The sequence below is a fragment of the Anabrus simplex genome, chromosome 7 (assembly GCF_040414725.1).
Source record: "Anabrus simplex isolate iqAnaSimp1 chromosome 7, ASM4041472v1, whole genome shotgun sequence".
Taxonomy (NCBI): domain Eukaryota; kingdom Metazoa; phylum Arthropoda; class Insecta; order Orthoptera; family Tettigoniidae; genus Anabrus; species Anabrus simplex.
The window spans coordinates 297034337-297106425 of NC_090271.1; positions in this window are offsets into that span (position 1 = coordinate 297034337).

A 72089-nucleotide genomic window follows, 5' to 3' on the forward strand; every position below is an offset into this window, starting at 1 on the left:
AGGTTAGGTTTGGAGAATACTTTAATAATCAGCATTATTTAATGCACTGTTTTTTACTTTCATATTCCAAGATGTAATTGAAGCATTTAAATAAAGCATCATACATTAAAATTTAAAGTTTTACCACTAGAACAGCTGACATGGAAAAGCGATTTGAAAATTCAAACAAATTCATCTTACGTTAAAATCTTCAAAAAAAAAAAAATAAACTGTAGACTTTTCCTATATATCACCAGCATTTCTCCGGCTCGCCAAAATCCATTTCTCCCTAGTTTTAGCGTCTTTGGAACATTTATAAACAATTTGTTTGGTATGGTATGCGATGTGCTATTGCACATCGGAACTCTACACCATTTATAAGTTTTCTGCCTCACTGTCTGCGCAGGATTCATTTTAAGTCTAAAATATACCACTCAGATTATTATCCAATGTATAGACCTCGAATTTAACCATACTAGACACTAACGTAAAGTAGAAATACGCGAAGTGTATCCTGCTTCTCACAGCACACTATGTGTTACTTCGTCTGCTAATTCAGTCAACCTGTACGATGACGTCAGACCAATGAGATCGCGTGCTTGCGTGACGTGACATTTTCGTAGATTTTTATCACGTTTGGAGTTATTATTTGTACATTCTGATCACATTTTTGAATTCTGCATGAAATTTTGAATCAGATTAGCATATTTTTAATTAAAACCCCGGATCATGCATGTTCCCTATTCGTCCCTCTGGACTTCCTCTAATTTACTGTTACTCGCAGCTTCAAATAAGGCATCCTTCTGATCCTCTTTCAACCACAACTGGCATAAATTAAACCCCTCACTGGGTTTCTCCTCATATCTAGAAACCTCAATAACACTCCACATAGAACAAACATTCGTTTTCCTCTGAATTTCATTTTTCAGTTCGAGTTTTACATACTTATTATCCCACTTCAGATTTACCGTTGCATCATCGTAATCTAGCTGAGCCGATTTTAAAGTCAGCCAGTGACATCCCAAGATGAGATCAAATACAAGGTAAAGAATAACCAAACATACCTGTACTGAAATAAAACCCTCTATACAAATCGGCACCGCAACCTGCTTGCATATTTGTTTCGACTTCTTACCAACAGCTGTAATAATGAATGTAGACTTAACAGGCATCTCTTCTATCATAATACCCTGTTTAACTAAAGAGTCATACCATTCTGAACTAATACATGATTTCTGACTTCCAGTATCAATTAACGCGTGAGCATACGCCCCCCAAACTTCTAATTGAACCACAGGATTTACCACTTCATCACCTGAATCTAAATAATTATTATCAGGTTCACACATAAGGTCTTCCTTAACATCTAGGTCATATGGCAATAGTTTCATAACACAATTCCTAACTACTTCCTGGTAAGGCTGGAATTCTGACCCATCATTACAGCCTGCATTTAGTTTAAAGGTTGCGATCGTGTACCTACACTTGGCTCGTTAGTACCTTGTCCTCTGACTTGTTGGGTATTTCCCGTTCTATTTTCAGGTGCGCCACCCCTACCGTTATGCCTTGGCTGAAACTGATTACGATTCTCGTAGTTTGGCTGTCTCCTATTGTCCCTTGGTTCACTATGAGGAACAAAATTATGTGAGTTTCCTGTTCTATGCCCAATGTTTCCTAGTGCGTCAAAACTCCCTAATAATTGCTCCATCTCCTGAATAGTTTTAATACTTTGCATACACGCTGCTTCGCGTACCCTGTCTGGAAAATGTCGTAACAGTAATCTGACTACATCTGAATCAGCCGTGATTCCGTCTAAATTCTGGCAAATGTGACAAAAAATACTCAGTCATAGAGACACATTCATTATGTTTGAATTTCCCAAATACTACCCTTTCTCTTTCACGGCTTTGAACGTTTTCGTTCCAGTATTTGTATGTGAACTTCGTCTTAAATTCCTCCAGACTTTTCATGTTACTTTTATAGACTGAAAACCAGGAACGCGTCTCTCCCACAAAAGCATGATCAATAATGTCGATCGCCTCTTCTCAGTCCATAAACCCTTCCTCAATCCGTTTCCCAAACCGGTTTTCTACTATTTTTAGAAATTCTAGTGGATTAGTTTGTTTCCCATTGAACTTCGGTAATTCGATTTCCTTACTGCAAATCCCTCCATGATTTTGCCTCTCAGTGTTAACTTGCCTTTCTCTTACTTCTCGTCGAATGCGTGCTTCTGCCATCGCTATGCGGTTATCTACCTCTTTATCTCTTCTTTCAATTTCATTCACTACAGTGTTCTGTTTTTCTTTCAATGTCTTAATTTCCACTGTATTGCCTTCTACCGTCGCAAACTTTTCTCTTTGTTCCCTAGTGTTGTCTTCTATTATACACTTAACGGTATCGATATTGCTTTGTACCTGATCTTTAAATTCTTTTATTTCTTCCTTTTGGATCTCAACTTTATTATTAATACTTGTCACCTGTGTCTCTAACTCCTTTCTAGTGTTGTTGCTTTCTTTTTCCATTAATCCCAACAACTCACTCCTCTGCTCTACAAATTTATTTTCTACCTCTTGTTTGTTTTGCTTGGCTGTCTCTTTCTGTTCCTCTATCTGCTTGTTAAATCTTTCATTCTGCTTGAATAATTCTTGTAACTGTTTGCTATGTTCGTCCATCCTTTTATTAGCTTCTACCTTGTGTTCATTCAATGCCTTACTTAATTCTCGTTTATTTTGTTCTACTTCATTTTTGATTTCTGATTTAGTTTGTTCCAATTCCTTTTTTATTTCATTTTTTATTTCAAATTTATTTTGTTCCATTTCATTTTTTATTTCAGATTTACTGTCCTCTATCTTACTCAACATTAACTGCATCATTTCAAGTAACTGAGTATTATTACCCTCAATGTTAGGGCTAACCTCCGCCTCGCCCCCCATCGTACTATCGTCTGAATCTAACGTAACTTCGTCATTCCTACTCTTATTCCCTTCGCTATCTTCGCTCCTAATATCAGTTTCCTCCTCTGCACATTTTTCTAACTCTTCCTTAGAATTACTTAAAGTACTACCCTTCAGCACGTGTCCACTACGCAGCGTCATGTCTTTCTCCTCTTGCTCAGCCATGTTACCCCCAAAATCAAACACACAAGAAAAATATACTGTGGATACACAACAGTTACCCCCAAACTACTGATTTTATCCTTCTATACCAGTACTTAATGATTTACGAACCCCTCAGTTGTGGCGACAATATGTGACGTACCCACTTTGCCCACAGATGTATGACAACTTTATGACGTGGCGGGTCACTTTAATATTAAAATAAATAAATGATATGTCATTGTTTCTCCAGAAACAGTATCCCAAGGGCGCCAGTCTTCAGGCTTATGGCTTGAAAACAAAAGTAGATAATTAATAATAATAATAATAATAATAATAATAATAATAATAATAATTAAAAATACGTAGTGAGACTCAAAAAACTCCCAGGGGTGGGGTGAACGGAACACAAATCATTAAGTACACTAACTTGGAATTTAAGGATCATTAATAATTATTTCATAAAATACCAATTAAAACAGCTATTTATTAAGATGAAAAACGTGACGTAACGGCGTATTAACGAAATCTGAACTTACGGAAGCAAAAGAAAAAGTGAATGAAATTAACTTTAAGAAAATGAACTGTTGCGCGAAGACTTGCAGTCACTTATGCCATAAGCTCACCAAATGTAGACTCTGTTGTCTTGAAGCTGAAGATGGGTGGATTTCTCATACAGGCTGCCTCATCTGTTGTTGGATTCCAGTCCTACATCCACATTTCCTGTCTTTAACACTTCCTATTTTACTCCTTACATAAAGTCGTAATGAGTCCTAATTTTAAGTGCAAAACCACCATGGGTTATGTTCATGGAGAGAATACCTTCGTATTCTTCCGTATTACGGAACAGTAGCGTAGCTAAATTCATAATAAAAGCTCTCCTCCCCTATACCAGTCAGAACCGGTCTCCCGTTGACTACCGCTCGTCATTGAGATAACAAGTCCCAATGAGAGTAACTTTTGAGTAGAATATACTCAGATGCGAAGTGAACTAAGTTAAAATCTTCTCCGATGTGTAGACGTAGAATTGTAGTAAGAGTATCTTCCAAGCGTGAGAATCAGAATCAGAATGTCCGAATCTCAATCTTAATGTCCTCTCCAGCCCTTGTCGGTGGTATATATTGGTTCAAAAGTCTCCTTCCATCAGCCATATCACATGGTCCAGTAAGATTCGAGGTCTCATCCCTTCTCCCTTGTATAGTTGTGCATCCATCACGTTGCTTCATTACGTTCATTCACATAGGCTGAACTTTCCCGCTGAAATAAAGCGTCTCGAAACTGAGTTTGAAAAGTGGGTGTTAATAATGTATCAACTGTCTTTTCATGAGGTGGAGAGGGTAATATCTCTCGTAACCTCGATGACGTACTTTTCCTGGAACTGGGCTGAAATTAGCCTGCTGACTCTGGTCACCTCACAATGGCTATTGGAAAATTTACTGCAAGTTATAAATATGCGTGATGTTGAAATACATTACCCAATAATTTGTTCGTTCAGAATACGTTATAGCCGCGATACAAAGAAATGAAATGATGATTGAAATGGATGATAAAAGCCCTATATATATACATATTAATTTAAAATGACCTATCAGTGATTAAATATATACATATTATCAATTAAATATATAGTTCAATAATTAAAAACATTCAGTGATGTCCCAAACATCACATTATGGCTTTTAGTGCCGGAAGTTGTCCGAGGACTTCGGCTCCTCAGGTGCAGGTTTTTGATTTGACACCTGTAGGCGACCTGCGCGTCGTGATGAGGATGCAACGAAGATGAAGACGACACATACACCCAGTCCCCGTGCCTGGGGAATTAACCAATTATGGTTAAAATTCCCGACCCTGCCGGAAATCGAACCGGGACCCCTGAAACCAAAGGCCAGCAGGCTAACCATTTTGCCATGGAGCTGGACAATCATAAGATAAGTCCGTAAGACTTATGACACATTAGTAAAGCACTACATAAGCTTAAGAAGGGGAAGATATACTTTGTCCTAGACTAGGGATGGCAAAGCTTTCCCAGCTAGCGTGTCATTTAAGGTCTTGTTTATTACATTTTACTGCATAGTGTTCCACCGATTAATGTTCTGTAAAATCATAATGAAACCCCCTCATTTGACTTAATTTATGTATTATATTGACGTGCATATAAATCATTTCGTGTGGATGTTTCTTGATTTTATTTTGCACACATCCTTGGAAGTTATATTTCAAAAACCAGGTTAATATTTTTGTTTAGCCTAAAAACAACTATAAAAAAATGTGGCCACAGATTTCATTGATATATACCGTACCTTTTTATTAAAGTATAATGTTAAAGTATGCTAACTTGCTGGATTTTTGACCTATCCATTGCATGTTAAAAACATTACATATGTTCGTATATTTTGCGGGGAGTCACACAAGTCGTGTTCGCGTGTCACCCAGTGCCACGTGTGTCATAGGTTCACCATCCCTGTCCTAGACGATAATTATAGCATTGTTAACGACTAGGACAAAATAAGTAATACTTAGTGTAGTAAAAGTGAAATAATAGCAATGGTCATGTGACGAGAAGTCGCGTCCATGCGGGATGAGGGGTGCACAGCTGCTGCACATGCGCCGATCTCAAGTCTCAAGGCGTGACGATAAACATCGGTTCCGTCCGCAGTGGGATCAATCAATCACTACTGATCTGCATTTAGGGCAGTCGCCCAGGTGGCAGATTCGCTAACTGTTGTTTTCCTAGCCTTTTCTTACACGATTGCAAAGAAATTGGAAATTTATTGAACATCTCCATTGGTAAGATATTCCAATCCCTAACTCGCCTTCCTATAAAAGAATACTTGCCCCAATTTTTCCTCTTGAATTCCAACTTTATCTTCATATTGTTATCTTCCCTACTTTTAAAGACACCATTCAAACTTATTCGTCTACTGACGTCCTCCCACACTATCTCCCCACTGACAGCTCGGAACATACCACTTGGTCGAGCATCTCGTCTCCTTTCTCCCAAGTCTTCCCAGCCTAAACTTTGCAACAGTTTTGTAACGCTACTGTTTTGTCGGAAATCACCCAGAAGAAATCGAGCTGCTTTTCTTTTTTAATTTTTTCCAGTTCTTGAATCAAGTAATCCTGGTGAGGGTCCCATACACTGGAACCATATTCCAGTTGAGGTCCTACCAGAGACATATATGCCCTCTCCTTTACATCCTTACTACAACCCCTAAATACCCTCATAACCATGAGCAGAGATCTATACCCTTTAAATAAATCATATTTATGTGATTACTCCGATAAAGATCTTTCCTTATATTAAGACTTTGGTACTTACAATGATCCCCAAAGGGAACTTTCGCCCCACCAACGCAATAACTAAAACTGAGAGGACTTTTCCTATTTGTAAAACTCAAAACCTGACTTTTAACCCCGTTCTTCACCATACCATTGCCTACTGTCCCTCCCGCAACATTATCGAGGTCATTTTGTATTTGCTCACAATCTTGTAACATTTAGTACTCTGTACAGATTAACATAATCTGCAAAAAGCCTTACATCTGATTCCACTTCTTTACACAATTCATTTATATATTGTACTAGGAATGCCTACGGCCTGGCACATTGCATTTTTAATTCATAATTTGTTTACGGTTTGATAGCTCCGGCATTTGGAGTCATCGTGGCGAGCGAACATTCGAGACTCAGCTGCTCGCTGTGGGAGTGTGAGAGACAGCGCTACGTCCCAGGCAGAAAACCGGCTGAGTGACGTAATCACCACGAGCTGCAGACTCACCTGTCTAGAATGTACTCGAACAATTTTAATATCTACTAAACTCTGTTAACTACATAAATATGAAGTACACCAGCGTAAAGCTCGTATTTGTAAAGTAAAGTATCCAAAATTTGAAGGAAATCCACTTACTAGTTTCAGAGATATTAAGATGGAGAGAAACACATTTGTTTCGCTTGAAGCAGAGACCCAGCCAGCTTTCAGTACATAAGAGCATCGCCTCGAGGAGTACAGACAATTGCAATACACAACTCGACCATGTCAGATGGTACTCTCGCCGTGCCGCGTTGCGCGAATTTGTTCATCAGAGTTATAAGATTTCTGCCGTGCTAAAAGGCTTAAAAAAAATTCGGCGTGTACTAAGACGATACTTATACATTTTCTGTTGTGTTGCGGACTTGAAAAAAGACTGAGTGTTATAATTTGAACTCTACTATTATTTGTGGTTCTCCGAACTTGTTAAAATTTCTGCGTGTGTTTAACATTGAACTGTGACTTCTTATAACTTAGAGTATTTTGATAGCCAGAAACTCAGTAATTATCATGGCCGAATGGGAACAATTTTCTCAGATATGACTAGCGTTTGAACAGTGATAGCAAGCAATTGAGTAAACCTTAAGGACATTTTATGTCATTTTTAGGAAATGCTGACCTAAGTGAAGCTAAATAACATTCAAAACTTCCTTAAGATTTGTGTTGATGATAGCTAGAGACAGTTAAACGCATCGTGTGTGTATAGTACATGGACTGGACTTACACTCACTATTTCCATAAACTTCGAATTTTACGTTTCGCTTCGAACTTGATACAGCGAGTTCTGAACGTCAAGAACATTGTATTCTAGTGTAAATATCTTGCATTATATGAACTGTGTCTTTAAAAACTCATGTTGTTTAAGAAGTGTGAATATTTAAAAACTGTAGATACTTCGAACTGTGACATGTGTTTCAAACGCTTCAGACTGTGCTTTAATTCATTTTAAAAGCCATAACTATTTCTAATAGTGATCATTACCTTGAAATGTGATAACGGACTGGGTTTTAAAGTGCACAATATAAACTTTGATTTAAAATTCACGTGATTCTAAGAGCAATTATGAATGCTATTTATTCTTTACTTGCGAATACTCAATTAACCAGACAGTGCTATACTTTTACGCTCACGATCCTGTGTCAATTTAACTTTCTCACGTGTCCATGACATTATACGACACTAGAAATCTTGACCGAGTGTTAAGCCTCATATCAACTTAACACCTGACTCGACGTGGGGCATAGTACGACGTTGGAGATGGTACTTGGTTCGACGTGGTGCTGACAACATCGTTGGAGTTCCAGTTGCCGCTCGTGGAGCCGCATTCACCAGTTCCAGCCTACAAAAACTCACTGATATGAGTGCATTTAGCATTTTAAACTGGTAAAAGCAAGTGATTACTTTAAAACCTATTAAACAATCATTGACTTACTGAAGAGGCACTGTTTGAAATCATTCTTTTAAAGTGCTACGTTAACCACAAATTACAAGTGCCAATTGATGAAAATTCATTTTCATGTGATGATTAATTTAATTTAAAAAGACTGTAGGTTTCATGTGAGAGTGATTTATGAAAATATTTGTTTATTTTTGAACCTTCTAAAGACTAATGAAACCACATTCAACTTATGAACTTCATGAAGAAATAAGTTCAATTTTCAACTTTATTTCTATCAGAGAGTTTTCTGAATTTCAGTTTTGGGTTGACTATTCATGAAAATAATTTTCTCAATTTTAAATGCGAGCTAAGCAGAAGGTTATTTTTGCGCCTAGATTTTGAATAAATTTTCATTATCTATTATTTCGCCCTGCGAACTCCTTTCTCTGTACCGGCAGTAGTATAATTGAACAGTTCTGCGGCACCTCCGCCGCCGCACGCCTCCGCCCGCCTCCTCCTCCGCCGCCGCCTCCGCCTCCGCCGCCGCCCGCGGGAAATTTGAATTTTGGCGGGAAATTTGAATTTTGGCGGGAGATTTGAATTTGTAAACAAAGCCACGTGCTTTTTGACAGCTGTCATCGACAACAACGCATCGCTAACCTCACTGCTGCCATCTTGACGGGCCTAAACCTCACTAGTGCCAACTTAACCTAACTAGCGTGAGGTAAACAAAGCCACGTGTTTTTTGACAGCCACGTGCTTTTTGACAGACAACAACGCATCGCTAACCTCAGTACTGCCATCTTGACGGGCCTAAACCTCAGTAGTGCCAACTTAACCTAACTAGCGCGAGGTAAACAAAGCCACGTGCTTTTTGACAGCCACGTGCTTCTTGACAGATTTGTAAACAAAGCCACGTGCTTTTTGACAGACAACAACGCATCGCTAACCTCAGTACTGCCATCTTGACGGGCCTAAACCTTAGTGGTACCAACTTAACCTAACTAGCGCGTGGCAAACAAAGCCACGTGTTTTTTTTGACAGCCACGTGCTTTTATGACAGCTGTCATCCGCCATCTTTAAACCACAAAGCACTGTGCTGCCCTCTATATCGCAGTAGCTGCAAAATTCGTCACCTGTCATCGGCAGTGCTGCCATCTTGACGGGTCTAAACCTTAGTGCTACCAACTTAACCTAACTAGCGCGAGGTAAACAAAGCCACGTGCAGCTGTCATCCGCCATCTTTAATCTATAGAGCACAGTGCTGCCCTCGTTAGCTACTTACCTTTGAAATGTGGTGGCGGATAATTTGAAAAATGCTTTTTTGACAGCAGCCATCTTGCATCGCAAACCTCAGTGCTGCCCTCTTTAGCTAGTTACCTTTGAAATGTGGTGGCAGGCAATTCCACATGACAGCAGTCATCTTTAATCAAGAGAGCACCGTGCTGCCCTCTATGTGGTGGCGGCAAATAGAAAAATTCTACATGCTCTTGTTTGGAAACAAACTCGCGCGCTTTTTTGACAGCCGTCATCCACCATCTTTAATCAACAGAGCACAGTGCTGTACTCTTTAGCTAGATACCTTTGAAATGTGGTGGCGGCAATTTGAAAAATTCTATGTGCTCTTGTTGGGAAACAAAGCCACGTGCTTTTTTGACAGCTGTCATCCGCCATCTTTAATCAATAGAGCACTGTGCTGCTATCATGCGGGCAATTTCGTTAGCTGTCATCCGCCATCTTTAATCCAGAGAGAACAGTGCTGCACTCTATGTGGCGGCGGTAAATTCCATGTGCTTTACAAACCTATGTGCTTTTCTGACAGCTGTCATCCGCCATCTTTAATCCAGAGAGAACAGTGCTGCACTCTATGTGGTGGCGGTAAATTCCACGTGCTTTACAAACCCATGTGCTTTTCTGACAGCTGTCATCCGCCATCTTTAATCCAGAGAGAACAGTGCTGCACTCTATGTGGTAGCGGCAAATTCTACGTGCTTTACAAACCTATGCGCTTTTCTGTCATCCGCCATCTTTAATCTAGAGAGAACAGTGCTGCACTGTATGTGGTGGCGGAAAGTTCTACGTGCTCTTATTTGGAAACAAATTCTACTCGCTCTTCAGCTGTCATCCACCATCTTTAATCCAGAAAGAACAGTGCTGCCCTCTTTAGCTACTTACCTTTGAGGCGGTTAATTTGAAAAATTCTAGCTGCCATCTTTAATGAAAAGGGCATCGTGGTGCTATCTTGCGGGTAATATTTTACGTCACAGCTGTCATCCACCATCTTGCATTGCTAACCTTAGTGCTGCCCTCTTTAGCTACTTACCTTTGACAAGCTGTCACCCGCCATCTTGCATCGCAAACCTCAGTGCTGCACTCTATGTGGTGGCGGATAATTTGAAAAAATCTTTTTGACAGGCAGCCATCTTTAATCCAGAGAGAACAGTGCTGCCATCTTTAGCTACTGCCATCTTACATCGCTTACCTCGCTGCTGTACTCTATGCGGTGGCGGTTAATTCGAACAAGTTTAATCACGCATCGGGTAAGCTAGAGTAAGCACGTGCTGTTGTGATGACGTCATTGTGCATGTTTAAACCAGTTCGTTGACTAAAAGCTTTAGTCTTCGAGAAACAGTGATAGAGTGTAGAGTGCAAACATGACGAAAACATTAATAGTTGATGTGCAAGGCTTTAAAGTAAACGGAAACAAATTTGTGTTTAAAGAGGTGGCTGTGTTAGATTGCAGTGTGTTGTGGGCTCCAAAATTGTTAGTTTAGTATTTAGTCCACCGTTCCCTTACTGTTTGCAAACAGATGAAGATAAAAAGCAGACTCAGTGGATTGAAAACAATTTAGGTTTGAAGTGGGAAGAAAAAGGAATACCTTATCGTTTTCTACCATTATTGATGAATACACATTTGTCAAGAGCAGATCTTGTTCTTTTAAAGGGTTGTGAAAAGAAAGAATGGTTACGTGATTTTCTACCATCATCATGTGAAGTTATCGACATGCATGAATTGGGGTGCCCATCATTTAAAACTCTTCCGAAAGAGCATAGCAGAGAAACAAGTAAACAGTCTTTACAACATGTAGGTATGCTCTTTGATTGGTTGTGTCGCAGTGCATGCCGGGAAGTGAACAACATATGTAAAGTGCAGTGTCGAAATAACCTTAGTGTAAAAGAAACATTTGTAGAGTAAAGACATCATGTCATTTCTAACAGATACTAAGTGTAACGCAGTTGAAAAGGCGATCGTAAAGTTTTATGCATGCAAAAAGAAACTAAACACTTTTACTGAAGAAGAGTTAAATGCATTACCAAAGGCATTTTTGGTTAATGTAGCTGCGAATGCTGTAAAGAAGATTTGGGAAAAGGTGCCTCGTGAGTGGACTCAAGATCCCGTTTTGTCAGAGCTTCAAACGTGTAGTTTACATCATGAACACGTGAGTTTAGGTAGAAGACCTTCTGTGAGACAGTGCCGTACATGTCAACTAATTAAACTGTATCACGGACCTAAAACTAACGAGTTGTCTTCGCTTATAAACACTTATCATGGCTGTGGAGAGAGTAAACAAGGAAAAGGTGAAGAAACGTGCTGGGAGAAAGATGAGGAAGCATGTTGGCGTGGACTCATCAATAGAGTGATTGATCTTCTTTTCTTCGTGCTTCATCTCCCCTGAGGCCCTAGAACACATTCGCCTGATACGTAGTTACATGCTGCCTGCATAGAGTATGTCGTGTAGCTGTTAAAATCTGCTTCGTAAAGTTATGCTGTGTGTGTGTGTGTGTGTGTGTGTGTTATTACCTAGTGCTTTAGCTGCTCAGAAGAATATAGCAGCACTTGTTGGTGCAATAATACGAAAACTGAGTGTCAAAGACCGTAACATAAACAAAGGATAAAAATGTATGTATATAGTCTAAAATAAATATGAATTGTCAAAACATATTACAGGTGTTGTTTAATCCTACAGCATGTCCTAGTGACTTAGAAGAAAGGAAACGTAGAGGATTAAAAGAAAACACACATAAGATTTAATGTACATCCTCTTTATTAATCCATGAATTAAAGCTGTTATTAAAACCAAGCCATTTAACATACAGTTTATTACCACGACGTCGAATAACACGTTCAACTAAATAGTGATCAGGATATTTTGTTTTCTGCAGTTCTTCGATGTAGAATCCTCCTTCAATAGGCTGTCCTCTGAGATCGCGAAGTAAATACGTAACTGGATTAGTAAGCTTAACACTTCTGATTTGAAAAATTTCAGTGCTCCAGTTAGGTGTGTATCCTTTTGCAAAGATAGACTTGTGTTTGCTGATGCGAACGAAATCACCTTCTTTAAAGCGATAGCGACGTGGATCAGCTGTTTTGATTACAAGATGAATAGCATCTAGACGAGGTGTATTCTTTGTAACAAGACGTGGCTTTGTTCCGATAGTGCGATGAGGTGTATCGTTGTAGGTAGATAAAAGTCTAGGTAGCAGATCAATCCAACGATATGAACCTTGCGCTGTAAATTCTCGCCACATCATTGTTTTGAGTGTACGATTAAAGCGTTCTACAACACTTGCTTTGAGATTACTGAACGTAGAGTAGTGTTGAATGCCAAGTAACTTGAGGTAAGAAGAAAAATCCTTGTTGTAAAACTCTTTACCTTGATCAGTTTGAAGAAGCCTTGAGCAGCGTTTCGATTCTTCAACAATATGTTTAAATGCTTCTTTAACTTGAGCTGCTGTTTTAGAACGCACGGGCAGTGCAAAAGCAAACTTTGAGTACACATCGATAACAGTAAGTAGATACTTATAGCCCTTATTACTAGAAGCATATGGAATCATTTCTACTAAGTCTGCTTGCCAGAGATCATCTTTTCCTCGTGTAATAACGCGTCTGCGACAGTAGGTGCGACGTGCTGGTTTATATAACTCATGTGCGATGTTTACCTTTACAGGTGAGATCTTCTCTTGACGAGCCATTACAAAATAATACCGGCATAACGTAGTTCTCTTTCTATTTCTAGAATTTCTGATCCGTGGCTCGTGTGACCAGCCTCTTGCGATGCTCTTAAAAGTTGTAATCGTTCAACGAGTAAGTTTGGGTCATTCCAGTATCTTACATCCACATACGGCAACAAAGGCTTGTAGATAACGTCTAGACTACGTGCAGTCGGAAACAGCTTAGAAATAAACTCACGATACTTGTAACTCTTATTCGCATTTACAGCTTCTGTTCTCTTGTAATTACGTCGTGTTGCATCAGTAGCAAAAAGTATTGCTTTATACTTTTTAAGATCATCTTGTAAAATTATATCCTTGTCAGGTATTCGTGAGAAAAGAAGTTCTAAGAGTCCTTTCGTAGGTTTATAGGTAACACCTTTTACAATGAGTTTGTTGCTATTAATCTTAACATTTGAATTTCCTATCCGGAAACAGTCATCTTCGTAGTGAATACCATAGGTAGTGTCAGTTTGTCCTGTAAAAAGTTTTTCTATATAAGGTGCAAAGAGAGATCCATAGGTATCTTGAATAAAAGTTCTAAACTGATTGCGATACTCTGGTGTAATCATAACCTCAGACAAAGATGGTAGATTTTGCGTCGATGTAGTAGGTGTTTCTGCAATAACATCTGTAGTTAAAAACTCAACACGCTTAGATGGTGATGCATCATTAAGTTCTTCTTCTTCTTCTTCTTCCTTATCTTCCTCTTCTTGATCTACATCCTGCTTCTTCTCTTCCGTATCTTCTTCATGCTTTTCTTCTTCATGCTTCTCTTTATGATATGATGTTTGCATAGAAGCAAAACTTGAAGTAGACTGCGGTAATGAAGTAGAATTAAAAATTTCTTTGAGTGGTGTACTTAGTTGTGTTTTTAAAAATAAATCCGTGTCTGCTTGAATACGTTTAAGCTCTTTAAATTTCCGTCGAATATTGTTTCGTGCTTGGATGATATGTTTTGTGATCTCCTTGCTAGATGTTAACATGATGGTGGTTTTAAATCAAGTAGTTACTGTAATTCTGTGTTAATGCATATAAAATGATCGAAACCCATGCGATATCGTCCATGCTGTACATCACTTTCTTTATCAATAACTAAAAAGCTGTAACGGTGTAATGACCAACATTTAGCACACATACGTTTAAAGTCATCGAATGTCATATCAGTGTTAACATGATCGTTATACACATGTCGCATGTTGCGCTCATCTTGCCGAAAAAGCACAATAACATTTGCGTTGTCGCGTATCAACTGCTTGGGCACACGAGAATAGGTTTGGCACAAATAGATGCAATCAACATATTTATGTCGACCCATACTAAAGAATGCACGAATAACGTTTTGCTGTTCTGTTGCGACATCATCAAAGATCATTTGAGAATTAGGAAGCACATCGTCTGGTGATGGTACTTGCTCATGTGAATTAAATTTAAAATATCTTATTCCATCTTTAACTAGATCGTGCATTACAGTTTGTAGAATAGTATATAGCGGCTGATAGAGTGACTTTGCGAAAACGTAAATATTCTCGAAGCGTATACAATTTACAGAAGTAATAAGTGTGAGTAAAAGATTTGTTTTACCACATCCCGACGGACCTGATATAATACATCGAACAGTAAAAGGAAACAACGTTCCATGACGTTTTCTTGTAGTTGTACTAGAACTAGGTAAGAGATGTGGTACAATGTCGGTAACAGGTAGCGTGTCTTGCTGCTTTATAATCTTCATGATAACTGAATCATAAAGTACGTAATTGTAATATATATATATATATATATTAAACGAAACAAGAGGCAACGGTTAGTTTATGATTTGCTCTTGACTAGTAAAGTCGTGTCCAGCATGGTGAAACAACGATATCCAAACGACATGAAGAAGAAGAAGAAAGTAAAAACTGTTGGATGGAAAGATGTTATAAAGGCTGCGCAAAAAGCTATTCGAGGGGAATACAATCCTCGTGTAGCTATTACTAAGGCGTTACGCGCAGCAAGAGCGAGAATTTCTCCAAAGTGCAGAGCAATATTTAGTAAACGTGCGCGAATTATTCCTGTACCAAAACGAGGAGGATTTCTTCCTGCGCTGTTTGCTGGCTTAGCAGCTTTAGGGTCATTGCTAGGTGGTGCTAGCGCTGTAGCGAGAACTGTCAAAGCTGTAGAAGAAGCGAAACAACAGTTGAAAGAGAGTGAACGTCATAACAAGACGATGGAGGCAATTGCGTTACGAGGCAAAGGTGTGAACATGAAGCTAGCGCCATACAAGAAAGAGCTTGGTATCTACATTTCTCCAAAAAACGTCTACTGAATGCACTGCCATATCGAGCTCTAACGCATGATGAAGTTTTTACGTTTGCTAAACAACTAGGAATTCATTATTTTCGAGGAGTGTATATGCGTGATCAACTACCAGCACGTCCACGTGAACGTGAAAGTGCCGTAATTAACTTGGACGACAGTCGTGGACCTGGAACTCATTACGTTGCTTATGTAAAACGTAAATCTAAAGTATGGTATTTTGATAGCTATGGAGATTTACCTCCTCCTTTTGAGCTCATACGTTATTTCGGAAGCAGTGCAGACATTGTTTACAATAAAAACCGTGTGCAAAACTTTAATACACGCATGTGCGGACGATTATGTCTTATGTTCTTATATCAAACCCAGACAGTAGAGAAAGTGTATTAGTGTCTACGTGATGACGAACAGTGAAAGAACGTTTGCTGTACGTGGAGAAGGACCTGAAACAACCATCTATTTTAATCCGCCAATCGAACTTGGTTATCAGCCGCATAGTCTTGGACTAGTATCGTTTGAAAGCTACAATAAAATCTATAATGTGCGTGATGGTTTAAACAAGTTCTATTACGATGAGTATGTGCTAACACTACCCTCAGGTAGTTATACAGTAGATGATATTCACGACTATATTGAAAGTACGTTAATTGATCAGTTTGGGGAAGATAGTTTTAGTAATCATAATTACAAGTTCTCAATCACTATAAGCAACATTACGCACAAATGTGTTATTGAATCATCATTTAAGATTGACTTCAAATCACAACCTGATTCGATTGGTCCACTGCTTGGATTTTCATCGAGGGAGCTCCTACCGAACGTACGTTACGAGTCTGATCAACCTATAAAACTCTTCGATGATTATAATGTGAACATTACTTGTAATATTATTACAGACTTGAATAGTAATCTACAACCTTCGCACGTCCTGCACGACTTTATTGTTACAGAGGAACGTGGATATACTATTTGTGAGAAACCAGCAGTAGTTCTTTATCATCCTGTGTCTATAAAACACATTAGCAACATTACTCTTAGACTTGTAAATAAACATAATCAGCTTATTCATTTAGATCAGCACGCGTACGTAGCTTACAAACTACATCTTAAACCAGTATGAAAACCATCTATAAAACACGGTGTACATTCCGAAGGCATACTACATGTGTGCAGAGACTCATCGAGTTAACAGATACCCATAAGCAGATACTCCAAGATTTAGGATATACACTACTACAACAGAATGGAAGAAATGCTAGACATTACGAATACAGTAGAAAGTCGTGAAGGTGTAGTACGAAGTGAGCTTCATTCCTATCAACCTTTTACGTTTGGATTAAATAACAATGATGAAATTCATTTTATTATTAATCAACAAGATGTTTACACCTTACCACACGAAAGCTACCTCTATATTGAAGGACGATTAGAAAAGTCTGATGGAAGTGGACCAAGCACTTCACAACTAAACAACCATGCTCTAGCTTTTCTCTTTTCTGAAGCGCGATATGAAGTAAATAATGTTGAAATAGATCGAACGAAGAATGTTGGTATTACAAGCGCAATGAAACTCTACCCTTCTTTCTGTGATGAAGAAAGTAATCTTTTGCGGATGGCTGGATGGTGTCCAAAAGCTACTAACAACTGGATGATTAATGAGGATGGAACTTTTACGGGTATGTTATCACTGAAACATATTTTTGGATTCGCAGAAGACTTTACACGTATTATAATCAACGTAAAACAAGAGCTTATTCTAATCCGTGATCGAAGTGATTACAATTCTCTTAAAGCAGTAGAAACACCTGTAGAATCGAAAATAACACTGCATCGTATACTGTGGCGGATCCCACATGTAACCTTATCTGATCGTGAAAAACTTCGATTGCTCAAGATTGTAGAAAATGATACACCATTACCTATACGTTTTAGAAGTTGGGAGCTGCATGAATATCCTGTGTTACCACCTACAAACAAGCATAGCTGGGCTGTTAAAACATCACGTTTTACTGAGAAGCCCTTGTACATTATTTTTGGATTTCAAACTAATCGTAAATTCAATCACGAAAAAGATAGCTCACTGTTTGATCACTGCAAATTAAGACACGTTAGAATATATCTCAATGGAATTACGTATCCCTACGAAAACATCGACATTAACTTTGAGAAAAATAAGTTTGGGATGCTCTATGACATGTTTTGTAAATTTCAATCATCGTATTATCAGAAAGAAGATCGTCCGCTATTTACACCTCAAGAATTTAAAAATAAAGCACCGATTGTAGTTATAGACTGCTCTTATCATGAAGAATCTATAAAAGAATCTCCAGTTGATATTCGTTTAGAATTTGAAACATCTGAAAACATTCCTGCTAACACAGCAGCCTATTGTCTTATTATTCATATGAGTGATGTTACTTACCATCCGCTAACGAATATTGTTACGAGACTATAAATAAGAATAGATCTTTATCATTTTCATTATTGTGTGCTTCGACATCGTACGCTATGGAACAAAACTGTAAATGTGCATGCTGTTTGCATGCTCATACGCAACATCTTATTTATGTTTCACGAGTGAGTGAGGCTATTAAGATGTTCTATAAACGTAGATCGTCGATGCCGAAACATCTTATTCAATACTTACCACCAGGATTTTTATATACGTACGCTGCCTCTTACGTACATAATTTTTGGAACATCCTTCCTCTACACAGTAAGATGTCAATCGAAGTAGCTTTATGCAGAACTTGTGAACGACATTACAAGCATCGAGGAGAAAATGGTGATGATGATTGGGATGGACCAAATCCGAGGATTGAACACTGTACACAGTGTATGAATGAACTTTCTCTAGTACTTCATGATGATGATGATGATTCCGAAAAGGAATAACAGCAAGGTAAGAAGTACATGATCTTCTCTGTAAAGCATAACATACTTAGTATAATATATTTCTAAATGCTTTGTTTAATTTGAATGTTGCAGGAGGCATTTCATAAGCATACGTTGTTAAGAAGCACACCAACCTTGTCAGCAGCAAAAAAACGAACACTGTTGTAGTACATTTGTAAATAAATATTTGATCGCATTCAAAAATGTTGTACTTATTGCATTGCTTTACTCCGACTTACTCTTAAGAAAAACGATCAGGTCTAAACATGCACAATGACGTCATCACAACAGCACGTGCTTACTCTAGCTTTCCCGATGCATGTTTAAACTCGTTCGAATTTACCGCTACCACATTCCTTTACATCGACTTACTCTTAAGAAAACGGACAAGTCTAAACATGTATGATGATGTCATCACAACAGCACGTGCTTACTCTAGCTTGCCCGATGCGTGATTAAACTTGTTCGAATTAACCGCCACCACATAGAGTACAGCAGCGAGGTAAGCGATGTAAGATGGCAGTAGCTAAAGATGGCAGCACTGTTCTCTCTGGATTAAAGATGGCTGCCTGTCAAAAAGATTTTTCAAATTATCCGCCACCACATAGAGTGCAGCACTGAGGTTTGCGATGCAAGATGGCGGGTGACAGCTTGTCAAAGGTAAGTAGCTAAAGAGGGCAGCACTAAGGTTAGCAATGCAAGATGGTGGATGACAGCTGTGACGTAAAATATTACCCGCAAGATAGCACCACGATGCCATTTTCATTAAAGATGGCAGCTAGAATTTTTCAAATTAACCGCCTCAAAGGTAAGTAGCTAAAGAGGGCAGCACTGTTCTCTCTGGATTAAAGATGGTGGATGACAGCTGAAGAGCGAGTAGAATTTGTTTCCAAATAAGAGCACGTAGAATTTTCCGCCACCACATACAGTGCAGCACTGTTCTCTCTAGATTAAAGATGGCGGATGACAGAAAAGCGCATAGGTTTGTAAAGCACGTAGAATTTGCCGCTACCACATAGAGTGCAGCACTGTTCTCTCTGGATTAAAGATGGCGGATGACAGCTGTCAGAAAAGCACATGGGTTTGTAAAGCACGTGGAATTTACCGCCACCACATAGAGTGCAGCACTGTTCTCTCTGGATTAAAGATGGCGGATGACAGCTGTCAGAAAAGCACATAGGTTTGTAAAGCACATGGAATTTACCGCCACCACATAGAGTGCAGCACTGTTCTCTCTGGATTAAAGATGGCGGATGACAGCTAACGAAATTGCCCGCATGATAGCAGCACAGTGCTCTATTGATTAAAGATGGCGGATGACAGCTGTCAAAAAAGCACGTGGCTTTGTTTCCCAACAAGAGCACATAGAATTTTTCAAATTGCCACCACCACATTTCAAAGGTATCTAGCTAATGAGTACAGCACTGTGCTCTGTTGATTAAAGATGGTGGATGACGGCTGTCAAAAAAGCGCGCGAGTTTGTTTCCAAACAAGAGCATGTAGAATTTTTCTATTTGCCGCCACCACATAGAGGGCAGCACGGTGCTCTCTTGATTAAAGATGACTGCTGTCATGTGGAATTGCCTGCCACCACATTTCAAAGGTAACTAGCTAAAGAGGGCAGCACTGAGGTTTGCGATGCAAGATGGCTGCTGTCAAAAAAGCATTTTTCAAATTATCCGCCACCACATTTCAAAGGTAAGTAGCTAAAGAGGGCAGCACTGTGCTCTATAGATTAAAGATGGCGGATGACAGCTGCACGTGGCTTTGTTTACCTCGCGCTAGTTAGGTTAAGTTGGTAGCACTAAGGTTTAGACCCGTCAAGATGGCAGCACTGCCGATGACAGGTGACGAATTTTGCAGCTACTGCGATATAGAGGGCAGCACAGTGCTTTGTGGTTTAAAGATGGCGGATGACAGCTGTCATAAAAGCACGTGGCTGTCAAAAAAAACACGTGGCTTTGTTTGCCACGCGCTAGTTAGGTTAAGTTGGTACCACTAAGGTTTAGGCCCGTCGAGATGGCAGTACTGAGGTTAGCGATGCGTTGTTGTCTGTCAAAAAGCACGTGGCTTTGTTTACAAATCTGTCAAGAAGCACGTGGCTGTCAAAAAGCACGTGGCTTTGTTTACCTCGCGCTAGTTAGGTTAAGTTGGCACTACTGAGGTTTAGGCCCGTCAAGATGGCAGTACTGAGGTTAGCGATGCGTTGTTGTCTGTCAAAAAGCACGTGGCTGTCAAAAAACACGTGGCTTTGTTTACCTCACGCTAGTTAGGTTAAGTTGGCACTAGTGAGGTTTAGGCCCGTCAAGATGGCAGCAGTGAGGTTAGCGATGCGTTGTTGTCGATGACAGCTGTCAAAAAGCACGTGGCTTTGTTTACAAATTCAAATCTCCCGCCAAAATTCAAATTTCCCGCCAAAATTCAAATTTCCCGCGGGCGGCGGCGGCGGCGGAGGCGGCGGCGGAGGAGGAGGCGGGCGGAGGCGTGCGGCGGCGGAGGTGCCGCAGAACTGTCCAATTATACTACTACCGGCTCCTAAAAATCGTTCACTACGTGAGACCTTTCCGATGCTCAATAGCCCAACAACTTTTCCTGGTACAATATATAATAAAATATAAACGTCCGATGATACTGCCTTGAGGAATTCCCCTATTAATTATTACAGGGACAGATAAACCTTCTCCTACTCTAATTTTCAGAGTTATATTTTCTAGAAACCTAGCCACCCGCTCGGTTACTCTTTTGTCATGTCCAATTCCACTAATTTTTGCCAGTTATCTGCCATGATCTACCCTACCAAATGCCTTAATCGCGATACAGTCCATTTGAACCCCTGAATCCGGGATATCTGCTATATCCTGGAATCCTGGAAGTTGAGCTTCAGTGGGATAACCATTCCTAAACCCAAACTGCCTTCTGTCAAACCAGTTATTAATTTCGCAAACATGTCTAATATAATCAGAAAGGTGGACAAAGGTGCTGCTGTAGAATTTCAAATTGGTAGTTTACTGTAAGATTGAAAAATGAAGAGTCCAATAATGAACACGCATCTGTTCCAGAGAGCTCGCACTGTTTATCGCGACTAATGTTTGTAGCTAAGAGTGTTACTCGTGCCGCTCCTACAAGCTGTCGCGACTTCTCGTGAGACGCAGGTAGTAATGCATGTATCAAATTAAACGATCCAGAACTAGGGGATGGGAGTATTCTATTCTGTTCTGTTCATTCCTAGAAAAAAGGGTATTCTTAATATGCGTATGTGAAGGAAGTATACTTCAATATGGTGGCGTGACTGCAGTCCTCTCAGTTGTCAGCGAATATTTCATTTCCAGTAGTAACATTTTAAACTTTTAAGTACACTTTCCTGCGAAAATAAAAGCGCTAGAGCAATCAGACCCAGCATGTAGAAGCGCGCAGCTGTGAGCCCTGAAGATGGTCTTCTGTGGTTTCCCGTTTTCATACCAGGCAAATGCTGGGACTGTACGTTAATTAACGCAACGGCCGCTTCCTTCCCACTCCTAGCCTATCACAACGTCATCATAAAACCTATCTTTGTCGGTCCGAAGTAAAGCCAATTGTAAGAAAAAACGTATTATTGGATAATTGTGACTTATGACATAATGATCATACAACAAACTGATTCTAACTCACTATATGATGTAGATTTCAAATAACTCTTCTACGTAATTTACTGGTAATAAAATGAATGTCGTATGGATTTTAGTCCCGGGAGTGTCCGAGGACAAGTTCGGCTCGCCAGGTGCAAGACTTTCGATTTGATTCCATTAGGCGACCTGCGCGTCGTGACTGGGGATGACATTATGATGAAGACGACACATACACCGAGCCCCCCGTGCCAGTGCAATTAACCAATGATGGTTAAAATTCCCGAACCTGCCGGGAATCGAACTCTGGACCCTTGTGACCAAAGGTCAGCACGCTAACCATTCAATCAATCAATCAATCAATCAATCAATCAATCAATCAATCAATCAATCAATCAATCAATCAATCAATCAATCAATCAATCAATCAATCAATCAATCAATCAATACTGATCTGCATATAGGGCAGTCGCCCAGGTGGCAGATACCCTATCTGTTGTTTCCCTAGATTTTTCCTAGATTTTTTTTAGTCATGGGGCCGGAAAATTCACTGGTTACTCCTAAACACGTATCTGTTCCACTGCCAGCCGTTGTACTTTCAAATATCAATTTTCTGCATTCCTTCTTGAAGTGATATATATTTCGCATGCACTTAATTTAACTGGAATTATTTTACAGTCAAATGTGGGTTTGCGGAGACAACAAATTACTTTGCATATCCATCGAATTTGTGAACGGGTATGCTTAGAACAGGGCCAGATAAAGATCACGTTGCTGTTGTGGTTGTGTGCGAAGTGTGGAAAATTTTTCTTGGGAATTTAGGTTCAGTACATGTTGTAACACAGTGATAGAGAGAACATTTCGTCGTTCTATTAAACACAATAGTTTGAGTTCAGAGAACGCTATGGATTTATGGTTGCAGAATAGTGCAGAGTGACCCAAAAGTCCGTTTACATTTGACAAGGTAATACTGCACGGAATATTTGAGTTAATGAGGTAATAATGGATACATATGATTGGCATGACGTGGGGTTTAATTGGCACCGAAATAAAGTACACAATATGACAAACAGATGGCGTTATACAGCAACAGGTCAGGTACATGCTTGACATGACATGGGGCGTTATTGTCACCAACAACGAGTGCACAAACAGGCCAACAGATTACGCTGGAGAGCAACACGTCAGTGATGCCACATGAGACCTGTGTACGGTATAAAAGGAGCTGCCATGAGAGAGATGCACCTGCAATCGCGGTATGTCACGCTTGGCCCCCCCAGTCCCCCGACCTCAATCCGTGTGATTATTGGTTGCAGGGGTACCTGAAGTCGCAATTCTACCGCAATCGTTCGACCTCATTAGGAATGCTAAAAAGCAACATCCGACACAATTTCTCACCATACCTACGGATATGCTGTACATTGCTGTTCACATTGTCCCTGGACTACAAGTGTTGTTGATGAATGGTAGCTGACTTGTTGAGCATATTATTATTATTGGCGTATGGCAACTAGTTACAAATATACACAGACAAGAAACATGTTTTATAGCAGAATGTCCAGCTGGGTGATCCACTGTATGGCTTCCTCAATTGGTTCCAAAAGTCACTCGGGCTACCAATGTAGGAACGTCGTGTATATTCGCTTACAGTATGGAAGATCGTCTGCCGAGATGCACTACAGTCGCACTCTGGTGATAAAATATATTTCCACTTATAAAGGGCATTCCTGCACCGTCCATGATTTGTTCTCACCCGATTCAGAGTGGTCCAAATCTTGCGCGGTAGATGATGTCCACCAGGAAATGTTCACCAGAAAAGATGTGTAAGGAACTGTCTGTGGCAACTGTCCAGCGTATTCTCCATTCTTCTGAAGGGTGAAAATTCCCATCAGGCAAATGTGACAGCATCACGCAAAGATGGATGACGTGACTTGAGCCTCGATATCTTGAGAACAGGAATATCATCCTAAATAGGGAGTTGAGGGTTCATTTCTATCTTCTTGAACTCTCGAATGAGAGCATTTGATCTTCTTAAATCAGGCGGCATTATACCCGACAGAATTGGGAGCCAATACAGGGAGTGGACTGATTGTACCAGATATTAACGGCATGCTAGCATTCAGTTCATTATCAATGTGTCTTGTATATGGGCTAATCAGCCAAACTGGTGCACAGTACTTAGCACACGAGAAAACCAGTCCCAAAACACAAGAACTTAAAGTCTTTGCTGATGAACCCCAACTTGAGCCACACAATTTCTGTTTTGATCTTTTTGGACAGATTCATAAGATGTTGTTTGTAAGATAGTGTGCGATCAAGTGTAATGATCAAATATTTTGTATACCAGCTATGCCGAAGTTCACGATGACAAAAACGTGTATGTGAAGTTTAGTGCCATCTTGGCGATTATTCAGGTGAAAACATGACACTTCTGTTTTCTTGGGGTTAGGATTCATTCGCCATTTCTTGAAGAACATATCAAGTGAAATCAGGTCTCTTTTTATCACTTCTTCTGTCACACTAAGGTCTCGATATTGAGTGGCTAGTGTTATATCATCAGCATAACAGAATTTTCGTGATGATGTTTCTGGGAGATCGGAGATATACAAATTGTACAGTATCGATCCTTGAGTTAATCCTTTCTCTAATCATACAGTTTCCCACACACACTCGAAATCTTTTGTAATTGAGCATATTATTCATAACTTGCACTATGGTCCTACACGGTACAATTCGGAGAAGCTTTTTTTGAAATTAATCCTTTCCTCCAGACTGTGTCAAATGCTGTTGTAAGATCAATGAATGCAGCTGAGGTCTTGAGTTGTTTCTGGAAACCTGCTTCAGTGTGGGACATCAGTGAAAGCACTTGACCCCTGCAGCTGCGATTTGGCCTGAATCCACCTTGATCAACTGGAAAATAGTTGCATTGATTCTGTTGTAGATTAGCCTCTCAGAAAGCTTATAACAGCAACTAAGAAGGCCAATTGGTCTATAACTGCTTGGGTCATTGGCGGGCTTATCTGGTTTCAATATGGAAATCACTTTCGGTCGTTTGAATACTGCCGGGAGTTGTCCATTTCCAAGAAGGTTGGTATAAAACCTTGCCATCCAACTTCTTGCGTTCTTCCCTAAATGAATGATAAATTCTGGATAAATGCCGTCGAAACAGGCTGATTTGTCTGGTTTAACGTTTTTGAGAGCAACCTTTATGTCTTGCACTGTAAACGGTTGTGAGTACCTTGATGTGGGTGACGTACTTGATTTCAGAGTTTGGAGCTGGCGCCGAATGTATTTGGTATGTTTCTTATCTGATGGAGTTTGGGAAGTTGTGACGATGTGAGATGCTTCTTCATCAGGAGTAACTCCAGGCTGTTGCTTCACCAAAGATGTGCTTTCTCCAAGTTTTCTGAAGAGCCCACAAGCTCTCCTACTGGAAGAGTTAGGTCGATGTTCCCTACTGTTTCAATCCACCGTTCTCTCCGGGTAGTATCCATGCTGGAAGGAAGTTTTTCGGCTATGTCTTCATCACCACTCTATATATATTCGTTACAGAGTGCATCAGTCTCAACATTCCAACCATAGAGGTATTCTTTTCTATGTCCTCTTTTAGCCGCCATCATAACTGCACCTACGAAACGCTTGTAATTGTTGTGCTTGGGAACAATCCACCGATATGCATTTATCCAGTTCAGTGGTGAATGTTGACCAATTCGTTTTTCTGAAGTTCCACCGAGCATGTGGTATTGACCGTACAACAGAAATTTTTGATGCCCGTATCCACTATAATTGGACGATGTTGACTGTGGGGAAAATGTCTTAACATTTTACGACTGGTATGTAAGGGCTGCCCTCCCTCATTTCAGCTAACAAAAGACAGGACATGATTGGAATCTCTACTCCATGCAGCTGATTGGAAAGTACCAAGATTTTTAGCTAAAAAAATCAGATGGAGATTGTTCATTTCTGTACATTATACGAGTTTCGTTCCACATTCATTGTTATTCGAGTACTTCCATAGTTCGTGATGGCTGTTGAAGTCGCCTATATAAACTGCAGGGTGTTGAACAGTAGGTAGAACGGTACTTGGCCACTGTGCGTTTGGGGTTTTATAAATGTTAAAAATAGTAACATCTGCCACTCGCACAGCAACACAACGGATGCCTTCGACATCGTTTTGAAAGAGCAGTGAGGCATCTTGGATATTATTACGAACATAAGTAGCTATACTGTCCCCGTTAAAATTGGCGATATTGTGTATATTTTCAACAATTGGAAATTAAAAGTTTTATTGTCTGCTTGGAACTGCAATGTGTCATTGGGGAAGTAGTGGCGAGTTAAGAACGAGTTTTTTCGTCATTCAGAGGGGTGATACATGGCCCGGACCGTGCCAAGGTCGAAGCAAATCACGTGACTACCGCCGCACGGGCGCAACTCACATTCTGAATCTGGAATAGTCTGAGCCAATTAAATGAGACCATCAGCCAATTATCGTTCTCGTTGAAGATCACACCTCCCAGGCCGATAAGATAAAAAGGCCTTGTTACGAGTAAATTGCTCTCTCTGAATATCCTTCGCTGTATTGCTCTCTCTCTGAATATTCTTCGCTGTGCTGCTATTCTGAACTCTACACTTGGATGTGCGACGCTACGTTATCCGACCACGTGGAGAAATGATTTCCAGTTCAAGTCGACGCCCGTTCTGCCAGAATTTAGCGAGATAATTAGCGAATTCCTGTGGAGTAAAACACGCATTAAGAACCAAGTTAAGTGTGACTGTGTAGACGAGTTATTAACGTTCGACGTGTGCTTGTGCAAATATTTAATCTCGTCATCTCAGTTACAGCTTGTGACCGGAATTCTACAGAAGTCGTGTTAGAAGCTGAACACCTCAAGATGGACAATTCCACAACCACCTATAACAAAACTTCATCGAGGGACACCTGCTACAAAGCCTCCATGGAGCTGTAAAATGTGAGGCGTATCTGGTAATTGGAAGGAGACTGACCGGAGGAAAATGCTGGAATAATTGACTGTCGACGGGGATCGAACTCCATCTAAAATTTGAGTACCTTTTAATTTAATTTATCTGTCTCACCTTTTGTACAACTAGAGGTCTTTCTTCTTTAAGTCGTAGATCTATTAGTTTGTTGTAGTTAGAAACATTTCATTTTTCCACTTCTTAAGGTGTCGTGGTAGACTAGGTACGTGTGAATGAAATTTTGAATCTGTTAGAGTAGACATGTAGGTTGTCTTTGAATGATTTCCCATGCTTAGGAGCTTAATATTTAAAAATCACTGACCACACGATAAATCTACTTCCCTTGTAATGTTGAAAGTTATTGGACTGAAATTTACGTGTACATTTTGAGTGAATAGGGTCGAACCTAGTGTCTTTCAAGACCACTTGCTGTATATATGATGAAGTCATCTAATTTTATGATATTCCACGAGGATCAGTGGATGTAATAATCACTTAAATAATAATAATATTGACTAAAGATCGGGTAAAACAGAATTAAACGCTCGTAAGCCATAAATTTACAGTAGAGTCCTTATATGTGAGATTGAATATGCTCTGTTCATGAGGGGTCTGGAGTATGATCAATCCCGAGGGATATTTGTTGTATAATTGAGCGATTGATGATTTAATGATGATATTTGACTCATTCTTGTGTATTGGGAGCGCAAGATAGATTATAATTATTGGAGTACGTGTTACGAGTGTATTTCACAGGTAGGGAATAAATATAATACGATTAAGGCTCACGCTCGCGATAGTTTCAACCTGTAGCCCAAGCGATGGTAGTGCTTATGGATTTTACTAGAATCTTCCATTATAATTTCAAGAGTTAGATGAACTCACATCGATATGTGAAATGTGTTTCTACCAAGTGATACCCATGACTTCGATCACTAGTCACCATTAATGAAGAATAATTTCAGTACACAGATTATTTCTGCTAGATATTACGTGACCTGACCACTCGTAAAAATCATGAATAAACTTGCCAAAACAGGATTCGATATAAATAATGTACATAAAATACGTGTTTCCTAGTGTGAATGTGTGTGTGTATGTAAATACGTATATTTCTCTTGTATCATGTTGGTCCCATTTAATTTGATCTGGTCGTGCACTTGCTGCGACGCAGATTACACTCATCGTTGTGTGCTGCCTTAAGAAGTAATTTTCATGCCCTTAAGGGAAAATTTGATCAACATAAGTCAAGGAAGACTAGAAAAGGATTTATTTTCTTCATTAGCGAGATTTAAAAGGAAAGATCATCTTGTTATCCTACGAAGGCACTCGATTTGTAAATAAAATTTATTAAACTAGCTCACACGTGGATAACGTAAATTTCTGACACATTTATAGTTAAACTTTGAAATATTTCAAGATTAATTTGAATGGAAATGCAATACAAAAATCAGAAGTAGAAGTTCGTTAGCCGCATGATTACTTTGAGTTATGGTGAAACCAAGTCATTAATAATTAATTGGAAAATAATTATTCTGGAATGCTAATGACGATCGTTAGGTAAATGATGCAGTGGAAAATTAATGAGAACATGATCGTGTGACAGTGAAGCATAGGTTAATTAAATGATGAGAGATTAATAATAATAATAATAATCAGAATAATAATTAATTAATTTTGAGAATTTTGAAATCAATTTTCATTTTCTACTGAAGTTCATGTTGGTGTCATTGACTAGATTAAACACTGTAAATGATAAATTTAGTTGAGTTCATCTTAAAACCACGTGTTGAGACTACTCTGAATTGGTAAAGCTTTGAACACATTTATTGTAAAACCCTCGTTAGCAAGACAGTTGTTTAATTATTTTATGAACCTCTATGTAATTATTTTATTCTTCCAATCAAATATTTTGATTTGGAAAGGCAAGAGGCCTAATTTTTCTTTGGTTTTCATTACAGCACAGTAAGGCTGGAGATTAAGAACACGTGTCACTCAAAATCGAGGAAGAAATACAATATTATGGAAGTTCTATGTAAAAAAAAAAAGAATATCATTAAGAATATTTTCATTTATCATTTGCTTATGTGAATAAGTGTCAGAGTGTTGTTTTAACATTTCTTTTTATCCTGCTTGGTCATCAACCCTTAACTTCCCTTAAATGCCTCTAGAAAGTGATAGCCAACGATCGAACGGTCCACCTCGGGATCTCTCGCTCGCTGGCTGGGCTTAGCTCGGGAATAATGGGGGCAATACCATGTGCACTGTGATATGTTGCACCAAGAGCTGTGTAACCATTAATGCGGGTTTCCCGTATAGCAACACGATCTATATTATTATCACGGAAACTTTGCATAGGTAGTCACATTTTGCTCTGCTGATGATTTCTACGTTAAGCTGGAAGACACGGATGAAAGGTCCAATGTTTCTTGTCTGGTAACTCTTAGAAGAGCTATTTCCATGTAATACTTTCGTCATTGCTGGGAGATCTTTAAGAAGATAGGTCCAGCAGCCACAGTTATTGCTTTTTAGCATCACCCGGGGGTCATGTGTAGGGCACTTTGAGGTTAAACCTACGGACATGAAGCAATAATGTTATAAAGAATACCGTGTTTGCTAAACCTTGATTATTGTGCTAATTATTGATTTTGTATCTATGAAGCGCCCTTTCGTTTCCTTTATTTTGGTGTCAGTAAAATCCCATTTCATGCCAATCATGTGTGTCAATTATTACTTCTCCTCCTCCAATATTCTCTGAAGTCTTGCCTCGTCAAATGTTGACGTACCTTTGGCTCACCCTGTACATCGAGGATAAATTTAACACAAGCTTTATGGCCCAGTTGGTGTTTGGTAGAATGTGATGTGCTTTGGTTCGTTGTAAAGTAGGTCACAGTTATAAAAGACGCGTAATATAAGAATTTGTACTAGACATGTTATCACTTTTAACGGAAAGAATATTTGAATTATTAGGCTGTAATATCAAATGCCAATTGGTCGGTCCATAAACATAAATCTTATCGCATGGTAGACATAAGAACAGAAGTGTAGATAGACTGGTGTGTTAACTTCTTTTTGTGTCATTCGTATGTTAGGGATGTATTTGTGTTTTTCAATTCTGCTTTCAGTACATTACGGTTGCCATAAATGCATGCAAATTGAACTTAAAACCTCTCTCTTTTTATATTTCACTTCTCGATAATGTCGTACAGACGGTTAAAAGAGTTACGATCCTGTATTAAGGCAAGCTGCCAACAGAAATGCACTGGTCTGGGGCACGATGCTGAACTTGGAGTTATGTGCATACCGACTGCAGGTTCCAAGATGAAACTATTCTTCTGCTCGTGGTAATTGTATACTTTACAGTCAGAGAGCGAAATTTACTACAACCTATTCTTGGCGCTACAAGATTACAAAAGTCCGCTAGTCTCATTTATAACCTACGATATCACCTCACAGTTTCCAACTTATTCTTGCACCAACTGCCACCGTGAAGAAAGAATTTTTTTTTATAGTCATACAGAGCAACTCAAATGGTTGGAAACTAAGGTATTTCTTTTCTTCTTCTTACGTTCAAGTTGAGCCTTTCTGGACTACATGCAAACAACATGTCCAGTGTCTAGATATAGTTAGTCAGTCAGTTTCAGCGTCTTATTCCATTATTTTCTCAACTTCATCTTCTGGAAAATTATTCATATTTAAAACCTCGGATAGATTTTTACTTCAATTATGTAATAACTTTGTTCCTCTCACTGATCGTATTTTCTGAGGAACGGATTTTTCTCAGATCTTTTCCATATTCTTGGAACAATCTCGACTTTCTCCTCTTTTTACAAACTTGGTCATCAGTTATACGGTTGATGTGGCAGTATAGATGTAATACTTCCTTATTTCTTACCTGCTCGTATTATTGGTTTTGTCTTGTTGTGTAATTTCTTATTAGATCTCAGACCTATCTACCTGTTAATCCATCTGTTATCTGAAATCTCTTGTAATATATGGCCATAATTTTTTAATAACTGGACGACTTGTACCTGTACCTCAAGCATAATATAATCCTTGTAGTTTTGTAGCAATCAGAGGTAAATAAAAATTGTTGGACCCCAAGAAGAATGAAGGAAATGGCAAAATGAAGTGAAGGACTAACAAGAGCTTAAAGATAAAAGACTCGTTAAACCTCAAAAATATAATTCCGTCAAAAAAGAGTTCACTGAGTTCAGATACTAAGACGAGGTGTCTGGTACAAGTAAAAAGAAGGAATACCAGACTCAGCTAGGACTCAGCAGGCACCAACACTCACTTAGAAGTTACGAGTCTCTGCAATATACTTTTAAGTACCTCTTACAATAGACAAGGGACACTCTGAAAATACTCTGCCACCTCAACCCATGGGGGATGGTGTAACATTTCTACACAGCACGTCTCAAAGCAAACAGATCAGTTACATCGAAAACGTTTTGGAGAAGACATGCGTTTCCCATCGTCATTCTCTGTTCTACCTGATACTAAACTCACCAGTCACTTGTAATCCTATCAATTTGAGATCAGATGAATTGTAACTTTCCGTTTAGTCAATGCTCGTCTTAACTGGTAAGTCTCAATCCAAAAATCATTAACTGCATATTCTATAAACGAACACAAGAGATTTATGGGAGGTTGTACCACCCTGTGGTTCAAAATTACCAGCTTTCTAAAGTGAATTTTGCAAGTGTGAAATCTATGTGAATGTATGAATAATTGGAGTATCCTGAATCAGTCCTAATGCCCGAGATGTAAGTTGAGATTACTCTACCTGCAAATGTACCATTAACGAAATCCCCATCTTTGAACACTCTTTTTTGATTTGGTTTTTAGCCAACTTAAAAATAATACTTAATCTAACAAACCGGCCTACCAAAAGGCGCAGCATTTTTAGAAAATTGATAAGAAAAGCACGGGTGGTGATCAGTGAGCCACTGACGAATGTAAAATTTCAGTACAGTGACTATCACAATTAACACATTATAGGTAACACACACACAACTTCCGAATGGGGCGCTTAATAATCCCAGAACTGGTTCTGACTGCAGGAACCCTGACGAGGGTGTCATTACCAGCAAGAATTGCTTTCATTGCCGTCATTTCCATCGAAGAGGAGGTTGGTTGTCATTCTTTATCAGCACCAGGTCACCCGGGCGAAGGTTGGAATGTCTTTGTGACCACTTGGGACGTTGTTGCAGTGCACTGATATAGTCTTTATACCAGGTCTGCCAGAAGTTTTGGAAATGCTTCCATCTTGTCTGGCTACTAAGCGGGCATAATTTGAGTTCATAATCAGGGAGGACTGTGAGGTCTCCAAGTTGAGCTCCGTTCTGCTGAATAAAGATATGTGTGTCCTTTGGTTTACTACTTGTGAATATTCCCCACTCATTGTATGTTGGGTATTCAGCCCAAAGGCTGTTTTGATCCTCTGCAACTCCGCCGACAGCTGTCATAAATAGCCTAGGCGTCACTGAAGAGTCGTACTAGGGAAATGAGGAGTAAGGTAGTTTCCCGTTGCTTTCCTCACCGAGCCAGCCGTTGCTATGACATATCAGTCTGCCAAGCCCACTGAAATGCATGCAAAAACTGACCCTATGAGCCATATTTTCACGTCATTCATAAATTAAGAATTGGGCGCGAAGTGATGAACACCCTCCGTATCGTTCAAGAAATTGATTATATGAGGTGAAAATACCTGACCTGGATGTTCTGCCATCTCCACAGCACCAGGAACTCTGCAGAGAAATTACCTAGAAAAGGTCTAGGGAAGATGCTTATGACTCCGATGATCCAGAATACGTTATTAGTATGCATTAAGGTAATCCTGATTTGATTTTTCTCAAACTGAATTCTTTTTAGGAAAAGGTACGAGTATTTCAGGAACTACTAGCCATACGATCGTGACATTGTAATCACTTACTTCTTCTTTATCAGTTTACCCTCCAGGGTTGGTTTTTCCCTCGGACTCAGCCAGGGATCCTACCTCTACCGCATCAATGGCAGTGTCCTGTGGCTTCAGACTCTGGGGCGGGGGATACAACTGGGGAGGATGACCAGTACATTGCCCAGGCGGCCTCATCTGCTATGCTGGTGGGGGATGGGAAAATCAGAAGGGGTAGACAAGGAAGAGGGAAGGAAGTGGCTGTGGCCTTAAGTTAGGTACCATCCTGGCATTTGCCTGGAGGAGAAGTGGGAAACTACGGAACACTACTTCCAGGATGGCTGCGGTGGGAATAGAACCCATCTCTACTCAGTTGACCTCCCAAGGCTGAGTGGACTCCAGCCCTCGTACCACGTTTCAAATTTCGTGGCAGAGCCGGGAATCGAAGCCGGACCGCTGGAGTTGGCAGCTAATCACACTAACTACTATACCATAGAGGCGGACGCAATCACTTAGAGTATGATTTGCTTTACACATTTCGTAGTTCCTTAATCTCAGTAATTGAAAACTTCCGAAATTATTTGGCTACAAAATCTCAAAATATAAATAAAAATATAAAATCTCTCTATTTATTATTCGAATTCTAAAAACTATTGTTGACACGAAATCACTCAATATGTACGTTTATCAAATTGCATAGTGATATTATGGACAGACTTCTCACTTAAAGTAGGTAAAATTAGCACTGTGAAGATAGGGGTTACCACCTCTCCTTAAATTCAGTCTATTCTTTAAATTTACTGAAATAGCTAACTGAAAGCTAAGCTCCACTTGCTTTCTTCCAGTCAGAAAGAGCAGTATGGATCTGCTTATAAATCCAACACTATTACATGGAATAGTGGATAGCGACCAAAATCGTGTGCTCTTCACATTATGCAAGATCACGCTACCTCAGGTGTACACGTCGTAATTAACGTATCCCTTTACGTATATTTCAAGTGAATTACCGAGCGGAACATGTTTGAACTTCACACCCCTCTAATTCATGTACTACTGCTGGGTATACTGAGCTTTCTCTACCTCACGGCATGCTACAATATTGACACAAGAGCGAAAGCGCAAGGTATCCTGGAAGACGGAATTCCAATGATATTTCTTTCTACGTATAGCACGTTATTAGCTTCCGAGAAAATATGCGAAATGTACTTAATGGCCTCCGGAGAGACGTGGTGCACATCGTTCGAGTTGACCTCTGTAGATAATCTGACGAATTGTAATGCTGAAGACGACACACACACATCCAGCCCCAGAGCCATCAGAATTAACCATTGATAGTTAAAATTCCAAAACTGTCTGGGAATTGCACCTGGGACACTTGGACCAAAGAACGGTACACTAACCATTTAGCCTCTGTGGATCAGTGGTAGAGTGGCGCCTCCGGATCCCAAGATTACGCGTTCAAACACGGCAGAGGGAACCGAATTTTTGAAGGGCGGAATAAAAGTCCATTCGACACTCCATTTCGTACGATGTCGGCATGTAAAAGATCTCTGGTGACACGTTTGGTGTTTACCCGATAAAATTCATTAAATTTCAGCCATAGACGCCGAAGAGGGTTTCGCTTCATACGTCTGCCATCTAGTGGGCCTAGAGTAAAACGGAACGTCGAAATTGAGAGCCAGAAGGCGTCAAATTGAAATGTCTGCACACGGTAGCTGAGGTCATACGGTTATTATTAGCCACAGAATCGGACTTCAATTACACTAAACTAGTTATAAGTGTGCACATCGTTTTACGTGAAAATCGGAATAAGTTTTCAGGAATAACTCCAACGATAAATGTGTATTAAGTAAGAAATACCCTGTGTTGCAATGTCCATATCACATTTCTAAATTCAAGGGTCAAAATACAGTAAGATATGTATATAATTTATCTCTTTTAGAATATTTATTGTACTACTTTATACTTCTTCTTCCGACGGGTGGGTGACTCAGGCGGTTGAGGTGCTAGCCTTCTGACCTCAACTTGGCAGGTTCGAACCTGGCTCAGTCCGGTGGTATCTGAAGGTGCTCAAATACGTGTTGGTAGATTTACTGGCACGTAAAAGGAACTCATGCGGGACTTAATTCCGGCACCTCGGCGTTTTCGAAAACCTTTAAATTACTTAGTGGGACATAAAGCGAATAACATTATTAATATTTTTTGCTAGTTGTTTTACGTGGCGCCGACACAGATAGGTCTCGTGGCGACGATGGGACAGGAAAGGCCTAGGAATGGGAAGGAAGCGGCCGTGGCCTTATATAAGGTACAGTTTCAGCATTTGCCTGGTGTGAAAATGGGAAAACACGGAAAACCATCTTCAGGGCTGCCGACAGTGGGGTTCGAACCTACCATCTCCCGAATACTGGATACTGGCCGCACTTAAGAGACTGCAGCTATCGAGCTCGGTATTATTAATATTATAAACATGATCGTCTTCTTCTCCTTTTCCCACACCTGTGACGTTCCGGGTGCGATCTGCGTCGCATATGTGGATATGGCTCTGTTTTATGGCCGGATGCCCTTCTTGACGCCAACCCTATTTGGAGGTGGTGGTGATGGTGATTATTGTCTTACGAGGAAGCAAAACTAGGCAACCATCCTCTATATAACACTAATCAGGGAGAAAAGAAGGAATGATCCGACATTTAGAAAAATGAAGCCATCGGCTAAAGAATTAGAAGGGGCAAGAAACGCGTGGAAATGAGCTACTCCCTAGACCTCGAATCCTCTAATATCATCAGGATCGTAAAAGAACGGGAGTTGACCAAGGGAGGTCGGATAGCATAGTTGAAAGTGACAAGCCTGGCACAAGTAAGTGGAAGCAATGCCAGGACTCATCTAAGGGCCTCGTGGTCAATAAACCCACGCTCCTAACATCAGAACCCCTGGTTCCCTCTTTAGTCACTTCCTACGACAGGCAGGGGATATCGATGATGTTATTCTACCGCCCCACCCACAAGGGTTCGTATTGGGAAGAATGTAATCACTTTTGCGTGTCTCCGTCTTGGATGGTAGTGTACAGTAGTATGTTGTCTAAATATAAAGACGAGAGTGTTGGGGCAGACACAAACACCCGGTCGCCAAGCCAGAAGAATTAATCACAAGCTATTAAAATCATCAATCCTGCCAGGAATCGAACCAAGCACACTCTGAACCGGAGGACAGTACGTTGACCATTCAATCAAGGAGTCAGACAATTATAGTAATACTTTAAATACCAATGTGTATGCTTCGTTCCTCAGCAAAATATAATTTTAATATAGTTGAGATGATACAACTATTCAAGGTTTGCTTTCTCGACTTGACAATTCTGTCAGGTATTTTTCCTGTATCCTGTATCTTTTACTTTACGAATGAGATGATTATATTCGTCGGAATTTCGAAACGACTGACGTAAACTTATCACTTCAGTGGCAGTAGCGTATAGTATTTTATCTCATATTTTGGATAATGTACTTCTTCTTTTTCTGCTCCTCCTTCTTTATCTGTTTACCCTCCAGGGTAGGTTTCTCCCTTGGACTCAGTGAAGGATGCTACCTCTACCGCCGCAAGGCAGTGTCCTGGAGCTTCAGACTCTGGGTCGGCGAATACAACTGAGGAGGATGACCAGTACCTCGCCCAGGCGTTTTCACCTGCTAAGCTGAACAGGGGCCTTGTGGGGTGATGGGAAGATTGAAAGGGATAGACAAGGGGAGGAAGCGGCCGTGGCATTAAGTTAGGGACCATCCCGTCATTTTCCTGAAGGAGACGTGAGAAACAACGGAAAATCACTTCCAGGATGGATGAGGTGGGAATCGAACCCACCTCTACTCAGTTGACCTTCCGAGGCTGAGTGGACCCTCTTCCAGCCCTCGTACCACTTTTCAAATTCCGTGGCAGAGCCGGGAATCTAACCCGGGCCTCCGGGGGTGGCAGCTAATCACACTAACCACTACACTACAGAGGCGGACGGAAAATTTACTTATTTTAAAATAAATATTTAATACAAAAATTTTCAGCACGTTGCCACTTAATCATCCATGTATGACTCATGTGGGGGCATTCTTTGTTTTGTTGTGTGTGTATGTTTGTGTTTAAGAGAGAGAGTGTGTAGCTATTAAAGGCCTGAGTTGTGTGTATATGAAGTTATGTGGTAATAAAACATCAAAATTAATTTTATTTCAAGTAGAGAACAGTCCACGAAGTTACCAGAGTAGTAAAGATGGTCCTTTGATCCAGCATTAATGAAGGTAATATAAACCTTATGATATACCGTTCTGAATGCTATATTTTTCTGTCGGAAATGCATTGAACTATGCATTAGTCACAGGGACCTAATGTTTAATTCAACTGGGAATGTAGAGACGTAATTTCTGATGCACACAGGTACGGTGTTGCAAACAGGTGGAGAAATAAATCAACAAGCTTAAATTTGCTGTTCGCTGATACATAATCTCTGTGACTATCCGTGTTTACAGTACTGTGAAGTGGAGTTCAACCATTCAGATTCTAATAAAACATTGAGCCCGGGTATGAACTTACATAGGTACACTACTAGGGGTCAACACCCCCATAGGTACACTACTAGGGGTCAATGACCTCTTGGGAAAATGTTGACTCAGCACCCATAATATATATAAAACATTAGAACATACTTGGCCCTTCTACTAAAGTTAATTTTATTTCATGTAGTGAACAGTCCACGAAGCTGCCAAAGTCGTAATGATGGCCCTTGGATCCTGCACTGTTAAGAACAAATTAAACAATAAGCAAATACGTATTTATCATTCTTTCAACCTCTTCGAACTTTAATTGCTTAACATACATACGGACGTGTATACCACCGTACGGAAGAGGTAAAAGCCTTCGCGGTCAAACCTAGTGGAGTACCTTGCCGTCACAATCTAAACTTTGCACAATGTCGTTTCCAAATGAAGCTTCAAAATTTGAAACTTTATAAGAACTCAAAAATTGATTTCGAAGTAGTATTCAATCCACACCGAGTTCGGTGTCATTAGCTGGCGTAAATACCATCGCGATGACTGCAACAAGTTGCATGTCACGAAAATCACTTTCCGATTTTATTTCATTTCATTTTATTTCTAGCAGATTATTCACCTACAATAAAATCTGTCAATAAGAATTCGAGACCTAATGAAACATTTTATTACAATCAAAGTGAATTTTTAAAATTTTAACCTGCATTTTGCTAGATCATTCGTCTTGAAGACGAATTTCTGGAAATTTCTAGTCTGCCAGTATACTTCAGAAGAGTGCGTAATTAATTACAAAATTGATTTCGAAGCCGACTAGATGCCTTCGCCTTCGCGGTCAAACCTAGTGGGGTATCTTGCCGTCACAATCTAACCTTTGCACAGAGCCGTTTCCAATAGAGGATTCAAAATTTGAATCTTTACAAGAACTCAAAATTGATTTCGAAATATTATCAATCTTCGTAAAATTATTTCATCTACACATAAGTGTGTTCTTATATAGAACAAAATTAATTACCGTTATTGTATGATTTATAGACTTTTATAGTCTTTTGATCTACGAGTAATTAATACTAAAAGGTGAAGTAGCCGAGTATGTTAAATAGCCTGGTTAGGTGTCATACGTAGCACTTTAAAATTTATTTTGTGTTAATGAAGTCAAATTGTAAGAAAATGTTAACTGGCATAAAGAAACACTATCAGTATTTTCAAAAAAATATATTTTTTGCCCGTATCCTAAAGTCACAAATGCCCGACTCGTTGGCTTAATGTTCAGCATACTGGCCTTCGGTTCAGAGGGTCCCGGGTTAGATTCCCGGCCGGGTCGGGGGAATTTGAAACGTTTCTGATTAATTCTTCTGGCTTGGGAACTGGGTGTTTGTGTCCGTCCCAACACTCACCTCTTCATATTCAGACAACACACCACACTACCAACCACCACAGAAACACGCCAATAGTGATAACATCCCACCAAATAGGGTTGGCGTCAGGAAGGGCATCCGGAAGTAAAACAGGGCCAAATCCACACGTGCGACGTAGTTCGCACCCGCTACCCCACAGGTGTGGGGTAAAAAGCGATAGGAAAGGAAGAATAAGACGCAGACTCTAAAGTCACAATTACATGACTCGCAGGGATTTGATGTCACCACAACAAAATGTGATAGCCAGGGAGGTAAGTAAAGGATGTGAGGACGATCTAAAATATATATGAAGAAGTACCAAATAGATCTCGACAAGTAGGAAGACGTAACTGATGTCGTGATGTTCTTTGCACAGCAATTTAAATAAAAATGGCGGAGAGAAAAATCATATATAAGACATCGTAGAATAGAACGACAAAATCAGAAAATCAATCAATCAATCAATCAATCAATCAATCAATCAATCAATCAATCAATCAATCAATCAATCAATCAATCAATCAATCAATCAATCAATCAATCAATCAATCAATCAATCAATCAATCAATCAATCAATCAATCAATCAATCATCACTATTATGCATTTAGGACAGTCGCCCAGGTGGCGCATTCCCTGTCCTTTTCTTAAACAATTTCAAAGAAGATGGAAATTTGTCGAACATTTCTCTTGGTATAATATTCCAACCCGTAACTCATCTTTCTATAAAGGAATATTTGCCCCAATTTATCTCTTGAATTTCAGCTTTATCTTAAGAGCTGGGATACAAAATAACTCAGCTGGTAGAGCGCTGGCCTTCCGAGCTTAAGTTGCAATTTCCATCGGGATTCAGTCAGGTTGTATTTGAAGGTACTGAAGTAGTTCTAAAACAGCATGGAATAATGGTAGATTTGTTGTACCGGTTTTTCAGCAGAGCGTGTGGTCCTGGATTTACTTCTTCCGTGTATGTAAGAACCCAGAATAATCGACCTTAATGAATTTTAAGTATATCATCGTACTCGTCACGGTGCGAATACCATTGATGATAACATAATTATAATTTCGTGTGGCTATTTCTAGCCGAGTGCAGCCCTTGTAAGGCGGATCCTCCGATGAGGGTGGGCGGCATCTGCCATGTGTAGGTACCTGCGTGTTATTGTGGTGGAGGATAGTGTTATGTGGGTGTGTGTGTTGCAGGGATGTTGGGGACAGCACAAACACCCAGCCCCCGGGCCATTCGAATTAACCAATAAAGGTTGATGCTGACCATTCAGTCAACGAGTCGGACATCATTGATGTTGAAATATGATAACTTCGTATCACTGGCTTCTGGCAAGTAAATGAACATCTGCAGAAAGAAATTTCGATGCAGTATTGTCCTTTGAACTGCATATCACCGAGCTCAATAGCTGCAGTCGCTTAAGTGCGGCCAGTATCCAGTAATCGGGAGATAGTGGGTTCGAGCCCCACTGTCGGCAGCCTTGAAAATGGCTTTCCGTGGTTTCCCATTTTCATACCAGTCAAATGCCGGGGCTGTACCTTAATTAAGGCCACGGCCGCTTCCTTCCAATTCCTAGGCTTTTCCTATCCCATCGTCGCCATAAGACCTATCTGTGTCGGTGCGACGTAAAGCAAATTAAGAAAAAAGAACTGCATATCAGTTATTATTATTATTATTATTATTATTATTATTATTATTATTATTATTATTATTATTATTATTATTAGTCACTCAAAGAGCGTTTTAGATCTTATTAGTTAGTAGATGTCTCTTGCATTGATTTCTTATGATGTCTGTGATGTTTTAATTTATGTGGGTCTTATTTTGCATCTTCTCCCCAGATTGGCTTACAATCCTGCGAGTTTAAAAGTTAAATACATTTTGGTTAGTATGTTGCTGTCCATTCTGTAGATATGTTTTTTGAACATATACTGATTTTCTTGAGACTTTTATCAGAGAACACATAAAACCCAATCGACACAATCCTCTATGAGAAAGTTTGTTTCCTGTGTTTTTGCTCTCGGAATTTTAAGAAATTGAAAAAGTGATGATTTTGAAAACAAGAAGAATTACTAAATATTATTTAATCTTCAAATTTATTTCACTGAGTTGTTTTCTACAGTGGGTACAATGATATGGACTATCATTTTCCAGCTACCTGCAATTTAATAAATATAAGTTTTTTCAAAATGCTAAAGTATCATAACTTAAAATAAACGAGATGGTTATTTTTTCAAAGTAACAAAATCTCAGTTGTTCATAGCATTCCTACATTCAGGAGCTTCAATTTCATGTATCAATAACCTTTCAATCGCAATGTGTTATGTTGATTGTGTTAATTTGGAAGAATTTAGTTTTGAGGAAAGCATGGATGATGTTTCACTTTCGTGGCTATCTGAAACTCTCCTGTTGCATAGGACTGACACTTCTTTCCCATTTCCTTGTTCCCTTTCAGTTTTATTCTTTCACTGAGATACCTTCTCCTTTGCTTCAAGCGTAGTGTGTCTGCTTCAAGTACTCCAGATATTGCGAACATGCCAGGAATAATGCTTGTACCGGGCGGTACACCTCCACGCCGCTAATTTAAAATGTGCGCCAGTTGAAACTCCTCTGCTGGAGGAAGTCTGAACTTTATCGACGGTATTAATTTTCAAGTTTCTCAGAAGATGTCACTACTTGGAAAGTTTGGAGTTTTTGAACTGTGCCACTTTTGATGTATTTTTGTTTTACCGGTAGTAAGAAGTGTGAACTTTCTCTTCTAGAGGACACTACTGAAAAACTACAATGGTGCACCCTAGTGCGATGTGAAAGAACTGCTTTTTGGAGAAATTTTTATTTCAAAAGTTTGTTTCTTGTTAAATTTCTTTCTGTTATTGTTTAAGTTGGCTGTATACCCCTCTCTTTCCCCTTGTTTTGTATTTAGCCAATCCCGAATTTCTTTAATTAATTTCTGACCAATCTGATGTATCTTCCCCCAACTTGAATATGTTGCTGTACCCTAGCCAATAAAGTGATTGTGGGCGGGTGTTTTCTTCCCTAAAACGCCTCGAACTTTCCGCGAGAGTATATAAACTGCTGATTTTTGGGTCTCTGCGCCACTTCTGTTCCATCTTTTAGTGTGTAAAGTACATAGCAGGGGGCGGGAAGCGCCTCTTTCTTCGGCAGCGGTCAACAACAAGGTAATGGCCGATTAATAACTTCTTTCATTGCTAGCTCAGCAGTTTAACTCTCGGGGCGGGTCCGAAGTTTTTCCATCATGTAACCTTCCTTAAAATGTAAAGACCCTTGGTATCTATTCTATCTTTAAACTGCATATCGGGATAGAGAGTGCTTAACCCTCTCGAGCTCCCACTCATATTGTTTTGAGGTGAACTTATTTTTTCTCAACCTATTCTTCTTTAACGTAATGTAAATTGTTCCTTTCTAAAGTCACCTCTTTAGTATGGGATTAGCCCCTGCATTAATGGCCTAGTGCCAAGTAGGTTTTAAACAAATGTATTAGGAGTGCAGGTCGCCTCCTCTCAAGTGGTTATTTTAGAGGTCATGTAATTAACCTTTTTTCTTACATAATAGACCTCAGTATGTTGGGTATTTTACCCCTGTATTTATGTCCTTAGAGGACAACTTGAAGGTGGAGTTTGGTATGGGATTTAATAGGCTTAATGTTGTGAGCGAGTGGCTCTTTCTCGAAAATTGAGTGTTGTATGCTTCGGGGAGGCTTTTCTGTGTAATTTGGAGCAAGTGCTCCTGAGCATGAATGGGGTTTTCTGCCCCTCTGTTAAAACTTACTTTGGAGTAAGGTTGGGTTGATTGCCCAAGAATTGTGAAGTCGGGGCGCGAAGCCCAAATCCGGTAAATATTGTAACTACATTTTGTTGCCTTGCTACTCTGTACCTGCCATGCTAGTTATTTCTTTATTTTGAAAAGAAAATATAACCTTGTTAATTTTACATGCACTCTAATTTCGTAGCTTGAGACCCGTTCACACCCGCACCTTCTTTCACCTCTAACTACCGCAAAAACACGGTAACAAGTGGTAGCAGAGCGTGGTTGAATGGGTCTCAATTTAGCCCCTTTTGACGGCTAAACATTGCTTTGATTCAAACTCTAACAATTTTCTCAGTTGCTGGAATTTTTGATCTTTCCTGTTTCAAAATTGTTCTGTCATCATGCCCGGCCCTCGCGATGTTCTCCATCTTAACTATTTGCGCAAGGAGGAGTTGATCTATGAGTTAACTATCAGAAATGTGCAATCTGGAGGCACGGTTGCGATAGACACCAACAAGCTTAGAGAGTCCCTTGATTTGCCCATTTCCATCCCCAATTTGGGAGAGAAAGAAATTGACGACTCTCTTTCCACGATCACCGAGAATACTACTGGGCTAGCATCGGTAGTTAGTTTTTTTGACGAAAATGATCCTTCTCCTAATCAAATTAAGCGTGTGCAAACCAGGCTATATCATTTTTCAAATAGAGTTCACGATCTGTTGTCTCTGAAGTTGAATGACGTTCAGAGGAAGGAAGCTAGTACGTTGCTTGAAAGTATTTCTGAATTATCTAGCAAGGTCACTCAATTGTTAACTGGGGAAGTTCCTCCCAAAATCGATCAACCCACCACGATGAATCCAGGTAGCGAGGAAGAGCCTCCTAAGGGAGAAGTCGATAGGATAACTGTTGCTGCTCAAACTATCTCTGCCCCATTGGACAACGAGTCTGAACGCCGTGCATCGTTGAATAATATACGTTCTGAATTAACTTCCTTGCCACTGAAACCTTTACCTACTATGTCACCCGGGTTTAGAAGCTTGCCTCATCCATTGGCAATGTTGCTCAGAGGTATCTCTAAGTTTTCCGTTAATACAACCAGTGACGTAATTTCATTTTTAAGATTTTTAGTTGAATTTCAGGATCATGCCCTTGTGTTTTCTCTTTACCCATGTCAGATTTTGCAAATCATCTATCCCTATGCAATTGGTATTCTCTCAGACAAAATAGTCAGAGCCATTGCCGAGCAATCATCTATTGAGGATTTCCACGCCCACTTGCTAGCTAACTTCATCCCGGCTAGGGCCAGGTCCTCCCTTATTCAGAAGTACTATTATCGTGTACAGCGTTTGGATGAAAACTTACCAGACTTCATCCAAGATATTAAATTCTATACTAGGGTGTTTGCCCTTCATTTTCCTGAAGATCAGATTGTACAGGCTATTGTAGAAGGAATTTCACCATCCTATAGGTCATATTTGTGTTTCGCGGCGTGCCCGCAAACCTTCTCTGAACTTGAAGCATTATCCGTCTCAGCGGAAGGACTTAGATACGCCGATTCTTTGCGTGTCGCGAAAGAACCCCCTCCTTCTTTTGGTCATCCTCGGCCTTCTCCTACTCGCCGACCAGTCACACCTCGTAAATGCTATGCTTGCGGGTCGCCCGACCATCTTCGGAACAAAAGCCCATTGCTCAAGTCTAGTGGGACAAGGAATGGAACTGGTTCATCACAAGGCTGTTTTAAATGTGGGGCTTTCTCACATATCGCCAAGAATTGTCCCAATTCGAATAGCACCCCCTCCTGCTCAACTTCAGGTGCAACTTCCAACAACAATCAAAAGTGACTAGTGGCTTCGGCTGAGTCGACTAATCCATCTTCCCGAGGCTCAGCCCCTGGCAAACAGGTCGTAAATTCAGGGAATGTTCAATCTGCAAATCTATCTTTTGAATGCCCCAAAGAGTGTCTTAGGATTGCGGCGGATACCCCCGCACCGGTCCCTTTTCTCAAACTTGAGTTAAATTATGAACCTGTAACAGCTCTTTTAGATTCAGGCAGTGTTTGTTCGATTATTTCGACTGAATGGTATTCTAAATTGAAATCTGTTTGTAAACTACCTGACTATGTCTCATCTACTGTTCAATATGTTTCGGCTAATTCATCTCCATTAGAAATTCTAGGTTCTGTACAGGTCAAAATTTGTATTTTTAAGGGGAGACCCTACTGAGTTTTTCAGTCAAAAATGGTCCAGAAACCGAAAATGAGATTTTTCCATCAGATGATATTTCATTCCTTGCCGCGCATTGTGATATAATTTTTTTGCTTGTACGGCCATTTTTAAATGCTCTGCGGGGGGCGTTAAAATGACACGTGCACTTCAGTTTGAATGGACACGCCCACTTCCCTGCAGATAAAGTGGCATAGCTCAAAGATTCTTTTGTGTTTCAACTTGATTCTTGTGCATGATGTTTAGGAAAGGCCCAGTGCTGCCATCTGTTATCTTATTTTTGATGGTTTGTTGAAGAGGTGTATTAGGGAAAAAACTCAAAACCTAAATGAGAGTTTACACTCTGTTATTTGGCATAAATGCCCTAAACAGACCTTTGTTTCCAAAGCAAGGGTGGACATGGCTGTTGTAAATGCTGTGGGGGAGTTCAGTATGGGTTCCGTAGCCTGCCAAAAAGTCAAAATGGCAGTTGATGGCAGACAATTGAGTGAAACCACTTACAAAGTGGGTCATGAACGTGACAGAGACAGGAAGCAGAAAAGTGCCATGAATAGTAAAGAAGACAAAAAAACTGTTAGCAAGAAGCAGAAGCAGTCAAAAGCAGTTGCTGAAGAGAGAAAAAGGACTAAGGAAGGAGAAACATAGGTGCTGGGAAGTTCTGATGAAGGTATTATTACTTGACAGATGTTTATTTATAAAACTATGTTTTTCTCAGAACTAACAATTTCAGATGTTTAAAACATTCCTTGCACAACAGTTTTTGCACGATTACCTTCAAACTGTGTCCTCACACTCTACATTATAAGGTTCATGAAACTTAGTATCCGTTTTAAAATGTAATTATAATTTTCAGAGATATTGGGTGTGAAATCCAAAATTTTCATAGGTTTTAATATGGTTATGAGGTGTAACGAGAAAAATGGAAATAATTGGATAACCAATGGATTGTTTTTGAAATGAATACCAATTATTATTAAAATATGTGTTGTGACTATTGTAAGAAAGTTTCAAGAAAATATTTTCAAAAATATTGTGCATGGGACATTTTGAAAATGATGTACTTTTTTCAAAAAAATGTTATAAATTGAAAAATATCCATTCAAATTCATTCAAATGTTATAATTAGCTTAAACGTACTTATCACAATGTACTACCAAAATTTGGTGAAAATCAGATAAGAATTGTAGAAAAATTAAAACTCAGTAGGGTCTCCCCTTAAATTTACATGGAAAATCAAACTGTTTGTGGCTAAGCACTTGTCTTGCCCCATCATATTGGGAGCGGACTTCATTTCTCACACTGGTCTTGTGCTCGATCTTCAGAGTAAATCGTGCACATTCAAATTTGCTTCCAATTGTAAAATCCCCTTGTTAAAGTGTAATTCTGTATCATGTTCATCTATTTCGCCTACCCAGGATGAGATGTTGTTAGACCTTAGACATCTACCTGAGGAGCAGGCTGATAGTATTCGTAAATTATGTCAGTCATTTCCAGAGGTGTTCTCTGATACTCTTGGTGTTACTGACCTTATTGAATACAAAATTGAGGTCACGGATTCAATTCCTGTCCGTTTTCCACCTTATAGGCCATCTCCACCTAAAATGAAGGCTCTGAAAGAAATCATCGATCAGATGTTGAAGGATGGTATTATTAGGCCCTCTAAGTCGGCGTATTCGTCACCTATTTTTCTAGTCCCAAAACCCCAAGGGGGCTTCAGGCCTGTCATTGATTATAGGGCTCTCAATCGGAAGGTGGTGTTACAATCTGTGCCCCTTCCCGACCTTCATTCTTGTTTTTCATTGTTCCGTAAGGCCAAGTTCTTCACCATCTTGGACCTGAATCAGGCCTACAATCAAATTCCCCTTGCGGAAGAGTCTAAACATCTTACAGCGTTTGCCACGGACTGGAATTTATACGAATACAACCGCGTGCCTTTCGGGCTCCCCACGGGAGCAGCTGTACTCACTAGGCTGCTAGATAGGGTCTTCTCCGACATCAAATTTGAGTACTTGTATCACTACTTGGATGATGTCGTCGTATTTTCGGAGACCTTTGAAGAACATCTAGATCATCTGCGAGAAGTTCTCAATCGCCTTCGTAAGGCTGGGTTAACTGTCAAGTTGTCCAAGGTTGCCTTTGCTAAGCCCTCTATGTCATTCCTAGGGCATATTGTGTCACCTGATGGTGTTGCAGTCGATCATTCTAGAACACAGGCCATCCGTGATTTTAAACCTCCCATGGACATCAAAGGTATCGCCAGGTTCATTGGTATGGTGAATTCCTTCAGGAAGTTCATTCCTAACTTCGGTAATAGAGCGTGGCCCTTGAACCTTCTTCGTAGGAAAGGCATCAAATTCGAGTGGGGACCTTCTCAACAAGCCGCTTTTGAAGATCTTAAATTAGCTCTCTGTAATGCCCCTGTACTTGCTATGCCTGATTTCTCGAAGACATTCATCGTCCAAACCGACGCGTCGTCGTCAGCAGTAACTGCAGTCCTTATTCAAGAGACTGAACTAGGGAGGCGACCCATCGCCTATGCATCTAGGACGCTATCGGCTCAAGAAGCCAAGTATTCCATATATGAGCTCGAAGGGTTGGCAGTCTTATTTATCTTAGAGGAGTTCCGTCTCTATTTGGAACATGTCAAATTCGACCTGGAGACAGATAATCAAGCTTTAAGCTGGGTCTTAGGTAGGCCGCGTCGTACTGGTCGTATAGCCCGTTGGGCCATCCGAATTTCTGCCTTCCAATTCGATGTCAGGCATATCAGAGGTACCGAAAATGTTGTTGCTGATGGACTCAGCCGTATGTTTTCCAACGACGTCGAGACCCACGAACCGGTCGACAGTTCATCACCTTCCGAGTCCATACTATCTGGTGTTAATGCCATCTTAACAGATGCTCCCATGCTCTTTAGGGATATCGAGAAATACCAACGTGAAGATCCGACGCTGGCTCCGATAATGGAAACCCTTTCTTCTGGGGAACATGTTGTCCCTTATGTTCTGAGGAATGGTGTTCTATGTTGCCCCTCGAGGCATGATAAGATGATGAAGGTTGTCGTTCCAGCTGTTCTTGTGCCTATGATCTTCAAGTACTATCATGAGACCCCTTTGGGGGGGCATCTTGGAATCTTCAAAACTCGTGAAAAGATTCGTGAAAGGTTCATCTGGAAGGGTATGGACGGTGAAATCCGTGAACTAGTAAAAGCTTGTAAATCTTGTTTGCTCAGTAAACCCACCATGTCCACCAAGGTAGGCCTTTTGTCTTCGCATCAAGCGTCGCGCCCCATGGAACGCCTGTATATTGATTATGTAGGACCCTTCCCCCAGTCAAAGGGAAATGCCAACAATTTCATCTTTGTATGCGTAGATGGTTTTACAAGATTTTCCTGGTTATTTCCGACTAAGCTGGCTACCGCTCAGTCCACCATTACTTGCTTAAATTCTATTTTTGCCTCTTTTGGTCCGTGCCAGTATATTGTGTCTGATAATGCTAAGGCGTTTACATAAAATCTTTTTCGTAAATTCTGCTTTGACCTGTCCATCTCTCATGTGACTACTTCTGCTTATTACCCTCAACCATCTCTGGCTGAACGGGTTAACCGTAATCTCAGGTCCGCGCTTATTGCCTATCATCATGAAGATCATTCCAGGTGGGACACGTCCCTGCAATGGTTAGCTTTTGCTTTGAATTCGGCGGTTCATGAACCACATAAATTTACTCCAGCATCTTTGATGTTCAAGTTTGTTCCCAACACGCCGCTCTCTAACCTCTGGTCTCTGAGTGACATTCTACCTGAGACAATAGATCCGGACAACATTAAAGATCTTTGGAAGAAGGCTAAAGCCAATCTTAAAGCGTCTCATGAAAAGGTTAGGGAAAGGTATGATCGTGGACGGAGACCCACCCATTTGAAGGTAGGTGACCAGGTAATGGTCAAGAATTTTGTTCCCGCGGGCAAGCTTGCCCCCAGATTTCATGGGCCGTGTGTCATTCTCGATTTCCTTACGCCGGTTACGTTGTTATTAAGCAATACAGCCACCGAGAGGATATTTAGGGTTCACCTGTCGCAGGTGAAACCTGTATAATTTCTGTGCTAACTTGCCTCATATAATCTTGAAAGGAATATGAAGGTTATATTTTTTTTTAATTTCACTTTTAAGGCTTTCTGCCCCTTCTATAATATTTTGTTTTATATGTAAGCATTTTTGTAAAACCTGCCCCGAACCGTTAAACTGCCATTCTGTCCTTGCCACGGCCATTACCACGCTCCCGTCTCCTGCTCCACTCTACACAGTGGCTTATTTAATGCCATGGATATCTGCACGCCGCTGGCCCCTCAACCTCTCCACAAGCCCGTGCCCTAAAAAAAAAGATGATGGTCCAACAAATTCTGCCGCCTAGCTTTAATGTTTCAGTGCCCCCGCAGCCGCGCGGCGCCGTGCCGCGACTGGGACAGAGGAAGGGCCCCCTCGACCCCAGCGAGGACGACGTGTGCACGGCGAGCCGGAGCTCTCCTCCCGGCCAAGGCTGATGTGCGGCGCACGACCTGCTACTGGCCCGCAGCCTGTATATGTTCACCGCGGGCGCGGCGTGCTTCTACCCCTCTGCTCCCCTCATAGTGGGGGCGAGCGGTATCTCAGGGTACTTGAGGGGCCCGGGCGGCCTCCTGTGAACGCAAGCAGTGGCGGCTGGTCTGGCCGTTAAAATCATCAACGTTTGAAGTACATATCCAGCTATATGGACATTCCAGTTCAACTTTACTACCTTTTCTTGGGTATTCTACTGCAATATTTGGTGGACTTAGAACATGTTTCTTCACTTTCAAGTATTAAAAGTTTTTCTTCTGAATTCAATTCCTACAAACATAAAGACTCTACTTCACCAGTTACAACAAAAATTTTGAAACGGAATCAAACCAAATTAAGAAAATCTTATTAATACTTCTGCAAATAATCTCCATATCAACATCAAAACTTGGACCTTGTTTCCAAACAAATTGCATGTGTCACCCCTGGAGGAACTTTTGGGGGGGGAGGTCTGTACCGGGCGGTACACCTCCACGCCGCTAATTTAAAATGTGCGCCAGTTGAAACTCCTCTGCTGGAGGAAGTCTGAACTTTATCGACGGTATTAATTTTCAAGTTTCTCAGAAGATGTCACTACTTGGAAAGTTTGGAGTTTTTGAACTGTGCCACTTTTGATGTATTTTTGTTTTACCGGTAGTAAGAAGTGTGAACTTTCTCTTCTAGAGGACACTACTGAAAAACTACAATGGTGCACCCTAGTGCGATGTGAAAGAACTGTTTTTCGGAGAAATTTTTATTTCAAAAGTTTGTTTCTTGTTAAATTTCTTTCTGTTATTGTTTAAGTTGGCTGTATACCCCTCTCTTTCCCCTTGTTTTGTATTTAGCCAATCCCGAATTTCTTTAATTAATTTCTGACCAATCTGATGTATCTTCCCCCAACTTGAATATGTTGCTGTACCCTAGCCAATAAAGTGATTGTGGGCGGGTGTTTTCTTCCCTAAAACGCCTCGAACTTTCCGCGAGAGTATATAAACTGCTGATTTTTGGGTCTCTGCGCCACTTCTGTTCCATCTTTTAGTGTGTAAAGTACATAGCAGGGGGCGGAAAGCGCCTCTTTCTTCGGCAGCGGTCAACAACAAGGTAATGGCCGATTAATAACTTCTTTCTTTGCTAGCTCAGCAGTTTAACTCTCGGGGCGGGTCCGAAGTTTTTCCATCATGTAACCTTCCTTAAAATGTAAAGACCCTTGGTATCTATTCTTTCTTTAAACTGCATATCGGGATAGAGAGTGCTTAACCCTCTCGAGCTCTCACTCATATTGTTTTGAGGTGAACTTATTTTTTCTCAACCTATTCTTCTTTAACGTTATGTAAATTGTTCCTTTCTAAAGTCACCTCTTTAGTATGGGATTAGCCCCTGCATTAATGGCCTAGTGCCAAGTAGGTTTTAAACAAATGTATTAGGAGTGCAGGTCGCCTCCTCTCAAGTGGTTATTTTAGAGGTCATGTAATTAACCTTTTTTCTTACTTAATAGACCTCAGTAGGTTGGGTATTTTACCCCTGTATCTATGTCCTTAGAGGACAACTTGAAGGTGGAGTTTGGTATGGCCTTTAATAGGCTTAATGTTGAGAGCGAGTGGCTCTTTCTCGAAATTTGAGTGTTGTATGCCTCGGGGAGGCTTTTCTGTGTAATTTGGAGCAAGTGCTCCTGAGCATGAATGGGGTTTTCTGCCCCTCTGTTAAAACTTACTTTGGAGTAAGGTTGGGCTGATTGCCCAAGAATTGTGAAGTCGGGGCGCGAAGCCCAAATCCGGTAAATATTGTAACTACATTTTGTTGCCTTGCTACTCTGTACCTGCCATGCTTGTTATTTCTTTATTTTGAAAAGAAAATATAACCTTGTTAATTTTACATGCACTCTAATTTCGTAGCTTGAGACCCGTTCACACCCGCACCTTCTTTCACCTCTAACTACCGCAAAAAGACGGTAACAATGCTCATTCTCTTTAGGAGTTCTGTCTCCACTCTATTCACAAAACCGAGCTCGATAGCTGCAGTCGATTAAGGGCGGCCAGAATCCAGTATTCGGGAGATGGTGGGTTCGAACCCCACTGTCGGCTGGGCTGAAGATGGTTTTCCGTGGTTTCCCATTTTCACACCAGGAAAATGCTGGGGCTGTACCTTAACTAAGGCCACGGCCGCTTCCTTCCCAGTCCTAGCCCTTTCCTGTCCCATCGTCACCGTAAGACCTATCTGTGTCGGTGCGACGTAAAGCCAATAGCAAAATTAAAACAAAAATCTATTCACAAAATTAAATGGAAACAGTATCTGTAACCTTGAATGTCAAGGTATTTGGCACACCATAAATCGCCTCACCATGTCACTGAATGACTCGATGTTGTTTTGAGTTATTCCATGCTCACATTTGGAAAGCATTTCTAGTTTAGTGAGTCTCACACATATGGGTTTTACTGCTTGAAGGATGTCGGAATGAAGACCTGGTTTTAACTTGAAAATATGTAGTTCATTGTTGACTTTGGCTTGGTGGTATGAACACCAGCTCTCAGCTCCTGCGTGACATCTATGAAGTATTGGATGATACATCCATTGTAAAGATAGCTTGTGTGTTCCTGGTGTTATATCACGAAACAATTTGGAAGTAATATTCCATCTCATCAATAAAAAAGGCTATTTGCTTTACGTCGCACCGACACAGATAGGTCTTATGGCGACGATGAGATACGAAAGGCCTAGGATTGGAAGGAAGTGGCCGTGGCCTTAATTAAGGTACAGACCTGGCATTTGCCAGGTGTGAAAATGAGAAACCACGGAAAACCATCTTCGGGGCTGCCGACAGTAGGGCTCGAACCCACTATCTCCCGGATAAAAAAGGCATATGGCTTTTATTACCGGGAGCGTACGAGGACAAGTTCGGTTTGTCAGGTAATGGTCTTATGAATTGACTCACGTAGGCGACCTGCGTGTCGTGATGAGGATAATGATGATGAAGACGGCACATACACCCAGCCCCGTGCCAGAGAAATTAACCAATTATGGTTAAAATTTCCGACCCTGCCGGGAATCGAAACCGGGACTCCTATGATCAACGACCAGCACGCTAACCATTTAGCCATGGAGCCGGATATTTTATCTGTCAGAGCACCTGTCAAATTGCCCCTCACACACATTCTTCCTTATGTGGCAATTTGCAGCCATCCGCGCCCGTTTTCTGGCGATGTCCCACATATATTGACTTTGTATTGTACACTTGCAATTCATTGCGATTGAATATTCCGATCGCCGAGTTGCGAAGAGCTTTGACAGCGAGCAGCTGTCGGACGTGGTGAAGAGATTCAATTCCTTTGCGCGTGTTTTCTATCTGAGGGAAGATTTGTTACATGTTGTTGACTGGCTCTACTATGACGTGTGTGTGTGAGCTCGTGTTAATCTGGCGACAGTAGAGAGGTAATACAGCGATGTTCTGTTGGTTACATTTTGATCGCGTATGTCAATCAACCAATCAATCAGGCTCAGCCATACTATACGTTACGAATATAAGCTCTAGCAAATAGTAGCTTATTCCATTCTTCTTGGTCACCTGAATGCGGAGTCGTGTTGAGTATTCACTCAAGATAATCTGCGACTTGATACATCACATAAAACTGTTTGTTAAGCTGTATTTCAGTTACATCACTTCATCGAGAGTGCTAAAATAAGTGCGGTCTTCGTACGCCGCGTCAAAATGGATTTCCAGGGAGGGATTTTCTGGTTTTACTTCCGTCCTGGAAAGGACTGACTCAAGACTGGAAGGTGGCCAGAAAAGGCTAACTCGGTCTCACTTAGCTCTTTCTAAAGGAAGTTGTGTTCGTTATTCTTACTGGCATAACTTATAGAATTATTTCAGTTTCATCCATTTCAGTTGATTTGATGTAGACTTAGAAAATGGTATCAATGTGATATACGCTGATAGTAGTCTTCTGGTATATCTCTGAATTTTATTAATAATCATGGTTATCATTGGTAATTGGTAATTAAAGTCAATAAATAATAATGCATTGTGAAGTGGATGGAATATGCTATTTCATGCCGTTTCTGTATAACTAAGTTTTCGTAACTTGTAGTCAGTAGATTTGTCAATGTTGGACATGACAATTAAATTAACACGGATTGACAAATCAAAGAATACAATGTTCCATCAGCCGTATTATAACAATTATTACAATTTAAAGATGTGAAAGTTTAAGTGTTTAATGATAACTTTGTAGATTTGTTACTGATATTTACGTGTGATAGGATGTACTCCGATATGTAAGTTTTTTCAACTGGAAAGGAACGGAGGGTCGTCGTGGCTAATTTTCTGTGCCATTGTAAATTATTAGAGAGCTCTGTGCAGCAATTATGGTTGCTATGAGAGTGAATGTTAGAGTACTTAGTTAAAATTACACTACACACGCTCAACTGCGTGGAATGCGCTGAAAAGGTAGAGGTGGTGGTAGTGGTGATTATTGTTCTAAGAGGAAGTTAATTTATTGAAATTAAACACAATGTGTACATATGTGTTAAAGGTTACAATTTGTCATTATTTTCTTTTGGTACATCACTTCGTTGTTGTTGTTGTTGTTGTTGTTGTTGTTGTTTTACCAGTCCTTGGCAAGTGTACCGATGCGTTGTGTTTGTTCAGTACAGTTCATCAGGTGGTACCTAGGACAGGTCATTCCGCAGAGACGGCAGATACATTCTTCGTTTGGGGCGTGAAATCTGTTGGTTAGGCTTATTTTCCCGTGGAATCCGTGGACACCGAAGCGTGTGTATACATGGCGTAGTTTGTAGTTTGGGCCCTTCCATTCACTGTTCTTCATTACTTCAGTTTCGTAGAAACCTTCAGGTATCAGTGTAACTGGGCTACTTTCCTGTACTAACACTAATCAGAGAGAGAAACCTGAAGAGGTCCGACACTTCGAAAAATGAAGGTATAGGCCAAAGTAAGACAATGGCCACACAGGGCGTGAAACTGACGATTCCCTAGACCTTGCAACCTAATACCTTCGGGGTCTGAAAAGAACAGGAGTTTACCAAGGAAGGTCGGGTAGGGTAGATGAAACTGAGGAGCTTGACAGAAGTAAGTGTAAGCAATGCCAGGACTCAGCTAAGTGGTCCGTGGTCGCCAACCCACGCTCCCAATTTGAGAGACCCTGTAGTCTGAAAAGGTACACCTACCCATGTTAAATATGATTAAAGCTAGATGTAGTTTCGGATCATCATCCCAAGAATATTTAACGTTGTAATATTTCAAATCGAAGATGACGGACGGAATAAGTGCCCATGGATATGTGGGCGGAGCCCAGATACTTTGAGCATAGTAGCCCTTCGGCCTTGTGGGCCTCGAGTGCTGCTTTCGGCAATCTGGGATTTGGGACAGAATGGTTTGAGGGATGGTGGTACCTTTGAAGGAAACGAAATTAGCCAGAATGTGACCTGCACCCCGGAGGGTGAGAAAGGAGGCTTGGAGTGTCTAGTTATAGAGTCCAGGGTTTTCATGATTTCCTGATATTGGGAGTAGGTAGAGTTATTCATGATGACTCAGGGACAGTGAGAATAGAGAGGGAAAATGGTCACCCAACCAGCGGGTTGCTTAACTGTCAGTGGTGCTGGTTGAGCTTTGGTGCTATTAGAGAAGAAGAGGACGGCATGATAATCGCTGCATTTTGGCGGGATTTATACTTGGATGATGGATTAATGTACGAGGAGTTGTCTACTTGGCATGGCTTGGACCTGGGGTGGGGGGAAAGCAGGTTGAGTAGAATGCGAATGAGGGCGGATTGCCCGTTTGATGAAGGGACACCCGCGGAACGAGGCGGCATGGTTGCCTTGGCAGTTGGCACACCTCGCCTGGTCTCGAGGAACCTTGCAATCTGGGTGGCGGTGACGGCCCCCACACCTGTTGCAGCGGGTAGATTCCGTGCATGAAGCAGCGGTATGATTTAACTTTAGGCAATTGTGGCATTGAGAGATAAGAGAGAGGTTGGGAGCAGGGGGGAGATTGAGAGAGGGTGGCTGATTTGGAGCGCGAAGTGGGCTTGGGAGCAGGTTTCCTGCGCTTTCGTCGGGTCTGGTTGGCACTAGTGGTTGAGTTGGGTATTGGGTCGTTAGGATTGCGACTTGGGTCTGGCGTTGAAGGGTGGGTGGTTTGGGTGGGCGGAGATGGTGGCGTTGGCGGGGGAAGTGGTGGGGTAGATTTAATTTGGACTTGTTGGGTACGGATTTGGAGAGCGTCAGTTTGGCTTAGTTAAGATTGGGTGGTTGGGATTTTAAGTACTATGGTCGGAAGATAGTTTTCGGTCACAGTTTAAGTTGTCGAAAATTAAATTAAGGCTGCGAAAATCTTCAGAAGGGAATTTTCTGATTTGTTCCTTAATAATAATAATAATAATAATAATAATAATAATAATAATAATAATAATAATAATAATAATAATAATAATAATAATAATAATAATAATAATAAAAATGCATGGAAAACTGCAACCTGTTTTCCAGTCAATGACCGGCTCAGTGAAGGAATGAACGAAGCTCCTATCTTGCGGCGAGGATAGGAATTGCGCCGGCTGCCGAAGCCTGTCACACCCCTCTGGGGCAATGATTAATGACTGACAGATGAAATGATAGTGGAGAGTGTTGCTGGAATGAAATATGACAGGGAAAACCGGAGTAACTGGAGGAAAAACCTCTCCCTCCTCCTCTTTATCCATCGCAAATCTCACATTGAGTGACCGGGAGTTGAACCACGGAACCCAGCGGTGAGAGACCGACGCGCTGCCTCCTGAGCCATGGAGACTTCAATAATAATAATAATAATAATAATAATAATAATAATAATAATAATAATAATAATAATAATAATAATAATAATAATTTGTATATTTTGTGTGTAGTGTAGCAATAGCAATTTCAAGAACATCGTTGTGTGTACACTTTTGCTGATTGAGTTTGCATTGTTTGTAGTTAATTTTCAGAGTCGCTGGACTTGTTTCCGGTGTTGGATAAGGAATTTTCCTTTGAGTGTACGGGAAGTAATTCATTTGTCGTTTTGATTGTAAGATGTTAGCAAAATGATTATTATTTAGACTTCAAAGCACAGTTTCAACTTTGTTTAATGGAAGGTCTACCGAGAATTTTATTAATCTATTAGTTGAATTCGTAATGTAATAAGATAAAGTAATGAGGGAACGCCAATATGAAGATGGTTTATAAATAACGTTATGGATTAATAAGATTATTACGGGCAAAAGTAAAGGATAATTATACATGATCGAATGCAAAGCAAAGCAAAGTCACCTCCGTACAGGCCATGAAGGCCCTTGGAGGAGTGAAAGGTAAAGGCTTCCACCATTGTTAACCTCGGCACGTGATGGGTTAGAGTGGTTAGATGAAATGATAGTGGAGAGTGTTGCTGGAATGAAATATGACAGGGAAAACCGGAGTAACTGGAGATGAAGGCTTCCACCATTGTTAACCTCGGCACGTGATGGGTTAGAGTGGTTAGATGAAATGATAGTGGAGAGTGTTGCTGGAATGAAATATGACAGGGAAAACCGGAGTAACTGGAGGAAATGTAATAAGATAAAGTAATGAGGGAACGCCAATATGAAGATGGTTTATAAATAACGTTATGGATTAATAAGATTATTACGGGCAAAAGTAAAGGATAATTATACATGATCGAATGCAAAGCAAAGCAAAGTCACCTCCGTACAGGCCATGAAGGCCCTTGGAGGAGTTGTCACCAGGAATTAACCTGTACTCATTTTTGGTGTAGGCTGAGTAAACCTCAGGGCCATATGCACCTCCGGAAGTGGAAATCTCGTTTCTTAAATCTTACGACTTCCTGACGGGGACATGATCGAATGGGAATAACGAATGTAAGGGTATCATCAAAAATAAGTTGGTCGTAATAGGTAATTACAAGCCATATTTCGTTATGAGGGTCATAAATTTTGGCAGATAATTCTAAAGTAAGTGACATTGCGTGTATAATGTAAATTTATTCAATAGTAAATGTATACAACATTCTCCAATAAGAAGATGACTGAGGTTTCGAATCCCAAATTCAGACCTTTCTCTTGCAATTTCTGGTGACCTATGCAGCCTAGCAGGAGAAACAACTTTCCAATCATTATGACGACTCCGCGTAGTGCTCGGAGTTTGACGGAACTGTACACAGCTCGGAATTTTAGTTGTCTTGTGATTTTCTTCCTGTATTTACACTGACTGCACTATCATTTTTTGAAACCTTTAAGAAATTCTGCTTGTTATATATATAGTAATTTTTAAAATAGTTGTTTTTCATCACTGGTTAAGATGGAAATCTCAGTAGCAAAAATGTAGTTAGTTTTTCAACATATCTAAAGTCTGATACTCACCGGATACATAAGTGCAAAATCTTGTGGATCTAATGGATTTGAGTGTAAATTAGTGCACTACATATCAAACATTTCTCTTTCTAGCAGTGATTAATTATTTGTTTAAATCTGTGTGCAATGTGTCATTAAATGTTCCGAAATTTAGAAGGAAAAAACACTTGACACATTCAAAGTTTGCAATATTACTGTTACTATCATCATCATTGTTTTGAATTCAGAAGTGCACTGTACTCGGCAACGACCACTGGTGGAGACATCTAGGTTTATTACTTCGCATAGTTCTGCGTTATGACAATCTACGGTCGTGCCATAATTAATGCAAGCTGACCATCGATGACACACGGTACACAAATTAACTATGACGTTAATTGGATTATTTATCACTGTGCATTATAATGGCGCTTGTCGTAATATTGTTAATAACTTTTTACCCTAATATTGCTCGTCGGGGAGCACATAATGAATTCATCATAGCAAATTAACTGTCCATTACATCATCAGTAATTGCATGTCCATTTAATAATACATTAATATAAATAATACTTGAATAACACAGTTGACTTCTATTAAATTTACTAGCAAATGTACCCGTGCTTCGCTACGGTATTCTATATTGTATACGGATATCGACGTAAATACTGTGCGTGCAGCAAATGAAATTGGTTTTAAAATTGCATGTCTCTTAGCCTTATCCGAGAAACAGCATGGGGAGGTCCACATACGTTGTTTCCAATGTAAAGTGAGGGTTGCGGAGTTGTGATGATAACGCCAGGCTCACTTGCCTACTGCCATTCACAATCGAGTTGGCAAGTTTACATTATAATTGCAGGCCCCAATGCCTACTGCGCGGTCACAATCGATTTGGGGAGTTTTAGTTACAATGGCAGACCCATTTCCTACTTTCAGACAGGTTACAGTTGAGGAGTTTTTATTATAATACCAGGCAACTTCCCTACCACCAGTCAAAATTGAGTTGTGCAGTTATCATTATAATGACAGTCCCTTTTTACTGCTGCTAGCCAGCTTACTGCCAGTCACACAGAATTAGTGAGTTTCCATGAAAATAGCAGGCCACTATGCCTAATGCTAGTCAAATTTTAGATTGGAACATTTGTTTATAATGGCGGACACCCTGGCCTAGAGCCAAACACAATAGAGTAGGGGACTTTCGAACAAAACTGCATGATCCCTTGCCTTCTGCAAGACAAATCGAAAAGTGAATTATTCATTAAAATGGTAGGCCCTCCTTACTAATGCCAGTTACACAGGAGTTGGAGAAGGACCCCATTCCTACTGCCAGCAGTCAAAGTCGGTGTAGGGAGTACTGATTACAATAGCAGACACATCCTTTCTCGATCGCTACAAATCGACATCAATGAATATATATACAGATGGACATACGAAAGTATATGAATGTTTACAATATTGCAGACCTTCATTTACAGATTAACTGCTGCTAAACGGTACGTCATATCGACAAAGGATTGTACCGTAAGGCGCAGTATTTAGCGATCTAAATGGCTGGTCCTATGATATTTTCTCGCATCTAATCTATTCATGGGTCAGATTGAATCAAAAACGTTGAATAGGTTGAAATTTGTGTAAGAATATCTTACATTGCATTACTTTTCGGATAATTATGTGACATAGCATTTGGCTCACATATGGGTACTGGGTGGGCCAATGTTCGTGTAGAGTTTGATCATACTATCTTTCCTGTAAGTGATTCAAATGATGCACATGAGAAGAAAAGGTTTAGAAATTAATTTCCATTAAGGCAGGTAGATTTCCATAAAGTTTGGTTGTGTGTATTTTTAGGGAGTGCAAAATCACGGTTTCGGTTTCGTATAAACCCCCAATTATTTCAGGGATTTAGAAACAATATTTGCCCTAAAACCTCCCCAAAGGACAGGTGGATTCTAAATATGAAGTTTGGTGGAAATATATCCAGTAGTTTTCAAGTTAGAGAAAGACAAACAGACCAACAAACAAACAAACATACAAACAAACAAACAAACAAACTAACTAACTAACTAACTAACTAACTAACTAACTAACTAACAGACACCAAGGAAACCTACCCTTGGACAGATGGATGCTATATATAAAATTTGGTTCAAATATCTTGTTAGTTTTCAAGTTGTAAGAAGTACGCTTTACACGCACCCGCTCTTGCGTTAAGTCCGCTGGGATTTGTACCGAAAAACGGTCCGTTAATGATATCTCCCTTACTAAATCCTGTTATCGAAATGATGCATATGAGAAAAAAAGGTTTAGAAATTCATTTTCATTAAGGCAGGTTGATTTCCATTAAGTTCGGTTGTGTACACTTTGAGGGAGTGCAAAATCTAGGTTTCGGTTTCGTAAAAATCCCCACTCAGTTCAGGGATTTAGAAACGATATTTGCGCTAAAACCTACCCAAGGAGAGGTGGATTCTAAATATGAAGTTTGGTGGAAATATATATTTAGTAGTTTTCAAGTTATAGAAGGACAGACAAACAGACAAACAAACAGACAAACAGACAAACAGACAAACAGACACCAAAGCTAAAAATGATGCAGAAGGTCATTATTACACCTTAAACGGATAACTGTACGGAAATTTCGCCAAAATAATCAATGTACAGACACACGGTCGTTACGATTTTATTTTTTGCGCTACAACTTACCCAAGGACAGGTGGATTCTAAATATGAAGTTTGGTGGAAATATATCCAGTAGTTTTCAAGTTATAGAAGGACAGACAAACAGACAAACAGACAAACAAACAGACAAACGGACACCTAAGCTAAAAATGATGCAGATGGTCATAATTACACCTGAAACGGATAACTGTACGGAAATTTCGCCAAAATAATCAATATACAGACACACGGTCGTTACGATTTTGTTTATATAGATGACGGATAAGCATGAGCACGTTGAAAAGTGCAGACTTCCACTTCGAGATTCATATCTCCTAAACGGTTTATGATATTAAGAAACGGTTTACGCCATCAGACGCCTCATTTATCGCTCTACGTGTTTGTTTCTAAAGCATTTCCTCGTATCTCCCATATTAAGGGGGTAAATTGAGATCACATTTTGAATAGGGTGAAATTTGGGTGCATTTTTAACATTCTACATTACTTTTTGCCTACTTATGTATAAGCTAGAATCATGAAATTTGGTACACATATGTCCCTTAGTCGTGCCAATGTGCGCACACAACGTGATGATCCTATCATTCTTATAAGTGTGTCAAACAATGAAATATACTTGTAAAAATCACCAAATTTACGAACAATCCAGAAATACGGCCAAATTTAACGTATAAGGGAGAGAGATACGACAAAATGTCACAGGACCAAAGTTGTATATCACTCCGAATTGAAGGGACATTGTGCCATCCGTTTTGTGATACGACTTACCGTTTAGCCAAAAAATAGCTCAAAAGGAATGTCTGCACAGTCATTAAAATTGCCTCCATATTTCGATATCTTTGGGGGGTAAAAAGTTAAAAATTTGAACATCTTGGAATTTTCCCGTCGGTTAGGGACCAAAAGCTATAATTTCACCAAATTTCAATTGTCTACCTCGTCTGGCAGGTTGTGCCGCCATTTTGATTTGGGGGGATAGGGGATAAAAATGAGGAAATTCCCGAAAATTTTTAAGCACACGAAACCTATAGGTTATCGTTTTGGATATACTATAAGACTGTGTTCTTATGCCGAGCCCAAAATTTGAGCCCCCCCAGCGTGCGCCCTTCAGGGAATTTTGAGAATTTCCGATTTTTCTAGGGATCCTGGGGTCATCAGTTTCCTCCGTACCAAGTTTCAAATTTCTGAGATTTCTGGAAGTGCCTCATTAATTCACGTCTTTTTTCATTTTTAAATATTTATATATACATCGCTCCAGCCCGACTTGCTTTTATATATATAGATGACGGATAAGCATGAGCACGTTGAAAAGTGCAGACTTCCACTTCGAGATTCATATCTCCTAAACGGTTTATGATATTAAGAAACGGTTTGCGCCATCAGACGCCTCATATATGGCTCTACGTGTTTGTTTTTAAACCATTTCCCCGTATCTCCCATATTAAGGGGGTAAATTGAGATCACATTTTGAATAGGGTGAAATTTGGGTGCATTTTTAACATTTTACATTACGTTTTGCCTACTTATGTATAAGCTAGAATCATGAAATTTGGTACACATATGTCCCTTAGTCGTGCCAATGTGCGCACACAACGTGATGATCCTATCATTCTTATAAGTGTGTCAAACAATGAAATATACTTGTAAAAATCACCAAATTTACGAACAATCCAGAAATACGGCCAAATTTAACGTATAAGGGAGAGAGATACGACAAAATGTCACAGGACCAAAGTTGTATATCACACATTGTGCCATCCGTTTTGTGATACGACTTACCGTTTAGCCAAAAAATAGCTCAAAAGGAATGTCTGCACAGTCATTAAAATTGCCTCCATATTTCGATATCTTTGGGGGGTAAAAAGTTAAAAATTTGAACATCTTGGAATTTTCCCGTCGGTTAGGGACCAAAAGCTATAATTTCACCAAATTTCAATTGTCTACCTCGTCTGGCAGGTTGTGCCGCCATTTTGATTTGGGGGGATAGGGGATAAAAATGAGGAAATTCCCGAAAATTTTTAAGCACATGAAACCTATAGGTTATCGTTTTGGATATACTATAAGACTGTGTTCTTATGCCGAGCCCAAAATTTGAGCCCCCCCAGCGTGCCCCCTTCAGGGAATTTTGAGAATTTCCGATTTTTCTAGGGATCCTGGGGTCATCAGTTTCCTCCGTACCAAGTTTCAAATTTCTGAGATTTCTGGAAGTGCCTCATTAATTCACGTCTTTTTTTCGTTTTTAAATATTTATATATACATCGCTCCAGCCCGACTTGCTTTTATATATATAGATGACGGATAAGCATGAGCACGTTGAAAAGTGCAGACTTCCACTTCGAGATTCATATCTCCTAAACGGTTTATGATATTAAGAAACGGTTTGCGCCATCAGACGCCTCATTTATCGCTCTACGTGTTTGTTTCAAAACCATTTCCTCGTATCTCCCATATTAAGGGAGTAAATTGAGATGATATTTTTAATAGGGTGAAATTTGGGTGCATTTTTAACATTTTACATTACTTTTTGCCTACTTATGTATAAGCTAGAATCATGAAATTTGGTACACATATGTCCCTTAGTCGTGCCAATGTGCGCACACAACGTGATGATCCTATCATTCTTATAAGTGTGTCAAACAATGAAATATACTTGTAAAAATCACCAAATTTACGAAAAATCCAGAAATACGGCCAAATTTAACGTATAAGGGAGAGAGATACGACAAAATGTCACAGGACCAAAGTTGTATATCACTCCGAATTGAAGCGACATTGTGCCATCCGTTTTGTGATACGACTTACCGTTTAGCCAAAAAATAGCTCAAAAGGAATGTCTGCACAGTCATTAAAATTGCCTCCATATTTCGATATCTTTGGGGGGTAAAAAGTTAAAAATTTGAACATCTTGGAATTTTGCCGTCGGTTAGGGACCAAAAGCTATAATTTCACCAAATTTCAATTGTCTACCTCGTCTGGCAGGTTGTGCCGCCATTTTGATTTGGGGGGATAGGGGATAAAAATGAGGAAATTCCCGAAAATTTTTAAGCACATGAAACCTATAGGTTATCGTTTTGGATATACTATAAGACTGTGTTCTTATGCCGAGCCCAAAATTTGAGCCCCCCCAGCGTGCCCCCTTCAGGGAATTTTGAGAATTTCCGATTTTTCTAGGGATCCTGGGGTCATCAGTTTCCTCCGTACCAAGTTTCAAATTTCTGAGATTTCTGGAAGTGCCTCATTAATTCACGTCTTTTTTCGTTTTTAAATATTTATATATACATCGCTCCAGCCCGACTTGCTTTTATATATATAGATGACGGATAAGCATGAGCACGTTGAAAAGTGCAGACTTCCACTTCGAGATTCATATCTCCTAAACGGTTTATGATATTAAGAAACGGTTTGCGCCATCAGACGCCTCATATATGGCTCTACGTGTTTGTTTTTAAACCATTTCCCCGTATCTCCCAAATTAAGGGGGTAAATTGAGATCACATTTTGAATAGGGTGAAATTTGGGTGCATTTTTAACATTTTACATTACGTTTTGCCTACTTATGTATAAGCTAGAATCATGAAATTTGGTACACATATGTCCCTTAGTCGTGCCAATGTGCGCACACAACGTGATGATCCTATCATTCTTATAAGTGTGTCAAACAATGAAATATACTTGTAAAAATCACCAAATTTACGAAAAATCCAGAAATACGGCCAAATTTAACGTATAAGGGAGAGAGATACGACAAAATGTCACAGGACCAAAGTTGTATATCACTCCGAATTGAAGCGACATTGTGCCATCCGTTTTGTGATACGACTTACCGTTTAGCCAAAAAATAGCTCAAAAGGAATGTCTGCACAGTCATTAAAATTGCCTCCATATTTCGATATCTTTGGGGGGTAAAAAGTTAAAAATTTGAACATCTTGGAATTTTGCCGTCGGTTAGGGACCAAAAGCTATAATTTCACCAAATTTCAATTGTCTACCTCGTCTGGCAGGTTGTGCCGCCATTTTGATTTGGGGGGATAGGGGATAAAAATGAGGAAATTCCCGAAAATTTTTAAGCACATGAAACCTATAGGTTATCGTTTTGGATATACTATAAGACTGTGTTCTTATGCCGAGCCCAAAATTTGAGCCCCCCCAGCGTGCCCCCTTCAGGGAATTTTGAGAATTTCCGATTTTTCTAGGGATCCTGGGGTCATCAGTTTCCTCCGTACCAAGTTTCAAATTTCTGAGATTTCTGGAAGTGCCTCATTAATTCACGTCTTTTTTCATTTTTAAATATTTATATATACATCGCTCCAGCCCGACTTGCTTTTATATATATAGATGACGGATAAGCATGAGCACGTTGAAAAGTGCAGACTTCCACTTCGAGATTCATATCTCCTAAACGGTTTATGATATTAAGAAACGGTTTGCGCCATCAGACGCCTCATATATGGCTCTACGTGTTTGTTTTTAAACCATTTCCCCGTATCTCCCATATTAAGGGGGTAAATTGAGATCACATTTTGAATAGGGTGAAATTTGGGTGCATTTTTAACATTTTACATTACGTTTTGCCTACTTATGTATAAGCTAGAATCATGAAATTTGGTACACATATGTCCCTTAGTCGTGCCAATGTGCGCACACAACGTGATGATCCTATCATTCTTATAAGTGTGTCAAACAATGAAATATACTTGTAAAAATCACCAAATTTACGAAAAATCCAGAAATACGGCCAAATTTAACGTATAAGGGAGAGAGATACGACAAAATGTCACAGGACCAAAGTTGTATATCACTCCGAATTGAAGCGACATTGTGCCATCCGTTTTGTGATACGACTTACCGTTTAGCCAAAAAATAGCTCAAAAGGAATGTCTGCACAGTCATTAAAATTGCCTCCATATTTCGATATCTTTGGGGGGTAAAAAGTTAAAAATTTGAACATCTTGGAATTTTCCCGTCGGTTAGGGACCAAAAGCTATAATTTCACCAAATTTTAATTGTCTACCTCGTCTGGCAGGTTGTGCCGCCATTTTGATTTGGGGGGATAGGGGATAAAAATGAGGAAATTCCCGAAAATTTTTAAGCACACGAAACCTATAGGTTATCGTTTTGGATATACTATAAGACTGTGTTCTTATGCCGAGCCCAAAATTTGAGCCCCCCCAGCGTGCCCCCTTCAGGGAATTTTGAGAATTTCCGATTTTTCTAGGGATCCTGGGGTCATCAGTTTCCTCCGTACCAAGTTTCAAATTTCTGAGATTTCTGGAAGTGCCTCATTAATTCACGTCTTTTTTCATTTTTAAATATTTATATATACATCGCTCCAGCCCGACTTGCTTTTATATATATAGATGACGGATAAGCATGAGCACGTTGAAAAGTGCAGACTTCCACTTCCAGATTCATATCTCCTAAACGGTTTATGATATTAAGAAACGGTTTGCGCCATCAGACGCCTCATATATGGCTCTACGTGTTTGTTTTTAAACCATTTCCCCGTATCTCCCATATTAAGGGGGTAAATTGAGATCACATTTTGAATAGGGTGAAATTTGGGTGCATTTTTAACATTTTACATTACGTTTTGCCTACTTATGTATAAGCTAGAATCATGAAATTTGGTACACATATGTCCCTTAGTCGTGCCAATGTGCGCACACAACGTGATGATCCTATCATTATTATAAGTGTGTCAAACAATGAAATATACTTGTAAAAATCACCAAATTTACGAACAATCCAGAAATACGGCCAAATGTAACGTATAAGGGAGAGAGATACGACAAAATGTCACAGGACCAAAGTTGTAGATCACTCCGAATTGAAGGGACGTTGTGCCATCCGTTTTGTGATACGACTTACCGTTTAGCCAAAAAATAGCTCAAAAGGAATGTCTGCACAGTCATTAAAATTGCCTCCATATTTCGATATCTTTGGGGGGTAAAAAGTTAAAAATTTGAACATCTTGGAATTTTCCCGTCGGTTAGGGACCAAAAGCTATAATTTCACCAAATTTCAATTGTCTACCTCGTCTGGCAGGTTGTGCCGCCATTTTGATTTGGGGGGATAGGGGATAAAAATGAGGAAATTCCCGAAAATTTTTAAGCACACGAAACCTATAGGTTATCGTTTTGGATATACTATAAGACTGTGTTCTTATGCCGAGCCCAAAATTTGAGCCCCCAGCGTGCCCCCTTCAGGGAATTTTGAGAATTTCCGATTTTTCTAGGGATCCTGGGGTCATCAGTTTCCTCCGTACCAAGTTTCAAATTTCTGAGATTTCTGGAAGTGCCTCATTAATTCACGTCTTTTTTCATTTTTAAATATTTATATATACATCGCTCCAGCCCGACTTGCTTTTATATATATAGATTATTTTAGAAGAAATATGTGGCCCGTGATCTATGAGATACAGGAATCCATAAGTGAAATGATTGGAAAATTAATGTCTCTCTCAATGTTAATTTCTGTTTGATTTATTTTGTCTGTAGCCGGCTACGATACAGTGATTATAAACTCATGTATTTAGTATATTGTATTTAATATATATAATATTAATCGGGCTGTCGAAGTTATGAAAGTTAGTTATATTCACTGTAAAGTACTTCTTTTGGGGAAGGTGTTTGAAGAGAACACGGGGCTAAAATACTTGTTTAACGTACATTAATAATGAATATTTTCTGGACCACAACGGGGTAAGTCGTACTTTTAGAGGAAGAATAGTACTACGATTAAGATGACGACGGCAACGTTAAGATGATGATGATTATTATTATTATTATTATTATTATTATTATTATTATTATTATTATTATTATTATTATTATTATTATTATTATTATTATTATTATTATTACTATTATTATCATTACACCATTATATATGCGAATAATCTCATTAGGTCTACTTATAGGCGTACATTTGCCTTACTTTGTGTTCACATTTCTTCTGTTCTTGACTGTGGGATTCCTTTCTATCTTCGGACCAGGTTGTACGAGTGATTTGGACTTTCCTCTAGGTCAACTTGTCATTTGTAAATTTTGGAACATAAGGTAACGCTATTTTGGACATCTATTGGTGTAATTTCTGCTTGTTCGAAATCAGTTTTGATTTCGCCAATCCAATTCATTGTATTTGTTTTGGCTTTCCACCAGTTTTCGTAGAATTCAATTATTTGTCTTGTAACTCTATCTGGAGTTCCTAATGTCACTGTGAATATTTGCGTATTATCTGATTTCCTGTCTGCCTCTGAGTCGGTATTGTCCATCGGCGAGTTTTGAGTCTATAGAACTTTTCTTATCATTTTGCGTTCCTTTTTCACAATATTTTCAGTGTGTGCTTTCCAGTCCAAAATGAGCGTTTATGAACTATAAAGATATTCTGGTTTAATTAATGTATTGTAAAGTGTTAGTTTTGTGTGCTTGGAATTTTTTCTTGTAGATATTTTGGGTTAGTCGATATGCAGTTTCCGTCTTTTGGCATCTTTACTTCATTGGCTTTAGTTTCGAGTCCATTTTCCTGAATTCTTTCACCAAGATACTTATCTTGTGATACTCGTTTAATTTTTCCATATTTTGTCACTATAAATTTTGGTGCTTGTTTCTTGCGTGTCATGTATTCTGTCTTCATGAAGATATCTGCAGGCCTATTTTTCGCAATTTCACTAATTTTCCTCTGCCCAAAGTGATGATTGGTGAATTTTCAGGAATAAATTATGTTTGGATCATTCTTGTACCACTCTTCCAAGGCCGCAATTGAAGAGTAAACGTGAGAGCCCATCTTGTTGTGTTACACCTGTTTGAATTTCGAGGGGATCTGGGATATACCCCATGAATTTAACCTTGCACTTCGTGTCTGTAAGTCTCTGTTTTATGATTGAAAGTGGCTTCATGCCTAAGCTTTGTCCTTTCAGTAATTGGAAGAGTGATTCGCGAACAACTGAATCATATGCCTTTTTGAAATCGAGAAATTTGCAGAAAAAAAATTTGCTATAAATTATCTGAAGTGTTTGTATTAGCTTTATGTTCAACATTAGGTCTGGACACCATCGTCCTAGTCTGAATCCTGCCTGATATTCTCCTGTTTGTGAGTCTAGTTGTTGTGCTGTATCGGGAAGAAACTGAGATAGAATTTTGCATGTAACCGATGTTAATGAGATTCCTCTGTAGTTGTTTATATTTGTTCTGTCTCCCTTTTAGTGTAGAGAATACATTAATGCATTTTCGAGTCTTCTGGGACTTTTTCGATAAATGTCTTGCATGATTTTTGTGTAGGTTTTTACTATATTTCGGCCCGCTAATTCGAGGACATCCGATGTGATTCCATTCTTACCCGATGCTTTATTGTTTGTAAGTCTTTTAATATGTCTTGCGATTTCTTTTTCATGTGGTGGTACTTAATTTGGATTAATGCTTTCAGGTTTTTGTGATGGTTCTGGACAGTTCAGTAGTTCTTTAAAATACCTTTAAAGATCCTCGCAGTTTTCTTGGTTTTTTAACGCCAACTGTCCATTTTCTTTCTTGCAGTAGGGTCGTTGTTGGATTTAATACCACCTGGGGTAAAGGTATGATTTCTGCCACGTCTCATGGTACTTGATTACCACAATTCGGGCCAAAGTCCAGTTTTTAGGACTGGAGAGGATAGTTCCAGAAAATGAATTTTCAACCGCACCTCTGTTGATCAGACGCTGACCACTTTGCCGCTTACTGAAAGCATAACGAGTAGAACAGAAAGTCAGACTCGAAGTGGATTTGGATTGGTTCTTCCCTCCTCTCTGTCAATGAGATATGTCCTCTTCTTCCTTCGAGGCCGTTGACCATTTTACCCTTTACCTCAGGTGAACCATGGGCACTAATCTGACTATGCCTTATTCACACCTGTCCTGCGTATTGGAGGAAATTACTCTAGCAACCATTGGGACGCGCCGTGTAGGGGTTCAGGGACCCCATCCCAGTGCCTCACGCAGGGTTATGTCTAACTAACAAAGCTAAACTCCCACGCAATTATTATTATTATTATTATTATTATTATTATTATTATTATTATTATTATTATTATTATTATTATTTTACGCATACAGTATCAGTCACTTACGATCTCAGTTGCTAATCTTGGTGCAGAATGCAGTTTTTCGTACCTCTGCCACTCTTTCCGCTCTTTCGAGAAGGCCCTTTATCCGTCGTAACAAGGTTCTGAAGTTACTGTTTTATTAAACGTGTGCCTCAGAGGCAACGATGAGATCATTCTGCACAGCAATTGCCACAGGAGTTGTTAATTTTCAAGTCAAAATAACATGAATAAATCCGTATAATATTCTCTTATTAGGTTCAAGCCTCCGTGACTCAAGCAGTAGTGCCCCGGCCTCTCGCCACTGGGTTTCATGGTTCAAATCCCGGTTACTTCATGTGGTATTTTAGCTGGACAAAGCGAGGACGGGACAGGATTTTCTCCGGGTACTCCAGTCTTCACTGTCGTATTTCATTCCAGCAACACGCTCCAGTACAATTTCATCCGTCAGTCAGTAATCATTGCCCCTGCGGAGTACGGCAGGCGTGGCACCATTTTTTAAAGAAACAAGGAAGATGAAATGTTAAGATCATAATGCCTTACAAAAAGTTGAAGTTGAAAAGGGTGAGTACAAATCTATTCTTTTAAGATGATGACTCTTCATTTTAAAGGTAATTTCTGCTGTTCAGTTATATATGATAGAGAAGGGCTGAAAATCAATCATAACAAATCCATTACAATTTATAATATTGCATTATAACTATGAAAATTCGGAGTAGTAATAATAACTATTAATAATAAAGAAAATAAAATCAGTTACTTCGGACTCTTTGATATTATTAAATTTACTAAAATTTACATTTGTTGAAACATCATTCCTGGCTTTCAAGTTAAACACGTTGAGACATTTTGATTTTTTGAAATTTTCACAGTTCCCTGTTTGACTATGACTGATGCATTCACTGGAAATATGAAGGGTGTTCTACGAAGATATTTTTGGTAACTGAAATTTCTATTTTTCACTCTCCTGCTAAGTCCCAAAAGAGGACTTTCATGCTGTTAAGATACGTTAATAAAATTTCCTTTACACAGCACTATTCTACAAACTCCAACAAATATATTGTGTAATTTTAAGATAAACACTCTATTATCATTCTGATTATTGGTAACGGAAAACTTAAATGTTTCAAACTTCTTTCCTTCAGGAGGAAGATTCTTGTGTGTTTGTCTTGTAAGATTTCATTCGACACCGTGAGAGTGAGGCAAGAATGTACCACATACAACTGCTATTGTTGGCAGGAAACGAAGGGCAAACCAAGCTTGGTATTGGTGGCCCACCGTGGAAGCCGCTGAAAATTGTATTTGTCGGTCTCTACTCAGCGTATTGAGATAAAAGCAAGTGTAAAAAAATTCTGGAAGTTCCTATTTTAAGTTCCACGAAAAACAAATTAGCAGTTTTTTCAGTCACTAAATGTAAACAGAATGGCAGACGCACGAAATTTCAAAAAAAAATGATTGATACCTTCTGTCTGTCGTATATTGTAAGGGTTACCATATGGAACAGATTTTAATATGGGTGTTGTTATTCTAAGGAAGAGAACATCGCGATTACTTTCATGGTCAGCTACGTGTGTTAGGAAGAAGTCAGTTATCATCAGAAAGTGTTTGTTTTGCTGTATGTATGTGTATGTGCAGAAGCGAAGTGGCTATGTACGATTTTGCCACCAATTCGTGCAGAACTGAAAAGAGCCTGTTGCAGTAGTCGATGGTGTTAGTGGGGACCAAAATTTACCCCTGTCGATGTGCACGAGAATGATTGTTTATCACGCTGCACAGTGTGTATTATGTTGTTCGGATTTTCATCATGAACGAGTAAGGACGTGCCAAAATCAGGTCAGCCGAAGAGGGCATCCTGGTGTGAAAATAAAAACATAGTTTAACAATCACAGGAAGCTGCTTGGTAAGTAATGATGAGTCCGAGGCGCCGTTGAAGAATGGATCCGCCGCTCTCTATGCACGTTGTTTGCTTGTGGGTATCCGTCAAGTGGACCACTGGGACACTCCTTGAACAAATATGGTGAAGCGTCCAGAAGCAAAATGCAGCAAAGCCACTTTATCTCGAAAATGATTTGTTGCCACCATTATATTCTCTATGCTGCCGTCTGTTGATTAGGCTTTCCAAAAACAAGCAAACCTGCTTCCGTCTGTTCGAAAACATACCTGAAAAACAGCTACAGATGTAAAACTGTGTGTATCCACTCCTGAATGCAGAGAAAACTGAGTAAACCCATTTTCATCAAAAAGATGCTGAACTTGGTGTACCCTTTCCAAGCGGCGTTACCTAACATGGTTTGCAGCTTCAAAAGTAGCCTAATACGCATAGTGTTCTGTGTCTGAATAATGATGTTTTCCAAGCTTTGCTTCTCTATGTACGTTAGTTCTGAGTTTTTTGTCAAGTTGCCTGTACTCTACACAGCCGTGAAGCACAAAGAAACAATAGTAGGAAGGCCTACTCGTCCATGAAGCCGAATGTTATCCGAATTGGAAGAGCCTTAAAGGACCTGAATGTTAGTGACAATGATTTTCTGCTCAGAAAGCATTTCGGGGAGAAAATTAAGATATTGCTTTCTATAATAAAGTGAACGAACTTTAAAAAGCCGG